A 72,089-nucleotide genomic window follows, 5' to 3' on the forward strand; every position below is an offset into this window, starting at 1 on the left:
TAGGACAGTCGGCACTCGGAACAACAGGGAGTAATGTGGACAAGAACAACCCGACAGCGTCCTTCAGCTTCTGCTGCACCTAAGTACTAAGCTAATTGTAATGGCTGCCAGGTGTGCAGCTGGGGACTCCGCCCACCCAGAAGAGTGCCAGCAGCTGTGAGAGACGAAAAACATGTGACCCAGCAGTCTGACAAACCACAAACATGACAATTTCCCCATATTTCCACACCTACTGTACCTAAATAAGAACAAATATTCAGCAAAGATGTATTTCAATTATAGGTGTAAATTTGTGGAATAATTTTGGAATTAATCTGAAAAGGTCTGAATCACTGCTTGTGTTTAAAAGGATGTATAAAAACAAAGTACAACAATGTTTAACAACATTTAAATCAGATGATCAGCTGATTTATATACCTGTAAAAATAATGTTATCAACTAAATGCACAATGGTTTTGGCATATCTATTAGGGATGTAACGATAAGCGCAATATCGTGATATTAAAACTGCCACAATATCGTCGTCGTCATGTTCACGATATTTAAATGCAACACACCTGTTAAAAAAAGTCAGGTTGAATTTCATTTGTGCAGTTCAAGCACCCTCTCGAAGCTATTCATTTTTTATTTTTTAGTGCAATTTAATTTTTATTAGGGATGTTTTGGCCCTTCTATGTTTCAAATCGACACTAATTGTCAAATGGAGGGGAACGTAATACGCCTGTGAAGCAAGTCAATACTCAATGTGTGCGTGCATTAACAACAACAACAACAACATAATAATAATAATATATAACATTGATGTTATGTACAAAAGCACAATATTGTGCTTTTTTTTTTTTTTTTTTGTATGAGCTCATTTTTGTATAATGTTGTGACCTTTTTTAAATATCGCCAACCGCACCACAATATCGTGATAATTATCACATCGTGACCTTCCTATCGTGATATCGTATCGTGACATTTGGATATCGTTACATCCCTAATATCTATGCACGTATAAGTGTAGCTGTTTATGTGTACGTTTTGTTGTTGTTGTTGTTTTGTTTTTACTCCTTCCTACTCCCTTTGGAACATGTAAGCTGTGCTTAATGATGACCACGTATGTAATAAATGACTTTCTTTTAAATATGTTTAATTTTAATTGCAGTATTTCTGTTGCTGATGTTATATGTTCGATAAACAAACAACTATAACTGCTGACTTCTTCCACTCATCAGTCTCATGCATTAGCGTTTGATAGAACGTTTCTGGGTTAGATGCTAATCCAAAACCCAAAGGCCATTCATTCATGCAGGAAACCACCGGATCAGTCACATGCGGCAGTCACATGAATCTCTGCTTCTAAAAGGAGGCAATCTTGTGATGGACACAAACAGATCATCTCTGTTTGCAGTCAGCCAATTGACGGAACGCTCCGCCCCTTCTGATGACCCCGAATTCAAGAGCTCTTTCTCGTCTTGTGAACATCTGCGAGGCCATGTGAGAATCACATTGGAACGAAGAGATGGTGGAATGTGAGGGTGGACAAGTTGTTGCCAGTGATTATTGGAAGATGGGCGCAAGCGGAGAGTGACGGGCACCATAGCCTTTTTTTTTTTAGGTCATAGGAAAATAGAGCAAAACCATTGCGATTACATCTTTAAAGTCCACAAGATTCGTCAGGGATAACTCGGTGTCTTATGAAAATTCAAGCACTAAAAATAACAGCGTAAAGGAGGAAAGGTGTTCTGTGTTAAAAGAAAGAAAAGAGCAGGTTTCCCAGTGGACTTCTGGCAAATTATTCCCGACAAAACACACATTAGAGAACTTCAATGACACGGTTTATTTATAACTTGACCTGTGTGTATGCGTATGTGTGTATGTATGTGTATTTGTGAGCATATGATTGTAAAATCTTTGAAATATAGCTCAGTAATAATAGCCTCTCCCCCTTCCTGTACATGAGCATATACTGAGTTAAAAATACACAGGCGACCAAGATCTTGGTGACATGGTGAAAATAACAATCAAATAAAAAAAGTCAACCAATCGTTGGTTGCCGTGAATGGGGTTTGCTTTCCACCTTTCCGGTCAGAACAATGTTCCATTTTCTAGCACTTGGAATTCTTGATTGAATGAGGTGTACAAACCAATGGTTACACAGTTTTCGGGAAAACAAAACTTTTCCTTTGTATATAGTTATATATAGTTATATATGTATAGATTTATATTCATTTAAACGCTTTTTAAAATAGCACAGTAAACACTTTTCACACATGATAAAAACCACTGAATGTGTCTGATTGTTTATGTATAGGCCGAGGGCATTAAAAGAATCACATCCTTGTAATTCACCACTTCACTTCCATTAATCATCACTAGTTCAGAAGTCAGAACATTCTCGCAATACCAAAAATGACCTTTCCGCTCCTTTTCTGTCGTAAAAAGTCATCCGGAAGAGGACTGGACCTCTACGTTGCTGTTTGCGTCCCTATGTTGTAATATGTACGCATCTATATTTCTCCACACGTGAACCACAAAGAAAGAACCGAAACGAAAAAGTTATATAAAGTCAGTCAAAAACGGAAACACAATTTGTAGTCAGTTCTCTGCGTACTTTTTTTTTTTTTTTTTCTGTGCCATCAAATACCTGAAAAGCACCTGCTGGTCCTCTTTCTCACACTGCACTGTACTGTATGCCACTCATTATTTATATCCATATAGTCTTTGTACAGTTGGCTCACTGGTGACCACAGAAATAGCTAAAGGGCTCCACGTGACGTTGGTCCAAGTTGATAACGCTTCATGGATGTAAACAGGCACACAACAACTCTTCAGAGTCCAAACCAAATGTGGGGGTGAGCAGGTCCTTCATGGTCTGCTGTATTCCTGTTTCACGACTTCATTTCCCCTTGCCGATAAGTTTAAAATCTTCACAATGTCAAAAGAGAGCCCAGATCTCAGTCCTGCTGAGAGGAATAAGGCCGTGGAATGCTCCCCAGAAACTGAAAGGTTGACAGCTACTCAGAATTTAATTCTCCGTGCCTCTTTCTGGCAACCAAAGAGAGGCTTTGTTCTAGTTTGCCATCCGAGAAAATGGCGTTCATCCAGAGTTGTTGTTGTCCAGCTTTCTGTTTATTTAGTCTTAGTTTGAGGTCTCTATCATCAGTGTTGTTGGTCTGTTACTGAACTTCACGCTGTCTCTGACAGGTCCACATGGAACGAGCTAGCAAATCCTCTTGCGGGCTGCAAGACAGAGAACAGTCATTAAGACAAATGACACTATTTCCCATGTGGCTTTTTAGTAACGGCTCCAAATACAGCTCGATGAAGGATACATGCCACGGAGGACTTCCTGTGAAGTTATTTATACACCATAAAAGTGCCTCCACAGTGTGCAATACTAAACCTAAGGAATGGGATTTAAACAAGCGGGGAAGATTAATATTTAGGATTAAAAAAAAAAAGTACAGTGGAACCTCAATTTACAAAATTAATTCATTCTGTGACCCCGTTTATAACTCAAAACGCATAAATTGTGGGATGTTCCCATTGAAATAAACGCAGTAAAAACAATGCAATTAATCCATTCCATGTTGGTTATTGTTTTTTTCATGTTTCCAGGACGGGCTGTGTCTGTCAATTCAATTTCATTGCTCCGTACTCCTGTGCATGTGCGATGACAAATAAAGCACTCCATATCATTCCTTCATATATGTATACACAAAATACCCGGTACCTTGTTCGGTTTGTTTTGTGCTCACAATTTTCGTTTCAGTTTGCTATGCGGTGAACTTTAGAAAAATTAATTCTATCTTGGATTTAAAAGTGATTCTATACACAGAATGAATTGCTATTATTAATACTGTTACATTATCATTATTCGAATTGCTGCATACAGTATAATGGCAGGCATAGCAAATAACTACTCTTCAATTGGATAACCAAAGGTAAAACCAACCTGTGCATCCATCTGTTGCCAAGTCATGGTTCCCTGCAAATATATTAGCTTTGTGTTGAACTATACAAGCCCAGATTTTACACTAAGTACATTGGTGACTAAATTGAATTATTTCAGTATACATACTTTGTACTTTTGTTTGCTGGTTTACCATGAAGGTTTTCTTATACAAAATATGTGCCTTGGTTCCACAGGGGTGGCATAATTAATTGATATCTAATATGGAAAGTGTGATGATTATGTGCATTGTTACTTTACTGGATGCATGAATGAGCTCATCTCATGCTTGAACATATTATAGTCAATTAAATAGCACAAGCACAGCAGTGATCCGTCCGTTCATCCATGCTGAGATAGTTCACATAAAAAACATGTAGGTAACTATAGGCAGATTTTCTGCAAAAAAAATGTGCCTAACTTGAAAAGTTCAGAAAAAGGATCGTTCGTAACTCGAGGTTCCACCGTAGACAATGCTATAATTGTGCCATTAAGTATTTATAAGGATCGATATGGATTGATCGATAAAGAATTATATATGGTTTCATAATAAGAGGACATTTCTATCACCACAACCAAAAAGGAAACTACTTTAGCATAGCATTAACCTTGTTTTTACACCCTGCTGAACAACACAACCTATGTTGTGCCAGAACGAAGCCTGTTTATTTGAAAAGACCAAAATCATAGAGAAATCACAAATCAAATGTGCACTGTATAAAGTATTGTTTCATATTACACATGTATCATCACCCTGTGAGGCAGAATTGATGAACAACCCGCTATATTTAAAGCAGGCCACCTAAAGGCTAAATACCAATGATTAGTTTTTTTTTCCACACAAATTGTTGTATAGGAGAGAAATTGCTTGGCACAGTTTGCCAGGTCAAAAACAATCCTTTACCTGAGAGACAGCCCCCAGTCAGCATGCAGTTTCATGGAGGATGGTGGTATGTATGCGAGCCACTTGATTGGAAATGACCTCTCCACTGAGTGTGTATATCGAATCCATTCTCTACTCTTAGAGCTAATAGATTATTCATGCTATGTGGGAGCTCGGAAATGATTTGTTATCGTCTGCTAATGAATGCTGTAGAACTCTTTGCAGCTGGAAATTCCCTTTTATGTTCCAACTGATATCAATACGATGCGGCTCAACTTTCCGAGCTGAAGATATTTGAGTGTTGTTTGTCAGCGTTGCTTGCTACACAAAGGAAACGTTGTTTTCCACAATCGAGTGGAATGACCACTTCTTTCCGTGGATTCCAAATCACGTGTCCAGTGTGGTTTTCTTCAAGTTTCAAACATTAAACAGCATTCTGGTGAAAGTGTGAGGTGATGAAACAAATAAAAACATGAGGTGAGCTTGATGTAGATGACCTTTACTTATATGAGCATCAGATAAAAAAAAAAAAAAGATAGCTTGGCAAAGGATTTTACAGGTGGAATTTACAGAGGGTGGGAGGGAGACAAATGGGCCACAGCAGATTCATTGTGTGAGAGTCCAATTCTTTTTCTTATTATTTTTTGTTTATTAGTATTTTGTTAAGCCACATACTTACAGACAGCATTTAAAATTAGTAGGAAAGTCTTATTTCGTAGATTTAGGAGAAAAGCGGGGTAAGCAATAATGGATCGCATTTTACATTTGACAAAAATGATCAATTACAAGAGAACAATACAACAAACTAAAGTTGTTAAAGCTCCTTAAAAACAGGAGAATTAAAAGTTTATAGTCCAGATCAGAAAAAGAGGCATATTCGGCACCCCCTCCTTTAAAATCTGTACTGCACCTGACCAAAGTCAAAGGGTCCGAGGGATTTTTCATACTGATACTCACAGAAAAAAGTGGATTTGTACGGAAGGGTCCCCCTATCATATTCTTTCCTCTCTAGCGTGCTGGAGCTGTACTGCTGCTGTTGCGGATGGAGGTGATGGTGAAGGCTGTTGTGTGACTGTGACCTTTGACCATCCTTGCCAAAGGTGAAGAATGACCTATCGCTGGACGGAGCGGTGGACGATGTCAAGGCGACTTGGTCGGAGAGGTTGACAGAGGAGGGTACCTCAGTGTCGGGCAGTGTAGCATCCATTCCGGGGACATGGAGGTTGCTGCGGTAGTCTGGCCCCTGGCGTCCATCGGACGGGACGAAGGATGGCATCCAGCAGCGGTCCGAGTGGCCCAGGGCCTTGCACTCCTCCGTGCAGTTGGAGAACAGATCAGCACCTGCAGTCAGGTCAGCAAAAATACAAAGAGAAGATTGTAAGCACAATGGGGACGAAATGGGAAAATGCAGTAAGAGAGGATGCCAAATAATAGGGGACAAGCAAGAAGACCGGGTTTCGCAAATTATGAATCATTCATGTTGCAGGAACAAAAAGTGCGTGAAAACTATTCATCAAAGAGACAACGTCAACACTGATGAAACAAATAGTTTGTTTTCCTCTCACCCCCATTCATTCTCTATGAAATGTGCAATCAAAGTGAGGCAGTATTTAAAAAACATGACATCCCCCAGCCCCAAGCACCACCATCTTAAAGCGCTGCCACACGAACACAAAAACTACAATTATCACAAGAAATGTGACATTAAAAGCAACAAAGTATTCGCTTGATTGCCAAATTACACTTCAATGTCAATCATCCCTATACAAGCAGACAGTCTGTAATTGACACAGGGTTACTGTAAAAAACAAAACATCCACATAAAAAAGATTATATTAACATGGAAATGATATAATAGAAGAAGAGGCATGAAAGGGATCCAAGTTATGTTAATTACACTCTCTTAGAGAGAATAAAGACAGGAGGGTGGTGGGATAAGTGTATGAGCGAGATTATAAAGGGGGGGAAATGAGCAAAAAGAAACATGAACAGAGTCATCATAATAATTACACCCTGCAGCCAATTTTCTCCTGTGCAGATTGGATTTGTGTTTCTTCATGTTTTCCCCTGTAGCTGGTGAAATGTGGGAACGCAATGGAATGGTGTGATCAAAGACGGAGACAGGAGGTTGAGGGCTTACATCAGGGAGGATGATGGCAAAGGGATAGCGAGAAAAAGAAAAGGGGACAATTACGACTCCTCCGTCCCCACCCCGAGGCCAAAATGGCTTACCAATCAAAGAGCCTGCAGTTGGAGAATTGGACCCTTGTGAACAATGTGAGTTGTGGCATCTACTATACCGTATTATTATCCACAGTGCAGGTGTACCTAATGTTTTGACTAGCTTGTACATAGACAACTAAAAACTACTTACACAATAAGATCCATGCAAAGTATTCCAAATGTATAGGCAGGAACACATTTATTCATCACAATGCAATTAAATAAAACAATACTATAAATTACCATTTATTGTATAAATGTTTTCCGTTTTTTTGCTTTCCTCTTTAGCTTTTCTCTAGCTAGGAGAGAAAAAACAAATCTCAAAATATCTGACCATCTTACTGTGAATTATATTTACCCACCAAGTGCAAAGAAAGTGGGGCATGTCATAAATGTACCTTGTCAAATTTTCTATTTCACATATGTTTGCTTTGACAGGATAATACTACTCGTCTGTGCTGTGAACCTATCACAACAATTTGATCTCCCTTAAACAGGTCGCATGGCTCGAAATAAATGAATACGAAGAGACGGGGAAAGCACTGTAACAATTCAGGATCGTTGTGCTTGTGCCCAATCCTCTCTCACTATCTGCTTGTCTGTTTACTGTGTGATGTGACTGTGGGTGTTTGCATTCGCCGTAAAGTTTTCTTTGTATCTTTGTGTTTTTGGAACGTATACTTACGTTGTTCACCTTCAAAATGTTATGATTGGGTTTTAGCTTTGGTCATGGGGTCATTGAATTATGTCCTTGTATTATGTTGTCCATTATGATGATGAGGTATTTGTCAGTCTTATTTTGAATTGTCATTTTTATTCTGTAGTTGCTATACAGTTACTATGTCCCTTATGATGATAATCTTTGAAGATGATGTATTAGCAGCCACTTTTAGTTTGTCTAGTCGTATGCAACTATACAGTTACTATACCCCTTATGATGATGTTTGATGATGTATTCACCACTTTTAGTTCTCTAGTCTTATGCAGTTACTATGCCCCTTATGATGGTAATATTGTCATTTGCTATGCAGTTGCTATGGCCCTGTAATAGTCATTCTAAAGCCCAATTCACACTTGCTGCGGTGCGGTTTCCGCAAGCGTTCAAATTTACGGACGCCGTATGCGTATTTTCATGAAGCTGAAGAAATTACATGATCCGGACAGGAAGTCAGGCGCCTCGCATCAAGGTAAATGCGGTATATTTCAAAATAAAACCGTTTGCAAACTCGTTTTTTTTGGGGGGGGAGGGAAGCTAGCTATAGCATGACATGAGTTGGACATTTAAGACAAAAAATGAGCTCAGAATAAATTAAACATAACAAAATGACACTATTTAAACACAAAACATACTTACCCGTGGTAAAATAGCCATGGTAGAAGTCCCAGAAATAATGTCCAAAAACCATATTGATGTGACAACAGGTAAGCATGGCTATTGTTTACAAAATAGGACTCAATATACACGGTTGAACTCAACTCTCCAGCGTGAACCCTCCGTGCTCTTGTGGTCTGCAGATTTCCGGACAAGCAATGCACGTGGTGTGAATTGCACTCCTTGCAGAAGTCGTGCGGAAGCCGTACGGAAAACGCACACTGTGAATTGTGCTTTAGTTAGTCTAGTCCCTCTTATTTGTTTTAGTATAGGTCTCTATTCTGTCATGCAGAATTGTACATTGCCCTAGCAAGGTTACTGAACGACACTTTTCAGTCAGTACGTTGATTTTTTTTCCCCCAACACGATAGGGTTTCCTAAGCCCTACTCTTCCATGCTGTTTCTGTATTTTTGTATAAAAGAGTAAGACTCTCTGTTTCCCAACTCCCGTCACAAAAAAATTACAAAAGGCACTAGCAAATTGTTCCTTTTGAACAATAAATGATAACTAAAGCTGGGTGCACACATACTGATAACGAGACTCAATTTGAGCAATTTCCTCTCTTCTGATCAAAGTCAGCAAACGCGCAATTGTTTGGATGTCTGTAAAAGACTATCTTGACTAATTTTCCCATGGTGTTGAGAATAATTTTTCGGCCAACGCTGTAATACTTCAGAAATACAGACGCAATTGTTTCTGTTGAGTGTTTGTATAACATGTCTCCTAAGTCATTCACAACAATGGGCATGACTGATTGAGTGTGTCTGAAAAAGTTCCAGAACTGGTGTCAAAAAATATAAATTTCAAATCCAAACTACAAATTTCTCCCTTTCGAAGTAATTCACTTGACGTCTAAAATACTTTCTCAGCCTTCATGCACTCCTGCAAGAATTCTTCAAGGATCTTCTGCAGCGCCGTCATCACGGCCATCTTGATGTCGTCCATGCGCGTTGTCATGGTGAAGCAGCCGTGAGTATTCCTTTCACAACTCTTGCATCTTCTTGTGCACTGAATGAAGCTGCAGGAGTTTTTTGATGACATGCTGGTTGATCATCTGGCAGCATTGGAAAGCCCATAGTTTGAAGTTTTAAATATATCATTGGTCACACCAGTCCTGGAACTTGTCTGACACACCTCGTAGTTGGACACAAACTGTAAGTTAGTCATGGTTCTTTTATTTCTTCTTCTATTACTACTCTTCTTGCCTGTATTTTATGACAGTATGGATAGCCTGTTGTTTCTCAATATGACATACATGTGGTTTAGGTGACTGGTTATCGATCTATACAGACTAATCAACGGTGTACCCCATCTCGTGTCCAAACATCAGCTTTGATAAGCTCCATCTCACCTTTGATCATGAATGGGCCACGGGGTTTAATTAATTCATTAATTAAATGAATGAATGAATTAATTAATTAATTAATTAACCATCCAAGTTTTGTTTTTTAATTACAACCCAAGTAACGTCTAACATGACAAAAAAAAAAAAAAAGAACATAACGGTGACATTTCAATTTGAGGTTGGCTTTAATTTAATATTAAATTACTCATCTTGCAATTATCTTATCAAATTCCAACTATAAATGTCATGGATGCTCGTGTAACGCTGGTCATAGCTGCGGCTGGCTGTCGTGTTCGTGTGCACTGTTGTGTATGTAATAATGCTGCTGCTGTAATTCAGGACACGGGGAGCAAGGCAGGCCATGCGACCGCAGTGACCATGAAGTCAGATGAGACACGAGGCTCCCAGACAATCAACAGCGTGGGCCAAACAGAAGCGGGAGTCACAGATTTCCAGGGCACAAAAACAGCAAAGCTGCAGGAGCCATAAGGAACTGAAAGAAGGGCCGCAGAAAACACAGATGGAGAGGGCAAGGGCCAAAAACAGACAGGGGGGACACCGCAGATGGAACAGGAAGAGTGGCTAAATACATACAGAAGTGGCGAGTTTACATTCTAGTAGATACACTTTTATTGGTTATTTAATAATTTGATTACAAATATTCAAATAATACTGTTTTATATTACGATGTTTTTATCCCCATTACACAAATGATTCGGGGATGAAAATTCACATTTGCAGGACATGATTTTCATCATTGCAATCAGGGTTGCCACAAACAATTATTTTGTTAGTCGACTGTCACCAACGGAAGTCGTGATTTGTCAACAAATCGCATCATATGTAAATCACGGCATATTGCACCAGCAAACAGCTGCTCATAATTACCTTATAAATTTAAAATACATATGTAAGAAAGACTATTAGGATGGTACATTCAACTTGTATTAAACTTTGCAGCTTGTAGCAGCAAAAACAAAATTACAAACCAACACAAGTGTTTATTTTAGTTTTCTTTAACCTATATCTGAAAAGTTTTTCTTTGCTTAACGTATCCATCCATTTTCTTAACCGCTTACTCCTCACAAGGGTCGCGGGGGGTGCTGGAGCCTATCCCAGCCGGTTTCGGGCAGTCCATTCACAGGCTTAACGAGTATGAATAATTTAAATGTAGTAAAGTGATTTACACAATCAAAATGAGATCTGTACCTGAAGTGGGAAAAAAATGAAATAAAATCCTTTAAGAGCTTTAATATACAGTATATTTTTAGCACTATAACAGTAGATTGTAATGAACTGGGTAATGTGTTTTACTGTTATGTGTTGGCATTGAGGGCTTGTGGTAAATAGGTGATGTTGTGTTACTTTGAGTGCTGCTATTTATAAGTTCATATATGCAACACTCCATTTGTGTTTACGACCGTAAGTGTTGTCTTTTGGTTGTTAATAAATGTGATTTCACTGACGAAAGCCTCCGTAATCCAGAGCAGACGCTACAATATGTTAGCGTACCAAACAGGATGTTGTTGCCTTTCATCAAACATACATGGTAACCAGTGTGCGCTAATGCTAGCTCCCAGGCACAACTTTGCCGAAGTAGAAATGAAATCAGGCATTTTAAGATGGTCATGACAGTATTACCCATAATGTTTTTGTTTACATCACGGATTTCCCAGATTACCACAACAAACAAACAAAGCACCAAATAAATAAATACACCAACAAATGACAATGAAGTTAACAATTTTCATTATATAAGCTTTACACGATATCACGAATCGTGAAAATCCATCTTTAACTGACATAATTTGAAGTGCATAGAAAAAAAAAGTCATCAAAAATTCCTGATAAACAAGAAATAAAACATGTAATGTCTTATGCTGCATTCGAGGATGGTCGGAAGTCGGACATATCCGAGTTGGTTTTTCCCAGTTCCGACCTGAAAGCGTTTGAGGCGGAAGTAAACAACAAAAATAGTGGTAAATTGTTTTTTTAGTTTGGTTCTTGAAACTCATTTTTGACCTCCAGCAAATTTACCTTCTCGCAATTTTGCTGTATTAATTGTTTTTATCTTATTTCATAAGAATTCCATACAGTTCAGTAGTTCACCGTATAATGTCATGCCGGATATAGCGGCATACTGTCACGTATGTTGTGTTACTTGAAGTTATGTCGAATATTTATGAATGAAGAAAGCTATCTAGTTTTATACTCAAGTAAATTTTGTTTTAGCATTCATGGTCTGTGTTTTCAAAGGAGGAACCATTGTAGAGTGATGTCACTTGTAGTGTGTCGGTGAACTTGGGTCCTTCTTTTTTCTGAATTCGCAAGTGTAATTTCTGAGTTCAAGGGGGCGTTCCCGTACACACTTCCTGGTTTGAACTCGGAAAAGTCTGACTTCCGATCATCCTCGAATGCAGCCTTATTTCATGGAGTCGATCAATTACGTTGTGATGGATCGGGCAAATTAAGATATTACAGCCGATCACCGATTTTGCATAAAATAAATATCGTCCGATTCCGATCGAGTAGATCAGATCAGTGTAAAGTCTGATTAATTATTATTATCCATCCACCCATTGTGAACCGCTTTCTCCTCACAAGGATCATGGGGGGTGCTGGAGCCTATCCCAAGTCGCTATGGGCAGTAGGCGGGGTACACCGCAGTTATTATTATTATTAACCCTTTAACACAGCTACTGCAAAAAATCTACGCATCGGCAATTAATTCAACGTCTGGCCTTTAGCCTTTTAATGATTTGTTGACATCTGCCTGTGCCGACCTGGGGCAATCTAATCTTCCGTGGGCCATTGTGCAGATAATTGGCTGACAGTCACAATGCTCATTCATCTTAAAGTATATCAGTTTTAATCAAATCAAAGGCAACAATGGAGTATTGTAGTCTGGAGACGATGAGTAAACATAGTGTGCAAAGACTCGGCAACCTTTGCCTGTCGGCTTGCTCTTAACCAACAGCGACATCAACACATATGTTTGCAAACACACAGGCTTAAAAGTACTCTTATGCCAAGTTATGTAAATGCTTGGAAGCAAACAGACAGACAGGCCATGTGCGCATGACACCCAGTGGCTGTTGATCCTCATGAAGCACCTTCACTTCCTCGGGCAGGAAGCAAACAACAACCAAAACAGTGAGTGGCAATGACAGTCCCTGCCAACAGCGCTCTCCCTCAACATGACCTCATCCGGCAGGCAAACACACACACACACAAGCATGCAAACTTGAACACGTGCAAGGGGGTAAACAATGCTACACAATGCAAAGACAATCTACTTTCTAATAAGCCATCAGCACATTTCCCCCCCGACTTTTTTGTTTTTCATTACATCGCCGCGCGTTTCCGAAATCCCATGTTGGAGTGATTTGACTAATTGTGCTGCCTGACATACAATCAGCAAGTGGGAGCCGAAGGAAATGAGGAAAAACAAATCCTGAGGAAAAAGATGAGCCACATGTTTGGATGCACTGTGTGGGTACAAAGATTAGACCCTCTCAATCCCCCCCCCACCACCCGTGCCCTGCATTCACCTCGCTGTTCCAGACTTCTCTCTTCTTTGGTGTCATTGTTCGTCTTAAAAATAAAAATAACACCCGCGGAAGATGTCGTCTTCTAGCTATGCTATATATATATATTTTTTTTTAATAAATATATATATATATATTCTTCTTTGTTCCAGAGAGAATACAGGCATGCCAATATTTGGACAGCAGCTGAAGACATCAGGGGAGTAGAGAAGCTTCCTTGCACGAACTGCCCAGCGATGAGTAAGCCACAGACCTCCCAGGGCAAAAACACAGCAAGATGGCTGCCACTCTACTCAGCAATGACAGACAGAGAAATGTTGTGAGTCTCGCAGAGGCAGCTACTAAATGTTTTGATGGAGAGCCGAGATGGCTGCTTGCCCATGCGCTGCCTGCTTGATTAATATCCCGCCGTACCGTACGGGCTCTGGGTGACCACTGGTTATTGATCTCCGGTTTGTGTTGTTTGGATGCAACGAGATGCGCTGGATACTTTTTAATGAAATCAATGCAACTTTCACGAAGTTGTCACACCTCCTGTTGTTGCAAAGTACAAATTATCTTGCTAATTATTTTTTTTAATGGCAACCCATCCATCTGTTTTCTAGACTGCTGGTCCTCGTTCGGGTCGGGGTGACCTGGGTCCAGATGACTTTTGTTTCATATAAATGAAAGCATTAAATGCGATGCAAAAAAATTTTTATCCTAAAAGGATACCCAAGTGCCCCCTTTATTTGGAAAAAAAAATCTCAAACAAACAAAATATTTAGGGATGGGAATAAAAGTCGGTTCGGTCGACCACAAATACTGGTCGGCACAAAAATGCATGTGTCGAAGCTCTTTTAATAATAAAAAAAAACAAAAAAAAACTTATTTGTGGCACCAGGAAGTTAACGGAAGGCCCGGAACCAATATTTTCCGTTCCGCATGAACACTTACTGCTGACGGACTCCGATTGACCACTACTAACTAAGACACTTCCTAGGGTTCTTTTTTAGGTCTCTTTAGACTGAAAAGGGTGAAAATTAACATTTCTACATGTCTTATGTTTGGAACAAAATAATCCGCGTCAAAATTGCTAAATAAATAAAAGATCTTTAATGAATTTATTGCCGCCTGCCAGACACACGTAAGAAGGCGGGTGGGCCTACGTGCATCAGCAACAGGAAGTCGGTATCTACTACTGTTAATCATAGAGCAAGATTCTTCCAGCTACGGCGAGTTTTTTTCTTTCTCACTCCTCCAAGTAGAGTGCAGGCGAGGCCATTCAGCATTTGCCATAAGTAAGGACTATTATACTCCAGTTTTACGCCACCAAATGTGCAAAAAGCAAGTCAAATTGACACAATGCAATTAACAATAGACGGAACTTCGGAAGGAAGTTTGCGCGGACGTTGGCGGTAGAAACAAACTTAATTCGGATGTTTATGGATTTGAATGGGAGGGACCCAAGGGTGTCGGCACGGGGTCTTGAAGCATAACGTAAGTTATTTGAAAAACATTTCTGTGCGTGTGCAGTACCGTTAGTATGCTGCATCAATGGCCATTGTAGGCTTCGGCAACTCAATATGTTTGAACGAGACAAGCAAATACGTCAGGCTTAGTAAACATATGTTGAAGATAAAGCACTATTTTAGTGCATTAATATTGTGATCAAATTGGATTTTTCATTATGTTGGACTATGAAGTGATTTTCCAATAAAGGACAATGAGTAAGTGATTCAAGTTTATTCAAGGATAGTGCTAATCGTGATTGTTAATCGTTTAGCATAGGCTAATTTTGTTCGTTTGTGTGTGTATATATATATATATATATATATATATATATATATATATATATATATATATATATATATATATATATACTGTATATATATATATATATATTAGTGCTGTCAAACGATTACAATTTTTAATCTGATTAATCACAATTTTTAATTTGGATTAATCACGATTAATCAGCTAAATTACTTGTGTATTCGCGTAATATAAAATAAATACAAAATACTGTAATATTTTGACATTAACACATTTTATTATCTGAATGTCATTTGCAAACATTGATTAAATGCATGTGTGTATTGCTCAAAACGTAACAGCATCATATCAATTGGGTGCAATTCGGCAATTATTAATTAATTAAACGCAAATTACTTTTGTTTTATCTAAAGTCCCGTCGGGGTGTTTTTTCAAGTGAAATTTACCACCGAGCACAACAACTAGAGTCACCCCACTCATTTTGGAACAACAGGCGTAGGAAGTGCCGTGCATTGACCTAAAGACTGACCTGCGGTTACGTTCAAGGCTTAAGTGCGGTAAAAAAATTATTTTTTTTTAAATAGCGCGATCAATATGCGTTAATACGTTAATGCTACATTTTTCTGTGATTAATTAATCTATTGATGCTTTAACTTTGACAGCCCTAACATATATATATATATATATATATATATATATATATATATATATATATATATATATATATATATATATATGTAAGGTGCCAAACTGAGAATATGCAGCAACTGTAGTTTTAAGTTATAATATCACCATTCACCACTAGACGACAGACATGTCTTATGTTACGGTCTATACTCCAATATAGGCCTAATACGTTTTTTTTTTTTTTCTTTCTTCCTCCAGATTTGCACGACGAACATAATATTCAATAACATTAAAAATATAAAAATATTGAGTGAGATGATGTTGATGAAAAAATGCATACAATGCACTCTTGCACTTGAACTTACAGTTTTGTGTTTTTTTTTTTTTTTTTTCAAGCCCTTAGCGCTGGGAAAAAATACATCTATTTTGATGTTTGATTCAAACACGTTAGAATACTGGTTTAGATAGTGGCTTTTTTAATACATGCATTTAAAAAATGTATTGTGAAAAATAAAATACGTATGGCATTTTTGTCATAAATCTGGTTAGTGCGTGGTCACTGAGTCGCACTAATGAACAATTGTGGCCCCCGAGTAGCAATGAATTGCAAAATTGTGGCTCTCTCCAACATTTAAGTTGCCCATCCCTGTGTGATATTCTTCTCTATATTCTCTGAGCAAAGGTGGTTCCTAACCCAGCTTTGCTAAATGCCTTTGACAGATCAGTGACAAGGAAACATGATGCCAGCTACTAATTCATAATCATCAATCTCATACACTCTTGCCACAGTGATTTAATTGCCCCATTTATCATGGCATTTGTTATCACGAAAATGTCATGATGACGATAATTTTTGTTCTCCCCACCGTCTCACAGATCTCAGCATCCGTGTCTGAGATGCCTTTTTTTTTGTGTGCTTGTTCACTCAATTTCCCATTAGGGAGACAAGGGAAATAATGCAGACCGCCGTATTTGAATAAAACAACCTGAATGAGGGTGTGGGCTAGATAAGGGTGTGGCAGTCAATCACTCGCGCTTCGGATCCTGACACAGCAGTGTTTCACTCCAGACAGTCTGCTTTCAGGAAAGCTATTTGCACACTTTTTAAAAGCATCTGGAGATAACCTCACAGGCACAATCCCTTTGATTTAAAACAACATCAGGAGCCTTATTTTCTAAAGTGTCAAAAGGGTGGCTGTGCAGTTAACAAATGCAGGTGTGGTTGATGATATGCCAACTGCAGATGGTTTTCGCTTGATTTTAAATATTCAGAGATGCACCAAAAGGGACATAGTGATGCGCGGTCCTGTGAGGACAACCTGCCTCTAAACCCCCTTTGATAATTGCTATGCAAAGGCTTCAGAAATGAATTACTGCTCAGCCAAGTGTTGCGGAGATCCAACGTGTGGAGGAAACAGAATGAAGGGTGAGACTCTGCCGCACATGTGCGTCACATAGCTGTTTGGAGGCGTACACGCTGGCAAATTTGCTTAAGCAGACAAATTCTGGAGAAATACACAAAACTGATGTGAGGTCTATGCTGATTTTAGCTCAGGGTTATTCAGTGCAGTTCTCTTCTAGGAAATATGCACTCAGCACAAACGCGTGCTAGCCAACACATACTGCCCACATTAGACAAGGAGACGTAATTGTATACAGTACTGATGTTAACTGAGTAAAAAAAAGACACATCCAGCACTTTAGAAAAATAGATCCATATAAGGTCAAGAAGCAATATGCAGTGGAAAACTGCATAGTTACGGTTAAGCATTTTTTGTTTTTTACCTGTCCTCACTTTCACATAAAAAAACTGTCTATGAAATGTCTGAAATGTTAATATATTGAAGTATCTCTTTATTTGAAACAACAATAGTTACAGTCAGCTAAGCACATGCAAAAAAATTTAAAAAATAAATACAAAACTAGCTGTCCACTCAACCAAACTTGCGTTGTGTAGGATATAAGACTCACAAATCTAACATTTTAAGGTAGTATCTCATTATTTGTATAATAAACACCATTAGTTGTAACCAAAACCAATCAAACTAGTTATCTGCTCAACCAAACTACAGTTCAGCCAAACTTCACGGGCCAACGGCTGTTTGCGTTGTAGGTGAACGATTCGCTTACCCACACTTGTTCATCCCATCACAAATTGAACAGCGGCCATGTTAGATTTGTGATTGACAGTCAGCAGAAGAAGAATACTGGACATGTCTGCTATAAACAAGGTCACCAGTGGAATCCATAAGAAAAACACAGCAGAACATCACGAAACTGAGGTCCAACTGCCATTTTGTGTCGTTCCAGTGTGGATCCGGGTCAGTAAACACCAAAGTTACAACTGCAGCAGCGTACTTGTAGGTTGCTATATCAATATCTATAGGCCGGCCCAGGAGCGTTGTCACTGCTGCACTTTGCTGTGCAATCAAATTATCATTATTTGACACCCGACTGCACCGCTGGAATAATTCATCATCAGAATTGGCGATGTGTGCGTGTAAATGGACGGTCATTTTTGTCAAAAATGTTTATAAGCATCTGCAATGTAATTAAATGTTTTGGCGTAACACTTCGATGTATAGCTGTGGTTGAACTATAAATATAGGCAATTATAATCCCTTTTGGGGAGCATTAATCATTGGCGGTCCGTTCGATCCCTATCCCTGATGAATAGCAGTGGGCCACTGTATACCCCTGGCAGAGTGCCAATAGCTATGACTACAAAATACATTTCTTTTGAGATTCATGCTACCCATTAATACTGACATAGCAGTTGAGAAACTACGAAAACAAACATAAAAAGTTGCTTACAATATGTGTCATATATAATGCCTACATGGAAGCATACAAAACTGCAATAATAATTGTATAGTGCATAGATTGCATGTTTAGGTCCTTAACATATAGCTTTTTGGTTCAAATTTAGTTGAGTTAGACATTAAACCAGGGCTGTCCAAACTTTTTCATTTGAGGGCCACATACAGAAAATCAGAATGATGCAAGGGCCACGTAATGTTATGAACAGAAATTGTGTTTAGTCCTCAAAAAATTGTACAAATAATTTATTTGTGCTTTAGCATATTTAGAAAAATGCCACAGTACATAAACCAATTTATTTGTAATATGGCAGTAGCGTTATTATAGTTTTTTTTATTTAGTTTTTATTTTTGGTTTGAGTTTTGTTTTTTTTTAAATTCAGTTAGTTTTAATTAGTTTTCAGGGTGGTTCTGTTAGTTGTTATTAATTTTAGTTCTTTAATTAGTTTTAGTTTTTTTTTTTTATGTGTATTACTTGTGCGCAATATTTAAAAAAAAAACCAGGGGCGCAACGTCTGAAGGTGCTTTTCTATTGGTTGCTGTGAGATGATGTCACTTCTATGTGACATACTTTCAAATGTCATTATTCTGGTTTAGATCAAAATAAATCTACTGAAAATTACATTTCAAGTCATCCGCAAAGTCTCATGCATTAAATGAATTACCAAAGACTAAAACGAAGGAAATTTTTGCTGTAATTATAGTTACATTTAGTTCGTTTTGTAAACATAAAATGTAATTTCAGTTAGTTTTCGTTCTTTAAAAAGCATTTTCGTTTTTTTTATTATTATTATTATTTCGTTAAGCAAATTGTTTTTTTGAATTTTAGTTTGAGTTATTTTGTTAGTTTTTGGTAACTAAAATAACCTTTAATAGCACTTGTATTAAAATGAAATGTATTATAAATATTTGAACTGCGTCAAATGCCATTTTTAGCATATGTCGCGGGCCACTGAAAAATGGACGGCGGGCCGCAAATGGCCCCCGGGCCATAGTTTGGACACCACTGCATTAAACGCTCAGAACAAAATTGCTTATTATTGAATCATTCACTCACTAAAAAAGGACAAGACAAGAAGTTTTTTTTTTGTACTTGTTTTGCAGACAACTTCTGTCCAAAATCCAAAATAACTACTTGTCTAGAAAAGAAAAGTCAAATTTTACTGCTGTATATTTTAAAATTATATATATATATTATCCATCCATCCATCCATTTTCTTGACCGCTTATTCCTCACAAGGGTCGCGGGGGGTGCTGGCGCCTATCTCAGCTGGCTCTGGGCAGTAGGCGGGTGACACCCTGGACTGGTTGCCAGCCAATCACAGGGCACACAGAGACGAACAACCATCCACACTCACACGCACACCTAGGGACAATTCGGAGCGCCCAATTAACCTGCCATGCATGTCTTTGGAATGTGGGAGGAGACCGGAGTACCCACGCGGGCACGGGGAGAACATGCAAACTCCACCCAGGAAGGTCCGAGCCTGGACTCGAACCGGAGACCTCAGAACTGGGAAGCGGACGTGCTAACCACTCGACTACCGTGCCGCCATATATATATTATATTACAGTATATTACAGCACACATGAAACAAAAAAGAAAACCTTATACTTCACTGTTCTTGTATTGGCGTGTTTGCCCACTAGCGCACATTGATTATTGAAGTTTGAGGAAATTGATTTCACACATTCGAAAATACCAAAAATGTGCTATTACCTCCCATGGAGTGCTCATCTGTTCACTTAAAAATCCAACACAAGCACACACAAAAAAAGTGTTGGTTTATGATATAAAATATAAAGTAAAGAAACAGTGCAGTGCCAAACCGGAGCCGAGGATCCAAGTTATTCTTTAAAGCTTGGTTCTTTTTAATTACCATGCTACATTCCATGCAAAATAGATGATAAAGCCATCTTCCTAATCAGCAGTGAATAATCACATCACGAATAAGATGCCATAAAACATTACCAATGCTATCTCATGCCTTTTCTGAAGTTCTTTCTTCTGCTTTATTGAGTAGAACTGCTGACAGTCGTATAAAGAGTCAAATATTTAAATCTCAACCGCTGCCTTTCTGATTTACACAGTGTGACCTTCCTCAAGTGTTTGATAAGCAAGAGCAGAGAGTTCCACTATCAGTTGCATGTAGATAGCTTTCTGTTTTGCCTCAGGTGATAAATTATGTCAAATGCCACAGAGCCTGATGACTCCCGTTCACTGTCCAAGAAAACAGATCCAAAGAAGTCTCGTTGATATTCCCAGCACTGATCCGATATTTGGCAGACTCCGGTCTAGACGGAGGTCTTATATGAGATGTGTGGAGGGAGGCCTCAAAGGAAAAGGGCAATTCAATATGAAATGTGATTTTCCATTGCTCCTCTTTTTGTCTGACTCCACTTGGATCAATAAACAGGTACAAATGTAATCGAATGTTTGCATAAACAAGATGATTGTTATGGTAAACTGTATCTACAAAAAAAGGGACTTTTCAACACTGCAAACTAAAGAATAATGATGTGGCAGCAACTAAATTGAATAGAAATAGGCTTATCGATTTTATAAACAATATAAATATTCCTCATGTTCTGTAATATCATGCAAGAAGTACGTGAGTGTACTTTTATGGGTACATTGATTTCTATGTCAAGAATATTTCATCTACTTCCACATCTTTGGAAATTTCTGGTGTGTTGTTGGCTCAAAAAAGGTAGATTTGTGGCATTTATAAGAACTTTACCACACGCTATTGGAGAGAAGCTGGTCTGCTTCCCGACCCAAACGACGCCCACCCCTCCATGACATTTGTCCCCTTTTACTACGAATGGGTGAGCACCGATAGCAGGTATCGTGGTGCCGGTACCACCCTTGGCTGGTGGTTGATATCAGTATCGGTAGTCCTCTAGAAATTAGAAATCAGAAGAATAGAAAATTGCCATTCATGTCATGTAATTTTAAGGAAAATGCTATATTTGAATATATATTTTAAATTATTTGGGTTAATCTTGTTTGGGGGGGTTAGGTTATATACGAGTGGTATCTGTATTTGGCGTCGGTGACTAACTCAAGAGTTGAGTACGCACACTGGTATCAGTCTGAAAAAAAAAGAGCTATCGAACATCCCTGCCATTTAAATTTCATTACTTCAGTGTAGGCAGAGGTACAGATATAGACTGTAAATTCTTACAGTGGTGATTGGCTGACTCGTAAAAACGTGGAATGCAACAATTCATACAGCCGATTGAAATGCATCTCATTATGTCACTGTTAGCTTCTGTGCCTTTCCCTTTCACTTGAGTGAATTTATTGATTAATGCCACAAAAGAACTGCAGGCCTAACACTTCCTCCCTGTGAGTTGCTGTCCTTTCAGTGCCACTCAGCGGAAACAGCAGTGAGGAGACAAGAGGAACGTGGGAATGCAAAGAAAAGTTTTGCCAAATACGTCTGTCTTTTCACCTTCAAGACAAGGGGTGTCCAAACTTTTTCATTTGAGAGCCACATAGATAAAATACCTTACCTTTAATTTATTAACTCATTTGCTCCCAAAAACATAGAAATACGTTCTATTTTAAATGTTGTAAGTGTCCCAAAGACGTATTTATGCGTTGTTGTTGTTTTTTTTTATTTATGCTAAAGCATGCAGAAGGCTTTGATGCAGACTCAACTGCAAAGAACGGTTGAAGAAATGATAGTTATTACACAAACGGCCAGCAGGTGGCAGCAGATTAAAGGAGATATCAACCACGACCATATTGAAAAAAAAGCTAAATTACTCACAATTCTAAATAGATTTGTGAACAACGATGAAACTTAGCAATATTCTAATGCTCATTGCTGCAAAATGAAAACAGATAGAAATATCCTTTTTTTCCTGATGAAAGAAGAGACTAATCTTTCTTTTGGTAGATTCCATGTTTTTGTAGCAATAGAACACAATATTCTGCGGGCCTTGCAAAATCAGCCAAAATCCAGTAAAACAGCTGGGAGCAAAGGGGGTTGCTTCAATGAAAATTGCTGGGAGTAAATGAGTTAAACATGCTAAAATCAGTCAATCAATTAATTATACATTGTTTACATTTTCTAGTTATTTTGCAAAAAACTTCTACATATCAGCTTTCTGTTAAAGGGGATAAGTAAAATAATGTGATACTTTTCAAGAGTTTGGGGTGGTCAAGGGCCCAGCATGATTCAAGTTTAGATACGCCACTGTACTGAACAGGAACATAATTCCATCTCCACAATCAGAAACAAAACAAGAGCAAACTAGAAAGTTGACCATTTTTAAAACAGTTACCAGAGCTTGGAAATAATCGATATGAGAGCAGAAAATGGAAGAAACAAATTTCGAAATTGAAAAACTGAATTGTATTTATTTAAATCAGAGAAATTATACGATATAAGAAACGATACGGTATTATCACGATATGAAGGTCATAATACGATAATTATCAGGACATGGTGGGGAGGTTGATCATACAAAATAAGGTCACAATATTGTAAAAAAACAAAAAAAAATAGCTCATACTAAAAAACACACAATATTGTGCTTTTGTACATTGCAGCAACGAAAAATATAAAAATATAAATATATATAAAATACATAACTATAACATATATAAAAAAAATACTGAGGCACCTAAGCACACATTGAATATCTACACATATTGATTCGGTTCACAAGCATATTATGTCCCCCTTCATCTGACCATTAGCATGGATTTTAAACATAGAAGGGCCAAATCATGCCTTGTGAAAATTAAAGTGCACTAAAAAACTAGCCACCAAAGGGCGCTAGAACTACACAAATTGAAATCAAAATAACTTTTTTTTTAACAGATGTACTGCTTTTAATATCGTGACATGACGAAGACGATGTATTGTGGCAGTTTTAATATCGTGATATGACGATATTGCTGTTATGGTTACATCTCTAGTTGTCACACGCGTAAAGTCTCTGTCAGTCATTCAACGAATAGTTAAACAAAAAAAACAACAACTCAAGATTAGCCTCTACAATGTCACTTTTAGTATATGCCGCAGGCCACTGAAAAATGGATGGTGGATCGCAAATGGCCCCTAGGCCATTGTTTGGACACCTCTATCCATGAAATACCTTTTGGTTCTGGTCATGGAAGCCAGTTATCATCACACAGCCATGAGAGTCTTAGTTATAAAAAACGACAAATTCTGCTCAATTCACCACATCCCAAGCAAACACATTATTCGGAAAGATCTTCCCAGCGTGATTATGATTAGAAGAACTCACCGGCAGAGTGTCCCCGGTTCGTGGCATCGTGGTCACTGTCGCCTTGCTCGCTATCACCGTGACCACTGTCTTTCGAGCTCACGATGTCTGCTTCTTGGAAGGCCGAACTGCAGGAGAGAGGCACAATCCAGCTGGTCACAGATGTACAGGAGAACCGAACTAATTCATGGGTAGAGGCGAGGGTCAAGCTGGGAGGGGGATTAAATGAAAGGCCAGGAGAGAGCGTGTGACAGAGAGCGAGCGAGCGAGCGAGTGAACGACAAGAGAATCAGAACCCGCCAACGCATAACTGCATTAATACCGTCACGGCGGCCATCACGATTCTAAATTGGATGTTACACATGGTATGTAATGAAATCCAGTCTTAGCGCTTTAATAGGCACCGCTCTGCCAGTTATGGGACTGGTGCCAAATTGAAGAGCTGCATTACGGACACATTGGGAACCATGTAGCCTCTCAGAGCCACAATTAATGATGCAGAATCCACAAGACTAATACTGATGGGTGTAATATTCACTTTTATAGATCTGTGAATAGACTCGGGTTCCCTTTGGCCAGCTGGATGTTAGCGGTCCTCAGGTAGTGAATGGTTTGATGCTTTGCCTTGCTCAGCACATTGCTACGATCAGGATGTGTGTATGTGTGCAAGACAGACAGAATGTCTGCTTTTCACTACCTGTTAACGCGTCTTGGTCTGTCCACCAGGTAGCTGAGTTCCGTGCGTTGGTGTTTATTCTGGAAAACCCATAAAAACAAAAGCAGGTCATCACAACTAAAAATAGACACACAGGTGAATAAATACATCTCGAAACACAAGTGACCACAAATGCATACATTCGAGTAGCTAGTTAAAAACTATTTATGCGGTGGCACAAGCAGCGAATACTGAACGCATCCACTTGCACGCACGCATCCACTTAATGACGGGGTGAGAAGAGAGCAGCGGAGAGTGGGTTAGGAGGCGATTGAATGTGTAAATGATTGAGCCAGCCTACGCTGGGACTGAACAACCTTTGTTCACGCTGCTGCCACGCTGGGTCGTGCAGAGAATACTTAAAGCGCGGCAAAGGCAAGACTGTGACTGGCTGTCTGGCAAAGGTCCAGCCACACCGCAATCAACAGAAAAAGCTTCAAGTCCTCCGAGCTCGCCGCTGCAAAACGAACAGGCTGAGCGCAAAATGGGGCCACCATCTCACTTATCTCCTTTCGTCTAATGTTTGCCGGCTCAATATATTTTGGTCGTCGAAGTATATATAGTGCATGAATCATTCTTTGGAGAAAAGGGGACATAATTAGGACTATCTAGGATGGCTTCTGCACAGCGAGTGTGGGTCTCGGCTATTTTTTATGCAAACATTCTAATAAATGACATTTCCTGGTAGTGCAATTTCCATGAATAAAATTGACTGTGAAGATGATTTGTACCACATATTAACTTGAAATGGTCTTGCAATTACACCATGCATACACAATGCACAGTCTCTGTGCACTTTAAGTCAAATTAAACCTATCAAAGCAAATAAAAATAGTATTTTAAATACAAAATATACTTTGATTCACAGTATCAACAAAGAAAAATTTAGAGTGACAGGAAAAATACTCAAATGAGCTCCGTCTGCTTTATCTGATGAGTGAATAAAAAAAAACGAAAGAGCCACATGAGATTTCATGTCCAATCACCATTAGGCATAACAATGATTAAAGGCCAAAGAGCAACACAGTCAATACAATTTCCATCTTTTGAAAGGTTTGGTTTGACTTGAATGGAAACATGAAACATAATGTTAAATGTAAACACTCTAACATGCCTGGTTTGTTTATCAGGATTCTTACCTCACTGGAAAGAATACTGCCGTTGGATATGATATCTGGTTGTTGATCGCTGTAACCAGTAACTAAGGCGCCACACGGGTTGGTGTGGTCCGTATCGTTGCTTCGTGAGGGGCTGCATGGTTTCAGGAACATCAGATCAGTTTTGGCAGATTCCGGTGTCAGACACACTTGGTAGCAGTAGGAGTTCTGGTTCTGGTGGTGGTGGGAGCCAAATCCGCCTCCCACGCTCCCCACTCCCGACTCCTCCACGGGCACCTGGCCCACGGGCCCGACACCAGATGTCACATTGGTACTCTGGACCAACATGATGTCGGACTTACTCAGCTTCTTCTGCTTGCGGCCTCGAGCGTGCCTGCTGCAACAGGAGCCGCAACACATGCAACAGTCGCCGGCCAGCAGGCAGGTGTACAGGTTGAGTTTCTTGTCCTTTTGGCAACGCACGGCCAAGACGATCATCGCCAGCAGGAAGATGAAGGACACGGAGCCGAGGGCGATGATGAGAATGAGCGTCAGGTCAAGGGAGGTCTCCTTCGCCTTGGAGGCAGAGCCACGATCCCCGCTGCGACCTTCCACCACACTGTCCACTAATATCACGCTCACGGTGGCTGAGGATGAGAGGGGGGGCTGCCCGTGGTCCCTCACTTCTATTAGCAGGTCATAATGGCCCTGAGAGTCCCGCTTGTGAGCGACCCGGCGGGCGGTCCTCAGCTCGCCAGTCCTCCAGTCCATGCGGAACATGCCCATCTCGTTGCCCCGCAGGATGCTGTAGGACAGCCGCGCGTTCTCGCCATCGTCGGCGTCCATGGCCACCACGCGAGTCACAAGGTAGCCGGGCTCGGCGGTGCGCGGCAGGGGCTCCTTAACCGTGCCGTTTTTGCCAATAGGGGCTATGACAGTTGGCGCGTTGTCGTTTTGGTCCACTATGACGACGTTCACAGTGGCATTGGAGAAGAGCTCAGGTGTTCCCGTGTCCTTCGCCTGGACCATGAAGCTGAAGTCTTTGAGCTGCTCGTAATCGAACGAGCGCAGTGCGTAAAGGTAACCTGTCTCCTGATTTATGGAAACATAAGTGTCCACAGACATGCCCTGTATGTCACACTCCAATATGGAGTAAGTAATAAGAGCGTTCTGTCCAATATCAGGGTCTAAAGCGCTCACGGCGTGAATGAAAGCCCCAGGCACATTATTCTCAGTCACATACACGTCATAAACCACCTGCGTAAAACGGGGCGCGTTGTCATTCTCGTCAGAGACGTGCACTTTTATGGACTTGCTGGTGGCAAGTGCGGGCTGACCCTTATCTTTGGCCACCACTGTGATGGTGTACGACTCTGTCGTCTCTCGGTCCAGCGGGCCGTCCGTCACGATGGTGTAGTAGTTTTTAAAAGACGACTTGAGCTTGAAAGGGACATCTCCCAGGATCTCGCAGCTCATTAAACCGTTCTCGCCCGAGTCCCGATCCGAGACGCTGAAAAGTGCGATCACGGTGCCCGGGGCGTCCTGCTCGCTCACGGACTCGGTCACGGTGCTGAAGCCGATCTCTGGGCTGTTATCGTTCACGTCCACGAGCTTCACCAGCACTTTGCAATGAGCGGGGACCGCGTTGGCCCCCAAATCTTTTGCCTGCACGTAAATCTGGTGCGTGCTGCTCTCCTCGTAGTCCACCTCGCCGGCCACCTCGATCCTGCCTGTCCTGGCATCGATGCTGAATAAGTCTTTAATCCGCGGGGTATTGTGGTTGCTGAATGAATAAATAATTTCCCCGTTTTGCCCCTCGTCGACGTCAGTGGCGTTGAGCTGAATGACTTGGGTGCCCACGGGGGAATTTTCCCGCAAGTTAACAGTGTAGACGGACTGGTCAAAAGTGGGCGCGTTGTCGTTCGAGTCGAGAACTTTGACGACCAGGAGCGCGGTTCCGGTGCGCTGCGGGTTGCCTCCGTCCACAGCGGTGAGCACGTAGCGGTGCACGGCTTGCTGCTCCCTGTCCAGAGGCTTCTCCAGCACGAGCTCGGCGAACCTGTTCCCGTCACTTTGAGTCTGCACGTCCAGGTAAAAATTGTTATTATTAGTGATGGCGTATGTGCTGAGAGCGTTTGCGCCCACGTCCGGGTCGAAGGCGTTCTCCACTGGGAAGCGCGTCCCGGGGATGGCGCTCTCGGATATCTCCACCGAAATGTCCGCCTCGGGAAATCTGGGTGGATTGTCGTTGATATCCATCACTTCAATCTCGACGCGAAAGAGTTCCAAAGGGTTCTCCAAAAACACCTCCAGGTGCAGTAGGCACGGGATGGTCTGCTTGCAGATTTCTTCCCGGTCAATTTTCTCCCTCACCACAAGCGCGCCGTTTTCTAAGTTCATGTCCAGGTAGGGCGTCCGTGAACTAGGCACAGTCTGGAAGCGGCGAGCGGAAAGTTTGGTAATGTCCAGCCCCAAATCCTCCGCGATATTTCCAACCACGGTCCCGGGCTCCTGCTCCTCTGCCACCGAGTAGCGCAGCTGCGAGAGCGCTCCATCCAGGATGGACAGCAGAAAAAGCAACCGAATCATGTCTGCTTTGTCCCTCCAAGTGCACTTCAAGAAAATAAATAATTAAAAAAAAAGTTGTTTAAAAAAAAAAAAAAGGTTACTCCTCACTTTTTACAAGCAGCGCGCATTCCCAAATGATCTGCCTGCGAAAAGGCAGTGAGATTAAAAGAAAGGGGGGAAAAAAAGGTTGTGCAATTCCTCTCCTTTGATTCGAGTGGTGTAACATTTAGTCGTTTGAGCGATGTGAAGCACAGCCATCTGATCCGAGCGCCTCCGTTTTAATCAATTCGGCACCGCGCGGCTGTGAGTTTTGGCGTCAGGCTGGAGCCAGGGTGCGGAGAGCCAACACTTCCTGTGCGCAGAAACACACTGACCCCAAAAAGTCACAACAAAACAGGCAATTACTGGCTGCTAGAGGGGAGGGGGGTGAGGGAGAGGAAAAAAAATAATCTGCAATTTCTACATGAAGACTGGAGAACAAGCAGTGCGCTTCCCCCCCTCTCTCAACCTCGCTGTAATCAGTGTGTCCGTGCGCTCAAAGCGGATGATGTTCTCGGCTCGGCTTCTGTCAGGCGAGTGTGAGCAGCGGGTTGGTTTTGCGCACTGCTTCTTTCCCCACCAGCCAATGGTGAGCGCAAAGACCGCGCGTAATGCCACCTGATTGGGGCTTCGCGACGCCAGCCAGCGCGCACGCTGGAGCCTCTTAACAAAACCAGTTAAGTGCAGTTGCGCGCCTCATCTCTTCTTCCCCTCTTCTCCTCCAGGCCAAGCCTGCTTGTACCAGGGAAATTAAATGTTCTACACATTCGGCGAATTAAGAAAGTCCAATAATAGAGATGGTTGGAGCCAACTCAATAAGTGCCCATGCAGCCAGCTGTCGAGGGAATGTTGTGTTGGTTCAAAATGCACCTGTTATAATTAACTCATTCACTGCCATTGACGGAAAAAGACGTCAAATGATGCTTTTTTTTTTTTTTGTTGGTCTGGCAATGAATGTGTTAAACTGTCATCATATCATATCGCTCAAAACGATTACATTTAGCATCAAGACGCTGCCAGCAGCATTTATTTAAATTATTTCAGCATGTTTTTTGTTTGTTTGTTTGTTTGTTTTTGCACTACTCTGTGAGTCATAACGTAGCACAATATAAATATGCTCACAGCCAAGGGCCACCTGCACGAAAATATCCAGTGCAGGTAAAGCTACCGACTGAACTCTACATGCTGCCTCTTTGCCCTTGTCGAGGCAATAACTCAGGGGTCATGCTCATGTTTATAAATAAATGACATTTCCCATGTTGTTGGGGAGTTGTCACTAAAAGGGTTTCCCATCAGAGCACGATCACACATGGGTTGCTTTAATTCAGTTTAATGAAGCATTATGCTTTCAGTCCCACCGTGATGCTAATAGCTTGGAGTCTATTAGTTCCCCTATCTTCCACTTCTTATCATTAACTCTCATCACATGCTGGCCTTGACTGTATGTGCAGTTGCATCATGTGCTAATTTAATTGACAATGAATATATTAAGCATGCAAATGGTGGCTTTTCCGAGGGGGGCATAAATACTTGAGGTACTTGTGCGCATTTTTGAGACGGTGATAACAAAGAGGATGAAAAAGGGTGTAATTGAAAATAATTAGCATAAGTCTCTAAATCCAAGTGTAATAGACGGGGCGCAACAATATCGACCATAATGCAAAGCGACGTGCCCATTGTGGAGTGGATTAAACAGCGATTCTGCATCTAGCCACGCAAGTCAGAAGAAACAAAGAACAGACGTTGGATAAATTTTCACCCATGTCTGAGCCAGAGCTGTGTGACTGAATCGAGCTGACACTGAAGTGGGATCTCACATCCTCTCTCTCTCTCTCTCTCTCTCTCTCTCTCTCTCTCTCTCTCTCTCTCTCTCTCTCTCTCTCTCTCTCTCTCTCTCTCTCTCTGCCTGTAACAGGCTACTTTAGAGAACAACGACGCCCCCTGGTGTTAGCTCATCCCCCCCAACCCCCCACATCAATTTTTGACCATTTTGTCAATTCAGGGTCACGGATGAGGTGGGGCCTTATATGTAAAAATCTAAATTTGTTTTGATAAGCATTTTTAACCATTTATTTCAAACTTGTGATATAATATAAAATGCACAGTCTCCATTTCAGCACAGTCCTGGCTAAAATGGGCAGCAAATAAAATAAATGCTGAAACGTTTCAGAATATTGACAGACCTGACCTGTAATAACACTGTGTCACTAATGGTTTTTCTACAGTGAAGAGATAAAAGCAAAGTAAACGTTTCATGGGTGCATGCACATGGTGATAAACAGGGAGAAACTTTGGAACATACCTGTACACTTTTAGGCTTTGGAAGATAATGAATAGTTATGCTAATATAGACAGTATTTTGTTACACTGTGGATTACAAATGGTTATTGATAGTAAATGTCACGGTATAGTGATGTCAAGTGAACACTGAATTTGCATGAGTAACAAATCACAAAACATGATTGTTTCCACCAGTGATTTCCAAAATGTTACTAATTTACTGTATCTTTTTAGCACATTACATTTACATTCAATCTTTGGTTGTTTTTTTTCATATTTATGTTCAGTTTTTATTTAATATTTATGTACAACACAATTTAAATGTACCATTATTGAAGTAGATTGTTTTTTATTTTCCTATGGGGAACCATATTATCTGCCTACCACGTTGGAGTTATGCCCAAAACCACAAATGGTTGATGAAGCCTGCTCAGATAGGAGGCGAAACATCTTCTAAGACAACCAGAACAGTCCACTTGCGATTGATTTAATGCATGACAATGAAATGACCTGGATGAATAAGAGTGTTCACAAGCATCAAAACAAGGTTTATATAGCTACTTATAGCCTTTGAACTGCTTCATACATTACTTTGAACCTGAGGGAAAATAGTAATGTTTACAAGAAGGCATTAGAGTGAAAAATTAACACTGCTTTGCTTGATAATGAAGCTATTAATTTATTGTAGCTCATAAAAGTTCATTCAGCCACCCAACTGTCTTCACAAATACACATGTGATTCCATTCAAAAGAGGTTAGTAATATTAAGGATGGAGATAGCCATGTTGTCATAGCATTTAGTAATTTCAGATTTTTTTCGCGGGGCCCGATGAGTGTGCAAAATTTGGTGTTTTTATACATGTTTAGATCCCCCCAAAAATGTGATAGTTTGCGGAGAATAAAGAATAATAATAACAACAAGTCCTACAAAAACAATAGGGCCCTCGCAGCAGTCGCTGCTCCGGCCCTAAATATGCAACCGGAAGGGTGTAGGCAGACGCAAAAGCTTTTTATTTCTGTGCCTACCCCTCTCGCACTACATAATACAAGAAATAATCATTAATTAAATAATTCAAAAAAAGTATGTTTTATAAAGCACCAAATCAAAACAAGAGTCACCACAAGGTGCTCCACAGCAAGGTCGAACCTTGCACTTACCCTCTGAGCAAGCACAATGGCAACAGTGGTAAGGAAAAACTACCTACTTCATTTACAATTGTAGGAAGAAATCTCAGACAGACCCTGCTCAGAGGAGTGCAATGGTACAAGTGCAATGGTAACAGTTTAAAGAATGTAAATTCTCATGGTCTTTTCATATCATTGGCATTTTTTAAAACCTACCGGTTATAAATTAAAAAACTTAATTGGTGTTTTTATGCTCAGGCCAAAGCCGTGTTTAATAGTAAGTACTGCTTTGACATTATCTTGTAGCATTTTGGTGCTAGGGAGCTATGTTGATGTTGATGAGCTTGATTTAGAAAAAAAAAAAAGTAGTGCTTTGCTGCTGTATTGTGGCATCTATTGGCAATTCAAAACCTTTGTGGGGAGTGTGGCATGACTTATGAGTGCATTTGCGGGATGTCTTGATCTATCCCCACAAATAGTGAGTAAACTGTACTCCCAAATGCATATCCGTACTTATGATATCTGCTAGCAAGCAGAGCTCTTGTGCTATATTGTAATATAAAAGTAGACATGTGGCTAGATTGTGAGGCAGCTTTTGATCCATTAATCAATGTTTCATGTGGGATTCAATAAGCCTTCACTGTACTGAATGTTCCATATAAAATATCTGAAAACATATTGCTACAAACTACTCTAAACCGTGTTTTGCCTGTGTGTTATTTGGGCCCAGGGTTATGTTCGGGTCATGACCGGACGGTTGAACTGATGTAACCAGCATCTAGTTTCAACTGGTAAAACGCTATGTGATGTCAGAAGCTTTGTGATGTCAAGAATCTTTCATCTCTTTATCTGGTCAACAGCCAATCAGATAATTCCATGTCAGTCCTGTTACCCACATGTCTAGCCACAACCAATCAGATCGATTCTCTGTCTATATAAGTCTTCTGAGAAGTGTCTGTTTTTGTCGGATTATTCCTCTGTCCAGCTGGCCACCTTTTCCTCGATCCCTTCTCGTTGTTTCTGGTCAAGTCAAGTTAGTTCCACACCTTTTGATGTTATGCGAATAGTGTTAAACTCGTTTGCGCTTTTGGGATCCAACCTCAGAACTGTGTCACACCGGGGCGGCGTGGCTCAGTGGTAGAGTGGTCATCTCACAACCCAGAGGTTGTGGGTTCAATCCCATGCCCTTGTGACCACCTTGAACTGCCCTTGAGCAAGATACTGAATCCCCAGTTGCTCCTGATGCCGCGTCGTCAGTAGGTGAATGAGTAGTTAGTTGAATGTAAAGCACTTTGAGGGCCTTGTAAGGAGAAAAAGCGCAATATAAAATGAAGTACCATTTACTTACTTAGAATTTGGTTAGTCCTTGTGGTGACAAATGGCTTATACATGTTTGAGAAATTAAACTGTATAATAAGCAGACAATTTGCGAGGTGCTAACAAACAAACTTAGGCCAGTCGCTTGACTTAATACTCAGAAGGGTATTACAATTTCATAATATAAGCATAAATGCAATTAAGACATCATTAAAGGGGAAAGCACCCAAAGGATAGACCTCATGCTGATGACAGACTTCGCCAATAAGCATTGGAGTTAAAAATGCTACTTTGGAGAGCGCAGTAGAACTTAGTTGTGAGTCTATGAAATGGTAGTAAAGGGAAACAATAGTCCCTCTGTCAACTGGCATCTGTAATGTTTGCATTCAAAGAGAATGTCAGCAAAGTTAATCGGATGAAATGCGCTTCTTGATCTATGACAAACAAAAGGCATCTTGTTAACTTTTATGATACAAACACATTGATTTTCAAAAGCTCCAAGGTCATAAATGCTGGAGGGTTTGTAAGATGAACACAAGTCAATAAACAACCAATGTAGATGAAAACACTTAAGAAAGCCTCACATACAAAGAAAAGAAAAAACAACTAACAGAAAACACTAAAACATCACATTACACGTTCAGTTTCATATTAGAGATGGAAAACAAGTTGTACAAATGGTTGAAAGGAAAATTGGATATTGTAGAACAATGAAAAAAACATGCATGAATCACTTTCTTTTTTAACTATTTGAGTTCCTCCTCTGGTTTAACAGTAAGAGTGCAAGTGCACCCAGATCAAGATAGGAGCATGTACAAAATGGATGGTTGTACCCTCAGCTCAAAGTGACTGTGTGTGTGATCAGTGTCTGTCCCAGACAGCTGCAGGGTGACTCCAGGGCCTTGGGGCTATTACTCAGTGTGATGGATGGAGGGACAGCAGAGGGAGTGGTGGTGAGAAAAGGCAAAGGGTGGCAGGAAGGAAGTAGGGATAGATGGGGCTCAAAGGAAGGCAGGGACAGTAGATTAGGGCAGGATGCTTGGTGTGAATGGAAGAACAGTGGCCTCAGGAGGCTGAGGCGTTAAAGTGTGCGGAGAGTTGAAGGAAAAAGGTGGCGGAGAGATGGCAATCTGGGTGATGGGCTTGACAGCAGTGAATGGTGCTGACATGAAATGGGGAAAAAAAGTTTGAAGAGTACAAAATGAAGCTGATATTTGAAGTAAGTGGCTGGTTTTCACAAAGGATCCTCGTGATTTCTGTACATGCGGTACAATGAGAAAGATCATTTCTAACTCTTTCACTTGGACATAAAAATTGCAATCCACAGTGATGAAAGATGCTCTTGGTGGGATGAAATGCTCAGGAAAAATGAGAAGCGGGGTCTTTAATGCTGCTATCACTGCATATCAAGGAATTCCCCAGACGGCAGGCAAATCTGCACCTTTTGAGCGTGGAAGCCAGCAGCTGCTTGAAGGCAATGTTGTGGCATCGTTGAAATTACATACAGTCGTGGGTGAGGACATCAAAATGGCACAGCGATGCTAAGTATTTGGGGTGTATGTGAACAATTGACTGCACTTGATGGGAGTACAAATATGGAAGTGTACATAAACGTACTTTCCTACGTACTTCCTTTCCAGCATATTAAAAGGACATAATATGCTTTTTTTTCTTTTTTTCTTTTTTTTTCTTCACAAGTTAAAACCGTTCCCAGGTTTCTTAAAAACATGTTTGTGGCACACTTTCATCAAAATACGAGAATTTGCTTACAACTATCATGAATTTTAGACATATTTTTACGTTATTTATCTAGCCACGGTGAAAAAGACTCATTTTGGGGATTGATCTGTATCATGCTGTGTGCCAGACATCATCCTGTCTCAAATTCTTCTGGATCCCAAGATATAGGGTGACCATATTTTCATTTCCAAAAAAAAAGAGGATACTCAGCCTGGCCTCGTGATGCTCTGCCTGCTCTAGCAGGATTCTGCCCAATAATATCTTTACAATAGCCAATACATATAATTTTAATTGACCATTTATGACTCAAACATCTTAATTAGCAGATTTAGCTGTTCGCAATGAGTAATCCTGCAATTCTCTGGCCAATATATTTCAGACTGGATTCGGGTTCGAATTTACCGCCCTCTGTCTGCAGATATGACATCATGCACTCAGTGTGTTACGTGAAGAACGGAGTGTCATTCATTTTTCAGCCACATGTGGCAGTAGAGGTTCAAGATTCAATTTCCTGCATTGAGCTGCTTTAAATAAACATTTACTGAAAGGTGCCATACAAAAAGCATGACTGTCTTTTGAAGTCTTTGACAAATGAATACATAATGACACAATGTTGCAAGCTTCCGCGATCATCTTTTTTTTTTTTTTTTTTTTTTTTTTTAAATGGTGTGAGCGAGGAATGCATCTGCGCCCTCCACTTTGGCAGTGCAAATTTTTACCTGTGTGTTAAAGTTCTGGGCCGCCAGCCCTGCTCAGAACCTTATACCTTATTTGAATGCTCAGGAAGTGGGGTATGTAAACCGATCTACGATTAAAAAAATAAAATAATGATATTTTTTTACTTTTAGTTTTTACACTAAACCCGACATTTTATTTTCCTTACTAAACCTCTCACGAACAACTGCACAACCAAAAACAGACATTTTCATGAATATATAACCCCCCCCACACACACACACACTCCCAAACATGATGTAAAAAAGTGGATATTTTCAGGCAAAAGAGTATGTTTGGTCATCCTACCATAAGCTGTTGTTAGTTTGACAACCAATGTGTACCTTCTGCCTCATTCCAGACTATTAAAAATTAAATTAAAAAAGAAAAACAAACAAACAAACAATGGTGGTGTTTGCACACTGCCAAAAAAAACCGCTGGCCCCCACATCGCCAGCAACTTCATGGATCAATCAAGGAAGTAGTCAATTGTTAATTAGAAGCTAACGTTGATATAATGCTAATTTACCATATGTAATCTATTTGCTACCAGTCATACTTAACTTAACTTGCTGTCATGTAATACAGGGACCGTAGGCCGGGTAAGTGTTTAGCATATTCACTGGGGAATCGGTACTGCTTTGCATCCTGGGTAATGCTGCTGATTTCCCAAAAGCTACTTCCACTTAGGAGTATTTGGTGTACACATTGTTTGTCTTGCAAAAATAGGTATTAATCATTTATGGTAGTCCTTTCTTGTTGTATGAATGTGGAATGTTTGGGGGAGGCCTGTGTCATCTTTATCTTTGTTTCTTTTGAATGCCCTACATTGCCAATTATGCGATTAGACATTGACTTACTGGCTATGCACAAATACATTCTGCTATTAAGAGAAACCAAGAGAAGAGAAACCAAGAGAAACCACCATAGTGAAATGGGGTGAACACAACAAAATCGAACAGTTCATAATAGGGTGTACAGGGACTTTTAAGGTGGTAGGAAAATAAGTATTCCATGGAATCTCACATTCTTGCGCCAACTTTTCTAAGGGCTAAGTCATGTTTTTAATTTGCCCATGACCCACATGGCATACGAGAGAGAGAGAGAGAGAGAGAGAGAGAGAGAGAGAGAGAGAGAGAGAGAGAGAGAGAGAGAGAGAGAGAGAGAGAGAGAGAGAGAGAGAGAGACTTTCATTTTCACTCTATGTCAGTATCGGAGCAAATGCCACTTATTGTTTCTTTCTGTGTTGATTCTCAGTCTTTAATTATTGTGAGACTGGCTCATCCAACATTACAGAACGATTAACTGCCACATAATGTCAACAGGCAGCAGGCATAGGATTTGATGGTCTACTTATGTTGTTTGTTTTGGCATAAACGCTCTGATTGTTTTTGTTTTGTTCCTTAATTTTGAAGGCACTGCTTCCTTAGAACCTCACCCTGGCTGCAACCCACACACACTGTAAAAACAAAAAGTATTGGTTTAAAAAAAAAAATCCAATTATCAACACCCAATGGTTTGTCGTTCAGTTCGCATCACAACCGCACAGCACAAACTATAAGACGGACCCGTCGCCATGGGCGGGCCTTGGGGGTCCGTGCCCACCTTGTCAGTCAGCCGTGCCCGCTCTAGCAAGATGACTCACCAACTATTCGTCCTATCAGTCACGTAAACTTGGGCCTTCTGTTTTAAGTAAAGCATGGCGTGCCAGCCAACCACATACCTCCTTTCAAGTTTTGCTGTGATTGACAACTAAGCGAGCCAATGACAATCAGGATCAGGGGGGATGGGGTGGGGTGGGGGGAGACGCGCGCTCCGCAGACGTGCCTTAGCCAAATCTACTTCCGGGTAGATTGTGCGCATTTGCCGGCTGGCGCTGGGACAAAGACTGAGCAGTGAGCACGTCGTGCCGCTTTAATGGAAGCCACCAAATGCCAAACCTCGATCCAGGATGACACAGTTGACATCAATGGGAATCCTGAGTCCACTGGTTACGTTTACAAGTGAGTGTCAAACTTTTATTTTAATTAGTCAAGCCACACAGCACGGATGAATTGTAGCAATACACAGTATGCTGTTAACAGACCCAAGCAGTCACACGTACACAACAACAACTAAGCAGCATAAAATTATTTATCACTAAAGCAGTTGCAGTACAATGTGAGTTGAATTCTTTTTTTATTGCCAAGTTTGTTCATGTTGATGACTGTCACTAAGTTCTAATAAAAAAAAACAGCACTTTACACATCCTTTTGGATTGATATTCTGCTTAGTTTTTTACTGAACCCATATGTTGTTTCTGTATATCATCGACATAACTCAACCTTATTTCTAAATCACTTTAAAACAGCAATTGCTGCATACAAAGTGCTGTGCATGGAATAGAAATTAGTCTTTTAGTAGACACAAGTGAAATAAAATAACTAGTGCTGTCAAACGATTACAATTTTTAATCTGATTAATCACACTTTTTAATTTTGATTAATCACGATTAATCAGCTAAATTATTTGCTTAATATAAAATAAATACAAAATACCGTAATATTTTGACATTAACGCATTTTATTATCTGAATGTCATTTGCAAACATTGATTAAATGCATGTACGCAATTGCATGCATGCGTGTATTGTTCAAAACGTAACAGCATCATATCAATTGGGTGCAATTAAGCAATTATTAATTAAACGGAAATTACTTTTGTTTTATCTAAAGTCCCGTTGGGGTGTTTTTTAAAGCGAAATTTACCACCGAGCACACCAACTGGAGTTACTCCGCTCATTTTGGAACAACAGGCGTAGGAAATGCCGTGCATTGACCTAATCACGGACCTGCGCAGCCTTCAATGTAACCATCCGCGGTTACGTTCAAGGCTCAAGTGCGGTAAAAAAAAAAATAGTGCGATTAATCTGCGTTAATACGTGATTAATGCGACATTTTTCTGTGATTAATTAATCTATTAACGCTTTAACTTTGACAGCCCTAAAAATAACACAAAATAAAATTAATTAGAGTAAATATAAGTAGATAAGTATACACGCAAATAAAATACTAAAAAAAAAAAATCTTTATAAGTATAGAAATAAAATAACACAAAATACAGAAGGCACCATAAAAAAAGTAAAATGATGTGAAGTCTCATGCTGAGTCAAAGATCAAAGAATAGAGATGTCTGGCAAAAATGAAAGGAAATTTTGTCCATATAGTACAGCCCTAATCCAACACGCAAATGAAGGCAACTGCTCGCCAATTCCAGATAGAAGGGGCTGGGTTGCAGTCATTCATTCGGACATAGTTGTTTACAGAAGTGAAGAGTGGATTTGTTTCAAATGAACTTTTGAGTTGAATAAATGCAAAATGAACTACACTTTTTTTTTTTTCAGTTTGTCTTTTAGATTTCAGAACGAACTGCCGCTTTTAAGTGACAGAAAATATTTCTGAACACTTTTGCAGTTGTCACAATGCCACTGTTCAACCTGATGAACATTAATTTAGGTTGATAAAGTGTGCCCCCCCAAAAAAAGGTAATGCCCCCCTACAATTTCTTTCTGGTGACGGGTCTGCTATAAGATATTGGATATTTCTTTCACTTGTTAATACCGCCACTCTAAAAACTCTCAATAAGCACTCTGTGTATATCTGAGTTTGGCCCCTGGCTCTGATGTGCTCTGCCCGGGGTCTGTTTGGTTATGCAGTGATTGCCTCCTCCATTGCACCGTGCCTCCAAGCCTCACAGCTTCAGTATAATATACAAAACTGCATTTTCCAAGTCTCCCCAGATAGTAGCCTGATCTGTGTGCTCATATTCATCTTAGCTGGAACTTTGTTCTCCATCTAATGCACTGGCCTTTCCCCCCTGGGTTAGGTGAGGCCCCCTCCATCACATTCCTCCCACATGCACTTTTTCCATCACTCTCTTGCTCTTAGAAACAATGAAAGCTTTCGTCCAGTGAGACAGAAAAGATGCTTAAACAAATGTAAAATATTCATTATATGTAATCAGCATATGCATATATATATATATATATATATATATAATGACGATGACGTGAATGCATTGAAAACACACAAATTGTAAGTACAGTAATTGATAAAGTATAGATACAATCGATATGTTCAGTTTTCTTTACACCCCGCCATCACACTTATCAGCCATCTAAACCACATTAAAACTGAAAACTGTTGTGTTATGCAGTTGGCATAATAATGAATGATCGATTTTTCCGTGTTGTTGAAAACCTTCTCTCTCAGGAATGTCCATACAATATCAGAGACAAAAAGAAACAGTGTAACCTGACACCCCTTGCCACGGTTATCACCGGAGGCTAATGGATAGGCAAGCCGTGCTAGTGTACACACCATTTAAGTCAACAAAGATTTTAGATGTGTGTGTGTGCGTGTGTGAGTGCGTGTATGCGTACGAGAGAGAGCATTTGGCATTCAAAGAAGCAACCAAAATATGAAACGCTTCAACTTCAAACTGCTATGGAGGATGCTCTCGCTCTCCTTTGGGCTTTTTCGGATGTTTGAGCGTATCTTTGTTTATTCAAGCATTGTTGCATTCAAAGTTCACGACATTGAATTGGTTTTGCAGTAGTGTTCTGTGTAATTCGGTATATCCCTAAACCTCATAATCACCAAGATACAGCTTGCTTTTTCCACTGTATTAAAGCCTGGAAACTCTGGCAGTCAATTAGGGAACGCTGTGGGTGTCAATGGAGTGAGGAAAGTTTGCTTGCTGGTATTATTGCTAATTAGCCCAAACTCAATTCCCCCAAGACAGAGAGGGAAGCACCAATGTATTGTTGTGGTTTCAGTGCCATTCCAGGTGGTATCTCTTAAGTTGCGACTCCATAATCCTCTTCTCTACATTTGTTTGGATGAGCATGAAAAAGTGGAGTTCATTTGTATGATTCAGTTCAGACTTGGATGAATTTGCAAGGGAGACGTATGCTGAGAGTTATAGCTTGCTAGAGTACTTTATCTGTCCCTTGGTTTATGCCTACCGGTGCTGTCACGGGTCTCTTTTCAGGTCTGTCAAGTGTACTTAATCATTCCGAAATTAATTCAGTCGGGTTTGCCAAAATAATCAGTCTGCTATTTGCAGAAAAGCCGTAGAGTGTTATACTATCCCTCATGTCAATGTAGCCGATCCATCATAGGTCAAAATTGAAAAACAGATTTGTGTTCTTGTTATTGTATTTGCAGTTTTAACTAACAAGAAGTCAAAGCAAATGTCACAGTAGCCAAAGAATGGATAATTCCAAGCTTACGTTGCAAGCCAAAATGGCGGTCTTACTCAATGAATGAACGCTCTCCGCCCGGGCGCCCTTTCTACAGGATTGGACTTTGGAATGTTGTTATTTTATTTGTGAGGATTATATTGATTTCAAAATGTGATGACATGTTGTTTGACTACTATAACAATCTGCCTGGTTTGTATATTTGTCACAGGCAAAAGCAATACAATAAGCCGCTTGTTTTCACCGTGTAAAGGAAGTGATGAATTGCGGAAATATCAGAAATGCCTGGATTTTCCGAATTGTCCATTAAAAGTGTGTTAATCCCTACCCTATTGACCAGGTGTGTCCAAACTACGGCCCAGGGGCCATTTGCGGCCTGCCGTCCATTTTTTAGTGGCCCGCGACATATGTTAAAAATGGCATTTGACTCAGTTCAAAGAAAGTAAAAACAAAACATGTTTGGAGATGGTCAAAGTAAGAAGGGAAGGTGTCGAAAAACACAGGTGCTATTAAAGGTTATTTTAGTTAACTAAAACTAACAAAAAAAACTAAAATTCAAAAAACAATTTCGGGAACGAAATTAAATAAAAACGAAGATGCTTTTTAAAAAAAGAAAACAAACTGAAACTACATTTTATGTTTACAAAACTAACTAAAATAAGTCAAACTATAATTAATGCAAAAATGTCCTTCGTTTTAGTCTGTGGTCATTAATTTAATGTATGAGCCTTTGGGGATGATTTTAAATGTGACTTTTAGCAGATTTATTTTGATATAAACCGGAATAATGACATCACGCCCGTAGTGTTTTTTAAATATTGCGCACAAATAATACACATAAAAAAACTAAAACTAAAACTGAAACTAACGAAACTAAAACTAAGCATTTGTTGAAGAACTAAAACTAATTAAAAAAAAACTAACAGAACCACCCTAAAATCTAATTAACTACCTAAATTAAAAAACAAAAAAAACAAAAAAAACTCAAAACAAAATAAAAACTAAAATGAAAAATTCCAAAACTATAATAACCCGACTGCCATATTACAAATAATTTGGTTTATATATTGTAGCATTTTTCTGAAAATGCTAAAGCACAAATAAATCATTTGTACAATTTTTAGGACTAAACACAATTTCTCTTCATAACATTATGTGGCCCTTGCGTCCTTCTGATTTTCTGGACGTGGCCCTCAAATGAAAAAGTTTGGACACCCCTGCTATAGACAGACAAACAAACGGACAGACAGACAGCTAGAGCGATACATAGATGAACGTTTTGGGATGGACAAAGCCATTAAACAGTCTAATTGCTGTTGGGACAAAGGAGCTTCTGAAGCGCTCAGTATCAAGATGAGCCGCCCTCTGCTAATGTTGCTCTGTCGCACTCAAGTGTGGTGAAGAGCGTGATTGGCAAGTTGAAAGCATCCTTTGTTGAACATAAATACCGTTTTTTCAGGTCTAAACAATTTTTTGGGGGGCCAATACTATTCCTCCAACATTATAGAAAGAATCTGGAAGAAGGCATTATCTGTTCCGCCATTTCCCCTCAGTGCTTACATGTTTGTTTGTTTCTCTGCGTAATGTATTTCTTCCTGACATTCCAAAAACATATTTGGTAAAACAAGCTCTAAAATGACCACAGGTGTAAAAGTGTGGTGAATGAATGAATGCGAATGGTTCTTTGCCCATATGTGCTCTGTGATTGACTGGTGACCATTCAGTGCTGTATTCTCACTGAAAAGGTATGGTCAATTTGCCTTAAGCCAGCTGGGATAGTCTCCTCTTCACCCATGATCCGGAACAGGATACTCGGTTGAAAATGGATGGATGGAGTTTGGTGTAGAATGAATTATGCTACATTTTATGAGTCACACCAGTGTGTATATCAGTGGCCTCACAAATGCTCTTCTGGAGATGTACAGCACTCCCCTTGTACAGTCTTGTACAGGTGTTTACACTGTTAAACTAGCAGACATGCGTTTCCTACCACTTTTGACAGAACAGTCTGTACTGCATTGCTTGCATTAACTGCTAGATATTAAGTAGTTACTTTGTTTAATGACCACTCCATCTCATACAATATGCATTTCTATTGAACATTGAACATTGAACATTGAACATTGACCCAAAAAAAAAAAAAAAATAAATAAATAATAATAATGTGATCAGGTTAATATAGACACATTTGAGCTAATTGATAGTAGAAGTGCACTTGTAAAAATACGCTTCTGATAGTCTGCAAGGCCATTAGTACAAGGCTTTACATTCTCCCGCTAGATTCTTGACGATAGAGTGAGTTTAGTCAGCTGTAACATTTTCCCTCCCTGGGATGTGATGTATGGTGAGTCTGGGCAGTGCTATTGCGGCAAATAATTCTTCCATTAGTGTCCTTGATTCTTTCATACTGCAGAAACAACTTTATGCAGTCTACAGGGGAAATTCTCACTAAGCAATATTAATATGAGTCAAAGGCCCTCTTCATCTCAAGTGCTTGCTTTTACTTTCTTGTCGGCAACATAAATGATACCCCAGAGATTAGATCCTTAGATTCAATTATATGATGTTGATTGATTGTATACAGGTACACTACAATAGAGTTTTGAGTTAGTCCAAAATTGTATCGCAAGCCACTAATTTGCAAGATGTTGATACAAAAAATACCAACAATAATACAAATGATACTAAAATATGGTGTACTTTATCTGTTTAAAAAAATAAATAAAAATCTTGATAAGGCTGACTGACACTGCTGCTAATAGGCACAAGATTTGTGTGAATGCAGTGGACACCTGCATTTCACATCTTTGTGGATATTTTTGTCCTCTGTAATGCGCTGAAATACTTATTTACAATTTCATGTAAGATAGCAAAAAATACCACGGGTGCAGCAGTCTGTCCATCATCAGTGTGTCACTCATCAATCCATCGTTATTTTAACCGTCCGTCATGCTAAACTACATTTAGTCACCATTCTCCAATATTTTTCACTTGACATTGTCTGTTATGTTCTCTAAACTCAACTCAACTTTATTTATAAAGCATTTAAACAACAGCAGCTGAAAACAACATGCTGTACAGTGAACATAAAAGAAAACAGATTGACAGTTGAAATAAAAAGATGAAACATAAAATAGTGCAAAACAAATAAATCAGCACTAAAATAGCTGAGTTTCATGCCGTGTAAAAGGCCATAGAATAAAAACAAGTTTTAAGAGGAGTTTTAAAAATGGACAGTGAAGAGGCTTGTATAATGCTAAAAGGCAGACTATGTTACTATTGTTTTCCTAACAAATGGTGCCACATGCATGCAGTATGTGCACATGGTCATAAATGCTGGGGATTCTGCTGCTATAAAAGCCCGTAGAACAGCACCACACCACATGGTGGCGCCTCTTTGTTTTGTCGTGCCGATGAGACTTTCACTGTACTTTTTGCCATGGACCTGAACAGTCATGTGTACAATACCGCTAAACTTTCCCTTGACACTTTTGGTCTATTTAATCAAGTGAAAACAAGTGGAACTTGGCATGTCTCTGCTTTGGCTATCCAGCAACACATGTCAATGGCTGTCCTCGGCTGAAACCACCATGCGTTACCACCACACATGACCAAGGGACTCAATATTTACCCTTTTTAGGACCCCGTTAGCTGCTCAATAACCTGCCTATGTAAAATGGCGCACCAAAGGAACCCTTAGCTTCTGAGCAACGTGCCTGATGTAAAATAAATTCAGCACTAAACTAATGTTTGCATAAACACAGCTAGAACAAAGAATTTTCAACAGAAGGAAAACAAAATCAGCACCGTCTGTCATCACCCGACCTCGACAACGTCCCCAGCTATCAGTAGCCTATTGGGACACAGCCAGAAGAGAGAAAGCTTAGAGAATGGTGTTCACGGAAGATAGCATACCCGGTAAGTGTATATTTACTTGTTTACTGCAGGGGAAAATGAGTCCCAGAAAAAAAGTGGAAGAAGTCTGTCGTGGGTCAGTGAAGTCTGTCTTTCCGCCATTCGTCAGAGAAAACCGGCATCGTTCATTGACAGACCGACAAGGTCCGTTGGTACTGACCCAGTTAGTGATGATTACCCTGAAAGACGAAAACCCACTTCCAGCAATGCGATACGTTTTTCGAAGTTTACCGTACATCATTAATCATCAACAAAACAGACGGCCATCATTGACGGAATGACGGAATGCCCACCTCTGCATATTAGCAAGACTTCTAAGTATGATTGTAGGACATTGTCTGAGTGGACCAATGTACTCTAAGGTCAAAAAGGACCAATTACTAATTGAAATAAGAGCTATATATCATTTCCCAGTCAGTATGCTAAGTTTCATCAAAACGATCAAAACATCTATTGCCTGCCATCTAAATTGTGCCTTGCCAACGCTGTCAGTGTATTTTAGAAAGGAATGCAATAGAGGTGGGAAGTTTTAAAGGGAGACCAAACATGATGAACTGGGGCTGACACACTGCAGTTCTGGTTGGCTGGCTGGGATGAAGGAGGTTGATAAGGGATGGAGGGCACAATTTTATGAGAGGGAAGGAAAGAAGAGCAACACATACAGCACATTCCACAACCATATAGCCTGAGATACAGGTGGCAATTTTATCAGCAAGAATGCATCTTATTTAATTAATTAACACATATGCATGACACACTTCTAATCCTCACTTCTTTGCACTGGTACCTTCACCATGAACGTATCAATTTTGCTCCTGATACACCCTGGTCCTTCTCAACACGGTTTGAATGCACACACACTTCAGCGTGTCGGCACGTGTGTGTGCTCTTGATTGCCACAACAGCAACAATCAACAAGGGGGCAATCCATCAGTTGTCGGTCCTGCTGTGACGTTTTAATTAATTACACAGAAGGAGACAAGGTCAACACTGCACACACCGTGGTGGACTAGCTGCTAGCCTTGCCTCTCTACAGGAGATCAATAGGGCTTTGCATGTGCGCTAAGACTGAGACTCTTGCAGAGAGTTATTAAGGAAGTGGGAATCTGTCTTTTGCGTGTTCAGAGGCCGAGATGGGAAAGTTCAGAAAATAAAAGCTCTGCCACAGTTTGGCTGTGGTGTTTGGACAGGTGTTTCTACTCACCCGAGCTCGTTTACCTGCCAGTTCAGTAGAAGCACCTGTGGCTAAAGCCAAACTGTAGCACAGTTTTTATTTTCTGAATTTCCCATCTCTGTTCAGAGGACTTCAACATGCGTAAAGGGTGTCAGAATGCTCCTGAGTGGGACTTAATTGAGCAAATGGCTCAAAGAGAGGTGGAGTGTTGAAGAGGTAACTGATGAGTGAATGAAAGGTAAAATGGTGGCAATCATGCTCTATGTGTTTTATCATAGCTGATATGGCATGGACCCTCCTCGGGACTGGCTCCAAGTCAGGAAAATATCCTTTCTCCCATTCTATGTCATTTTGCCTGGACCTCCTTGTCATGACTATGCACCTGCCTTTCAGATGGCAATTCATCTCCAGTTGGATACATCACATTGCGTGTGCAAAAGTAATCTGTATTGTACATACAGTATTCCTAAATATGCAAAATTAACTGTGCTGCTAATTTTTCCATACTTGGCAGATGCCCAGATCGGATGTCAGCTTCCAAATCTGTTTGCATTAACAATCAAGTTTTCGCTTGTTCTTACACATGGAAACCTTTAATAAATCAAACCTCAAGAGATGCTAGGTTGAGATTGAACACAAAATATCACATCGCCCCTTATGTCTCGCGAGTGTTTGATCACAGGGGGAAGAGGAGCAGCTCCTCCTTCTCCACCAACAGGGAAAACAAAATGTTTGAAGATCAGTCGTCAATCTGGTGGCTGTGCTACTTTGGCTGATAAATGCTATCTTGGTTGACAATTCAACACCTGTTGAAAAAAGTAAACAAACTCACCAGATACGGCAACTTCCTTGCTCCACATTCTCCAAGCTTCTCGTTTTTAGCTCAGTCCTGGCCAGTATTGAAAGCTGGCTGTGTTGTATAGCTTTGTCCCACAGACCACGATGAATACTTTGCATATTTCACCTCAGTGGGTCTGTGTGTGCTCTGTGTGTGACATATTAAAGGTGGATTCAATGATGTTCTCGAAAAGTTTCTGCAGCCGGCCTCACTTCATACGGATGTCCTCTTGCGGCTCTCAGCTATTTTCAACATACGCGGTCAGCTCAGTGGAGCTACAACGATGAATGGCCGATTACGAAGCTCACTACACGAAGCTAACTACATGCTACAAGTGTGCATGCGCGCTAGAAACGAGCACGCACGACGTCGTTACGCATATTAGGGATAGACCGATTATCGGTGCCGATATTTGGCATTTTGACAAATATCGGCATCGGCCATTTTTTTAATCTGAAGGCCGATAAAGCTCGCTGAGCAGGAAATACTTGCGAACGTAGTGAATTTGGGGTTTTCATCAGGATTTGTAAGATGTTCACAGTCAGTTTTTATTTGTCGTAAACACATTTGGAACATATTCACACAATTTTTCACCGCAAATATCTTTTTGAAACGTTTTTACGAACCCTAACAAAAACCCCAAATGAGCTACATTCGCATGAATTTGTTACTCAGTGAGATGCATCATGCAGGGAACCTTTCATTTATGGATCTATTTAAATTTCCACTTTATGAAAACTGGGAACTCCCATTTACTAAAATAATAATAATAATAAATCAAGAAATTATGTTGAAATATTAGAAAACTTTATTGACAGTAGAAATCTTTTATAAATAAATAAATCACGAATAATAGTAAAAAAATAAATAAATAAATAAATCATGGAAATAAATAAAATTAATATAAATAAATTAATACAATAAAAATAAATAAGTCGAGAAATTATGCTGAAATTTTAGAAAACGTTATTGACAGTAGAAATCTTTAGAGCTCTATTTATTTACTTTATAATTTTTATTATTTTTTTTTATTTAGCTTAACACATGCTAATGACCCCTGGAAGCTCCCTGCAATTATTTTTATATATTTTTTAAACAAATCTGTTAATATAGTTTAAAAGAAAAAGTTTTTTTTTTTCTCCCCCATTTTACTGCAAATGAATATCGGCTTGAAATATCGGTTATCGGCCTACTTGACTACTAATAATCTGTATCGGTATCGGCCTTGAAAAAAACCATATCGGTCTATCATTAACGCATATTGATTGATAGGATCGAGAAACAATCGTTAAGATGATGGAAGATGCAGCCACAAAAATATCCTTGAACCCACCTTTAAGTACATCATTGATGCTGATTGGCTTTTGTGAACCGAGGCGACAAAAAGTTCACATTTTCAAACAATAGCCCACTCACCCCCATCGTGGCAAACGTGTCATCACTGCCACCCTTCATAAATACCCACCTATCAGCCTGAATTGTATTGACTTTATAGGGAATTGCTCAAAGGCTCAGCTCGCGCTTGGTCTGACCACAGCATGAGAAATGGGATGGGAGTGAGGGAAGGTAGCTTTTCAGGAGCAATGCATTATTCATTGTAATAAAGCACACTTCTCATTGATTTAATGGAAATATGATTCTTATCTTTAGATCGCGCAAGACAGAGACAGTATTTCTCATTGGATAATACTGTGAGTGACAGTAAATGTCAGTCTCCTGGGAGACCTGCCTGAAAAGGAAAGTTAAATGGTTTAAGTACAAAATTCTTTCTTTCTTTCTTTCTTTCTTTCTTTCTTTCTTTCTTTCTTTCTTTCTTTCTTTCTTTCTTCAAATCAGCTCAAATAACTCTCTCTCCTACCTCATCTCTTAAGATTGGTGCACAGTTGAAGAACAGTTACTCAAATAAACACATCTTTATATTTGAGACACTTATCATTTGAAGTACTCTCAAACCTGGTGAATAATGTGGAAATCATTATATGAAGGAGGAGAACACCTTGGAAAGTTGCATTCAGGATCAACCAGTTTGTCAGTGTTGGGGAATATGAATGTGTTTTAAGTGGTTTATTTCAGCATGAAGGTTTGTAGCATGAAGAATTATATTCTGGGTAAGCAGGAAGTGTGTTTCTTCTTTGTCAATACTGACAGATCCAGTTAGACGTTTGGCTCTGGGGGGGCTTAGCTAGTCTGAAATGCACTAAAGCGAGGAACGCCAGGGGGCAACTCTCAAATGTCTGTCTATTTATTGCAGAAGGAATATCAACACACACATGCACACCCGTACGAGGATCGCTCTCGCTTTAAACATTTCAAAGCACTCGCAAAAAGTGCACAGGCCTCACGATTCGCACACTCACGTCAACCTCCTGAGGTGAATCAAACCAGCATTTCAACATTGGTCGAGTGATTTTTTTTTTAACCCCTTGAGGCCTAAAGTGGAGTAATACTTCAGTCCTTCTCCGCTCTAATTCCAATACCTGATTCTGCACTGGTACCCAGAATGCCTTAAGGCACTAATTGAAATAGCATTGGGCGTCTTTTGATTCTTTCGGGTTCATCCTCAGGTGGGTGTAATTCTCTGGTCCACTTGTGAAAGTGGTGTAAAGGATGAAGTTGTAGTCTGGGAGTAAATGACACTGGGGGATTGAGTGTAAGACTCAGAATACAACAGGCAAGTGGTTAGATTTGGAGACGTGAACTGCGCTCTAAATAGTGGATCTGAAAATCTATAGGTTTGAGAGAAACAGAAGAGAAGAGAGTCAAATATTTCAGCTCAAAACGAGCTTTAACTTCAGGTTGTGAGAGGATGTGTAAAAACGTGTTAACTGACACAAGTTGCATCATGAGAAGCCAACCTTAACAACATGATTGGCAGCTATAGCAGCCATTTTTTCTGGGTCGGGTGTGCGGGGGCAGCAGCTTTAGGAGAGAAGTCCGGCTTCCCTCTCCCTAGCCACTTTTAACTACTCCTGGCCAGAGATGGGAAAAGTACTAGCATTCTGTACTTGAGTAAAAAATACAATTACTTGCATAAAAAAATACTTAGGTAAAAGTAAAAGTACTCATTCAAATAATTACGCAAGTAGAAGTAAAAATTACAGGCTCTAAAATGTACTTCACGAGTAAAAGTAAAAAGTATTCCCGGATGTTTCCTCCTCGTGTCAAACAATTTAAAGACAATTAAATTTAAAAGATCATCACTTAACAAATCCTTAAAAATGACTAAATCGCCTCATGAAGCCCTTGAAACATTTTTTTTTTTTACTCCTCTAGATGGTGCCCTTGGTTTAAAGATGCAATGGAAATTAAGTTTCCATAACTTGCCTGAAATACACGTATGCTTAATGATGTTTACAGGAGGAAACTTGTATTTTTTTTTAAATTAAAGAATTAGAACTGTAATTCAACAAAAGATGCATCCGCCAAATCTAATGTTGGGTTGAAGGAACTGAGTGATAAATGAAAAGTGGCACAGACCAAAGACTTGTTCATTTTTTAAATTTATTTAATTTTTTTAAACGTAATTAACTTTTTAAAATTAGTAACCACCCCGCCACAAACCCCCCCACCATCACCCCCGGCCATATAATAACTGCCTACGAGCTGTATATGTCTAATCTGTACGTATATAGTTTATACAGTAGTCTGCTCGGGCTACATAAAATAAAGGCTGATGTGCAAATTCCGTTCAATTCACCTGGAACCTTTGCCTCTGTATTCTGTTGGGGGCAGTATGAATGCAGTGTTGATTGGTGGTCTCACAACCCAGAGATTATGAGACGAATTATGCTCCTGATGCTGCACCATCACTAGGTGAATGTGAAGCTAGTGTGAAGCGCTTTGAGTACCTTCATATGTGGAAAAGCGCTATACAAATGAAAGACCCTGTATGATTATGACCTCACACATATCTCGTGCATCGTAGCTGGACAGGTCAAACTCTATGTTCCTTTTAAGGTACATATTGTCTTACCCTTCTCAGATCAGCTCAGACAGCCGTGTCCAGAGCTCTGTGGGCTGACCTGAAGGCAGTTTCTTGGGGCCTAAGGACTGTGCAGACCCAACTGGCCATCCAGAGTCTCTAGTCTTGGGATAATCCAAATACCGGTATGTTTGACCACAGTCACATTCCCCATACAAAACTTGACAGAGTCCAGTACGGATCTTGTAAACGTTTCCAGCTTCTGGTGTTCAGATTGGGGTGGGGTATGGTTCTGTAAACATGATTCAAGTTTTCTCCTCTACACTTGACATGTTGATAGAAATTATGGAGTACCATTTCAAGTTTGACATTTAAGTCTTCTGCAACTATGCAGACACTGTCAGGGTGGGCCCCACTGCTGTTCATTTATGATGTTCAGCAGGAGAGAGAGAGAGCACTGTATTTATGTTGGCATTGGGTGGAATATAATAAACATAACCATCTCTACTGCTGTAGCTCTTTCAGAAGTTAAAAAAAAAAGGCTGGCATCTCATGTGCATGTGATCATCACATTCATCTTTCCTATTTTCTGTATTCTGAATGTGATCATTTTTTACAGGGTGCTATGAGGAAGAAGCATTAAGTGCGTGTGACCTGTTTGTAAAACCATGACGTGCCGAATGATACTTTCCACTTAAAGGTTGTTGGAAGTGGTAATGCAAATTATGACGTCGGAGCCATTGTCATATACAGCAAGTTTCACTGCAGTGTCATCTATTGAATCTGTTGATTCATTTTTCTCCACCGTACAGTGAATAAGTGTATTGTGGGTCCAATCATAAAAGTTTTGCCAGTTGCCAGTTGCAGTTTTGCTGTTGTTTTGCTAACTGACCATACAAGGTCAAAGTTAAATTGAATTGTTTGCAACTAAGATATACTACAAGCTGGTTGGTTTGATTGGCTGTGAATGCTGCTCCATTGCCTGCAGTGAGCCTCAGGGCTCATCTTTTTAAAAAGACATAATTTTCAGCATCATTCATCATCACGCTACCTGTAAAATCACTTAGGCAGTGTAAAACCTGGGGCTATTTATATTAATCCATGATTTCCAGACAATGTATTACATTGTGTTAGTGTTCCACAACCACCCTCCCAACTCACACATTAAGAAAATGAGACAATTCTACTGTTGGAATGTTCCACGGGAAGACTGAAAATGGATGCATTTACACACAGTAAGCCTCACGGACAGCTCTCCACTTGACATTTCTGAATTTTAGATGAATGCTTATATATCTATAATGTATGTAGCTCACCATAGTGCTGCATTGATTGAACAAGTTGTTCAAGATGTGCGGTGTGGTGGTGTGGAGGCAAAGACAGATGGACACGAGTGCTGAGAAGAAGGCAAGGCCGGAGTGGAAGCAAAATTCAATGTTTATTCATAAAAAGATAAACCATTGTGCTGCATAGAGCCAGGATCATTCAAAGTCCATGCCAAAAAATAGCGATGAGTCACATGCTGAGCCTTAGGTGCAACATGTCGAGAATCTCAGGAGATGACGTGCGAATTGAGGTGGAATTCATTATGGCCGCGTAACATCTGCTTCCAGAGTTGGCGTGACTTATAAACATATATGAGACAGTTTTGAAGGTCAACACACATTCTGAATATAAGGGTTTTCTCCGAAACTTGGCACACAGCTGCAGAAAGGAAGGCTTAATTGTCAAAGGAAGGTAAAGGCTGCACAGCCGATTATGGGTCTTCTCGAAATCACAGAGGAGCAGGACCACCAAGCTGAGGAACTTGGTTAGACTGTTAAAACTTGAATAGTGTTACGTAGCTCCACCATCAACCCCCCCCGCCAATGCCTTTCACAGTGGATACTTATTTCCTTTTTTTCCAAGTACAAAGTCCTTGTAAAAAATCATGTGCAATTCAAGACTATTTTTCCCTATTGCTGCTTCATTCACACCTCGCGCTGTATTCACATTGGTGCACACAAACTGTGAATTAACATTTCCTTTATCTTTTGATGGTACCGTATTTTTCGGATTAAACGTCGCTCCGGATTATAAATCGAACCAGCCAAAAAATGCATAATTAAGAAGGAAAAAACATATATAAGTCGCACTGGAGTATAAGTCGCATTTTTGGGGGAAATTTATTTGATAAAATCCAACACCAAAAACATACATGTCATCTTGAAAGGCAATTTAAAATTAAAATAAAAGAGAGAACAACAGGCTGAATAAGTGTACGGTATACTACCGTTACATGACTGACATGCCTGGTAATGTCAGTAACGACGTAACATATTAAGAGTTTGTAGCGAGCAGTGACGGCAGTCGGAGGCGGAGTGTTGAAGCACGGAGCCAAAGGCTGGCGTTTTATTGACATCATCTTCTGAGGTCTTAACAGCAACTCCCCACTCAGCTAGAAGCTAACAGGCTAACTCCCCTTTTCCACATAACAAAACCTTCCCACCCGGAACTCTCCCTTCGTCCCAACGTTCCATGGGTGAATTATCTTCCCATCACTACAAGTTATTCATATAACTCTAGCATAAAGAACATGCTAACAAGTTTACCAAACTATCAGTTTCACTCCAAATCACTAAATCCAATGAAATCTTCATCCTCGGTATCACTTTTAAACAACTCCCCCAACTCGGGAGGTAGATGTCCTCTTCTACCGGCAATGTTGAACTTATCAACACAGGCCTAGAGCGCCCTCTTGCGGTTTAGTGTGAAAATAACATGTGAAATGATATAATAATGTGTTAATTTCACACATAAATCGCACCAGAGTATAATTCGCACCCCCGGCCAGACTATGAAAAAAACTGCGACTTATAATCCGAAAAATATGGTATTCATTTTTATCTTTTTTGTTTTTCATTTACCGAAGTTACATAACTGCTCCCGTTACAGTTACCAAAAAAAAAAAAAAATATTTATTCTAATTTATTTATATTATAATTTTGTGTATAATTCAGAGCTCACTAAAACACGTAAAGGTGCGAATATGCAGGTTTCCCTAACGCAGATGCAAGGCAGTCTTCAGTTGCCAATGTCACATGCGCGGCCGAGTACATCATCTGCAAAAGGCGGTCTTGCCGTTTTCCTGTTTAAACGTACTATGCACGCACCAATCTCATCTCTCTGAGCCCAACGAGTCAATTTGCTTCCGCAATGTCAAGCACAGCATGCCTTCCAGACCATCTTGATTTTAACTCAAATGAGGGATGCCACTGCGATTGGCCGGGCGGGAGTGGGCTACATTTGATCCCATCATGGCGCAAAATGGTGCAAACGCCCCTTTCTAACTGTGCGTCGTTATGAAAAAACAAAAAAAAGAAAGGTCCACAGATAGGCTTTGCTTGCGCTGGGAATGAAAACAGGGCCCAATATCTTGAATGTTGTCGGCTGTAGCCTGGTCATCCTGGAAGGGGGATTCCCACCTAACTCTGGTTCCTTCTCGTGGTTTCTTTTGGGCAGGGGTGGATCAGGAAATGTCGCTAATATTTGTCAATTATGTTTTTTTTTTTTTTTAAAGCCCTTTCAGACTGTAATGAAGGGCTATACAAATAAATTGGACTTGACTGTAAGCTATGTCTCCCACCTAGTGGTTAATGCTGTCATTACAACTTGAGGCTGCATGTTTATTTTCAATGGCCACGCAAATAGCAGCTTTTCTATATTACATTTGATTGATTTTATTCTTAAAAATAGAGAGAGAGGTGAAAGAGGGCAGAAAGAAGTAAAACTTATAACATCTAACACCTAATTAACAAAAAAGAAATGACAGCTATGGTCAAGGTACACTTACAAATATAACAGTTTTACTAAATAAACTCAATATCATAATTAATTGCTACATATCAATACCATATGTATTAATTTTACTTTTATATATTTCTTGAAAATAGAAACAGATGGCGACATTTTGATTTTACAGTCAAGATTATTCCACAGACTGACCCTCTGGATTGAAATACATCTTTCTTTTTGTTTTGTTCTATACTTTGTTTTAGAAAATACAAAATAAAAAATCAATTCCTCTTAGAGCCCTGCGATTTGATGGTGACCAGTCTAGGGTATAATTTACCTCTTGCTCAAAGTCTGCTGGGATAAGCTACAGTTCCCAAAATCCTAATGAGGACAAGTGGTACATAAAATCAATGGATGGGGAGACACTAAAACAAATAATGTTCAGTTGCAAATGTAACATCAAAACAAACAAGCAAAAAGTCTCTAAACCAGAATGAAATGTTTGGATGTGCATCAAATGTTAATGAGGAACAATTTTTGTCCCATTATGCAAATATCAAGTTCTTCTCTGCAGATACAAAGTCTCTGGAAAACATATTATACAATTAATTAATTAATTCAGCAGAAAATATGCACACACCAACACACACTTCTTTAAGTTCTGAAAGTCTGAATCCAAGTTTAGCTGTCCTTTAATTCTCTCCCTCTAACAATACAGGTGAAGTGATGGAGGGTCTCAAGAGATATCCTGCAAGAACAAGAAGGACAACTGCAGCATCATCATTTTGTAAAGACTCATCCAAATGAGCAGCCAGCTGTAATTTGGCATGTCTCCTCAACTGTCTGATAAATGGACATACTGTATACAGTTTCATATGCCTGAATTATCCTGTGGCACCCTTCCTCCATTAAATGCAACAGATGTTGCATGCACACTCACATCATGATAAAATAAATAAATAAAAATTTAAAAGCCTTGCATGGCACATAGACTTTAGCGCAGATAAACTCATAACGGAGCTGGTGCCGCCTGATAAGAACCCTTGGAATCTCAGGCTACTTTGAGGTAATGCTGAAATTGATGTACTGCACTTGTAAGCCTCTACTCGCGTATCATGGATAAAATATGCTATGTATCTAAATTACACAAACTACGCTTGGATTAGAAAACTGATATGAGCCATGATGTCTCTCAAATGGGCTGATGCAAGCTAGTTCCTCACATTGCAATCCCATGTGTGTTTTTAGTTCTTTCCCCAAACAGATCTTTGTAAAAGGTACCCCAAGCATGTTCTTGCTAATATTTTGAGTCATGTTTTTAACCCTTCTAGAATACCGAATGACAGATGTATATTAGTCTTTGTCAGAGGTGGGTGGCGCCTTTAAGACTTTGGACATCACTCAGCACCCCCGCACGCTTTGGCAAAAATGTTTAGATTGGGAGAACGTTCTCTCAGCGCCAGTTTCTCCCGTTCACAAATTTATTCCGCTTGGACAGAATGTACATAATTCTAAAATCATGGCTTGGTCAAAATGCTGAGTGGCTAGTAATTCTGGGAAAACAATAGTCACAGTGCCTGCTCTCCAAAACTGTTTCAACTGTTTACCTTCCATTACACATTGTACTCCAAACTGTTCACAATCGATATTTCCCTAATAACTCGACAAAAACCTAAAAACTTGAAATAAAATACTGTACATCGTGCTCAACAGTGATGCTTAATCTTCCTTTTCTTTATCCACCATCTTTGTTCAGCTGCAGCTATGCATTTGTAGACACTGTGGAAGTGGCAAATAAATCCTTCAACCAGGTTGAAACAAGCTAGCCAGCTACAAGAGTTGTCCAACCTATCCTCACAATGTTATTTTATAAGTCCACCCTTAAAATGAATTTTCACTCATGTCCGACAGTCTTCCTTTACCGACTCCACATAATGAATCCCACTCGAGTAGCTCTTAACCAATTTGAGGACAGCAAGCATCGCCCAAAGCCTTCTAAATGGCTCTCTTTATTGAAGTTGTTCAGATTGGTAAAAAACAAAACATTTTGGCCTCTATTTTTGTAGACAGGCACAAATGGCGTAAAAATGGGTGCATCTCCATTTTGGAGCCAGAGCAAGTCTAATCTACTGTGTTTGGGACCTTGTTGCGCTTGGCTGGGCTTTCTGGTGGCCCCACCCCCGGCGCAACTGACAATTTGGTAACAGGAAGTAGGCTGCACTCGGTATAAAAACAGATGCAGCAACATTTTCGGGCTGGGGAAAGTCTAATCTGCCGTGTTTGTAAATTTGGCGGATGCACTTCACCTCCGTGTACGTTGCGGCACACCAAGCTGCTGCACTCCCTGGCGCAGCTCCAATTTGGTGACAATAATAATAAAATAAATAAATAAATAAATAAATAACATTAAAAAAAAAAAAAAAAAAGATTTTAGACTTTGTGAAACCGGGTCTAAGTAGTGGTGCAGATAGTGAAACACAATTTTGGTGGATTTGATTGAGGCCCAGCAGATTTGGCACTCCGTGGACGTGTGATGTACGTCATCCGATTTCATTCGCAAAAATGACAACACCATGGGGCAATCTCTCTGAATCATTGTAGAAATCAATCCATTGCTCTGAAAATGCATGAAAATAGGTCAGTGCTTTTCATAATGTTTCGGTCAGCAGAAAAGGGCTTTGAAGGCCATCGGTGGATGCCACGTCTTTGTATGTCAACATATGTACGGTAATAATTTAATAATAATAATAATAATAATAATAAACATAAACATTTTAAACACTACATTACATATTGTAGACTTCTTCGATCACTAGGCAGGCATCATTCTAATTTGTGTAACACCATTCAAATAAGATCCTTTTATCTTATCTAAATTCTAGTTTGCAAGTTGATTCACTTGCATTTAAAGACGCCACAACCGCAAACTGTTTATTGACAACTTCCAAAGGGTTCTGAATTCCTAAGTAGTAATACCGCTTATCAACTCATTAACTTGCCCGGGGGATTGCAGGCCACAGGCATGTAATGTTACTTTTGGCCTTGTGCTGTACAAATGGGTTGCATTTATACAGCGGCTTTCTACCTTCAAGGCAGTAAAAGCACTTTTACATTAATGCATCTTTGACACGGTAATGTAGTGTATGCTGTCATCAATCAAGAAAAGATAAATGCTCTTCTTGTGTGTCACAAATGAACCTCACCCACCTCACTTTGTAACTTTTTTTTTTTTTTTGTCACAGGTGTCAAATTAAAAAAAACAACCAGAGTTACAATGCAAACAAGATTGTTATTACATTAAATTAAGGACAGTGAAAGTACAGTTGTTGAAGAGATTCTGTATGTTTTGAGCGATATGCTCTCACATGACATGATGCATAAAAGCAGTTCGAGCTGTAGAGATTTGTGCAACTACAGGAATGTTTTTATTGAAAATGTTTGTTGAATTCTTAATATATGACCTCAACTTGATTCAGTTCAAGAATTCTAATTAGTTTTGTGCTATCATATTTTATTACATTGTAGCTTGACCATGACACTTTGAAAAATACCAAACATTTTGTGAAGGAACATTGGAAAAAGTATTCAGATGTCCAAATACCTGGAAATACTTAATCTTGAGTGATTTTTGTATGGAGAAGTAAACACTTCTACCAATGTCACTGAGATTAATTTCAAGAAACAGAAGAGAAATATGGATAAGTGCCACCTTCTAATGATACCAATTGGTCAGTGAAACTTGCATGAGAAAAAATGTGCAGAAAATAAATGATACTGTGGGGGTGTTACAAAACCCATGACACCTGGCTGATGAAGAAAAAAAAACAGGCAGTCCTTAACATTTTCATCATGACAAGTATGTCATTTACTCATCTAAACTCAATATCATGCAATCTGAAAACACAGCAAAACTCTCTCTCTCTCTCTCTACTCATTTAAAATATTGTTTTAAATTATTATTATTATTACAATATTGCTGTACACAAACATTTTACTTCCATTTGTAATCCTGTCATGCAGATTACACTCATCCTTCACCTAGCTGTTGAACAAGTGGTCAGACTTGCAAATACACCAAACAAACTCACATTATTTTCAAGGATTAGCAAGGATGTTATTGTCACAATAACTTCAAAATAAGATACAGTAGTGCCTGGACTTAGAAGTTCCACTTTTTACATGAGTGTGACCTTTCATTACATGATACATTGTGCAAAACATTAGTATCTCAAATCATCTTTCCAAATTCAAATGAGTGGAAACGCCATTTATCCGTTCCAACCCCACATTGTGCTCCTTGTGGTGTGCGAGCCTTGGCCGTCAGGGTCAGTACAATACAGACATTGAGACACACATAAAGAAGACTTTCACAACTGACTCATTCAGCTGAAAAAAAAAAATGTATAGAGTTTTTTTTTTTTTTTTTTTTTTTACAAATGATAAAGAATATATGCCTGTGGGAATTGTTATACTGTAAGTCACTGAAAGTTCACTATGTGCCAAATTAAGTGTTCCCTGTGATTATGTGAAGGTCTTGGTGTTGGTGTTGTTTGTGGACCCAAATGCAGAAAGACGTCCAGGAAGACAGGTTTGCTCACACAATGTTTAATAGACTCGACAAACAGACAGGATTACCAGTATAAGTGGTGACAGCAAACGAAATGCTCCAACAAGAACTGAACACAAACCAGGAACTAAATACAAGCAAAGTAGCGAGACGATTAGCAACACCTGGACACAACACAAGTGGCTGAGGGAGCTGATTGGTAGACACAGGGGCTGACAAACAGGTGGACACAAAACCATAACGAGAAAGACATGAACCACAAGAAACCAAGACATAAAATGAAGCAAAACTAAAGCCGACACGAAACAAATAAGGATCATGACAGATTAGCTGTTGAACACTTGCCCAAAGGTCAGCTGGGGTAGACTTCAGCTCACCTGTAACTCTAATACGGACAAAGGAAAAAAGATAGTTGGTCGGATATACTGTACTGCATTTTTGCTTTTATTTAGAAAAAGTAATAACTCTCATACTTGTTTGTAGAGAAACGTTTGAAATGGGCATGTTCACAGACAGCACTCGCGTATGGATCAAACTTTTGGTGGACCTTGTGACCACCAAAGTTGCATGTCCCTGATCGAGAATGATGTGCGTAATCACACAATTACTGCTGTCGTCATACAGTTAGGGAAAGTTATGATCATTCATGTACAGCAACATAAGCAGCAGTGCACCGGTGCAAATCCATTGAGTGATGCACACTCTGAGGAAATATAAAACAGAAAGCGAAAGATGAATGTTTATATGTAATCACTTCTCAGATTTCACTAAGAATTCCAATTGATGTTCAGAGAGCATAAGAGATGCAAGCTTTAAGGAGAAAAATGAAAAACATCTCACATGAACATTTTAATTAATGTTAAAATTGGAAGTGAAAACCTAAACAATTGATTACAAAAAAATAAATGAGCATTTTGGGATAAACTGTAAATGAAAGTTCAGATTTTTTTTTTTTTTATCATTTGTTGTCATATATTTATTTAATCCATACTTTTCCATACATACTTTGAAGTGAGTTTTCACTCATCACTGGATTTTTTTTTTTTTAAGAGCTAGAGAGAGATCAAAAGAACTTCAATTATATCTTTTCGCGTCATCCTTGATTGAAGTAGCAGTCACCTGAATCCCAAGTTCCTGAAAACAGCTTTTCATGCCCTCCAATGCTGTGCATCTGCATACATTAATTTACTTAGTTTACTTGACTTTTTATTTTTCATGAATAACATCATTTGTTCTGTCTCCTCCGCCACACATTGCATTACCGGCTAATTACCTGGAATGTGTTGTTCAACCCCGTCTCATTGGGTTTGATCACAAGCCAATTGTATCCCAGTCAAATATTTGTATTCCCCCCTTGTCTGTTTGATTTGACTGCCAATCCTTGTCGATCCCACCACTGCTGCTCCTTTCCTGGACCGAGCCACAGCTCACTGCCCCGCAATCTACTTTCCAGATTTACTGTGTAACAGCTTCAAATGACAAAGAGAGTCCCTGGATCCCCACGGGGAGCGTTCAATGCCAATGCATTCAAGGTTATTCTGAAGAATAAAGTAGGGATTTGTTGGAACAATGGTTTTATTGAATGAGTCGAAACCCATGCACAAAGGGAGTATTTGGGGCCCAAGGCAAAGCCAGTCATGGGGCCCTCCGCATTGGTGTACACTACAGTAAACATTTTCTGGACCGTATTTATGTTTAATACCATCATCATCAACCACAAAAAAATTGAATTTGAGAAAAAAAATTCCCAAGCTAGTTGAAGTCTTTAAAGTCCTTGTTGAGGATTATTATTGAGCAATGAATCATTTCAATACTATTACTAAACTGATAAGAACATTAATCAGTTTTTAACAGAAAAACAGAAGTGAAAGAGGCTGCTTTTACCGTTTAACTGTCTTGGTGTTAAATTTGTAATCGTGTATGGAACATGCTGCTAAAGCATGCATTATCTTTTACTTGATCTGATTGTTCCATATTAGAGGTGAAAGAACATTCTTGCACACTTTGCAAGTTCATACTATATTCCAACTGGCTCTTCTCCAGATGGGGGAGGACAAAAAAAATCACAACTGTTCTCGCTGAATATAAATGTGAACTGAAACTAATATTAGTTTAATACTGTATTCCCAGCAGTCACAGCTTTTTAATTATTCAGAAATATCTACACCTGACATTTCTCACACCAGCCAAACTCACAAACCAGGCCATCACTTTGTAATTGAATTGCCATTAAACAAGAGCATGTGCACCTCCCACCTCCCTGCACAGACTCAGGCGCCTATTCACTAAAGGTTTGCGTCGCCTTTGCACCACGCTAACGGGTAAAAATTGAGCAATCCGGGAGCGCCTAATTCACTAGACACGAGCAGATGGGCAAATCTGTCACTAAATGTGCGGCCAACCAGATTGCGCCATGGTGCGACGGTGTTATTTGCGTGTATGTAAATTTGGTAATTTGCATACATTTGACACAAAATATGCCCACCCTAATACAAATGAGATAATGATTGATATGCAGCGTCTAATTCACTAACGCCAGCGCAAATAGCCACACTGGGTTTGCGTGATGCAAATAACGTTTTTGGAAAGCATTAACCTGACGCACCCTCGATCCCGGGATCATGACAGCAGTGCATGGCACGGTGCACCGTCGCTCTCTGGCTGTTCACGCAGAGAGGAGGGAGAGAGAGGGAAGGGGTGATTCCTCAATGTTAGTTTAGGTTAGGACACATAACGTAACCCGGGCTGATCGGCAATGGCGGGGAAGCATTTTAAGATCATTTTTACGCACCAGATGCATACTATACAGTACACCCACACCAACCTCTGAAAATATATTTCTAAAAAAACGATCGCAGCAATAATTTGTACTTTATGAATGAATGACGCCGTTGTCGTCCTCTCTGCTCTGTACAGATTAATGGCGCTCTAAACGCTTACTCTCAGTCCAACCTCGCTTTCTGATAATGTCATCTTTCTCGCAACTGTTACTATAACAACCATGTTCTTGGCGCAAATACATTGCCATGTGTGGTAAATCAGGTGCAAATTTGCTGCAAACTGTCAGTTTTGTGGGCGTGTTTGGGCCGGTATATGATTAGAGCAATATTCTTTGTGAATAGGTGGGTAACTGGGCGCAGACTGCGGGTGCAGTTGTGGTGTATTATTTCGCGCTATTACCCGACGCAGCGCATTCTTAGTGAATATACCCCTCTGAACGCTGCTATTCAATTTTTCGTCATATCTTTGTACTGTACTGCAAATGATCATGGTAATTATCAACAATGAGACTACAGTACATCACCATCACTATAGTATACTGTATTTACCACAACAAACTGATTGCCTGAATGGCATTTGCAACTGCCAACACTAGCTAGAAATTGATGAGTAGCTAAGTCATCCATCCAGCCATCCATCCATCCATTTTCTTCTACTTTTCTGGGGCCTAGTGACACCCTTGTGCTTTTACATGGTGTTTGTTAGTGACAATCCATTATGAGCACAGAATCCCAATAACAGAACACCACTCGAGTTCTGATCGCGGCGTTCTTTCCAACTATGCCCTTCCAGGTGTCACAGTCTTTGCTCATGTGAGCATTGAAGTCCCCCAGGAGAACGAGGGAGTCCCCAGAGTGTGCGCAATGCCCAAGGACTCCAAAAAAAGGTGGGTACTCTGAACTGCTGTTGGGTGTATCGGCACAAACAAAGCAACAGTCAGGACCCGCCCCCCAACTCCACCATGGAGGCTACCCTCTCATCCATTGTAGTGCATCTCAATGTCAAGCCAGGGTGCAATAAGTATGCCCACACCTGCTCGCTGCCTCTCATCGTGGGCAACACTAGAATGGAGGAGAGTCCCCTTTCGAGAGACTGGTACCAGGGCCCAAGCTGTGTGCGTAGGCGAGCCCAACTATATTTAGTTGGAACTTCTCAGCTTTACACACCTTGCCAGGCTCCTTCCCTGCAAGTCAGGTAACATTCCGTTTCCCTAAAGCCAGCTTTTGTTATCCAGGGATTGGACCAACAAGGTCTGTGCCCTTGACCGCCACCCAGCTCACTCTGCACAGTTATAGTTCTGATTGTAATGTGAATACGTTATTTTCACAACTAGACAGATAAAAACACTGTTTTCTTATCCTGAGCGACTTTATGAACACTATAAATACAGCCTCTGAACTGGAAGTAAGAAGAACTTCAATAGAACCCCAAGCCTATCCTGAACACTATTCTCAGGCTGTGAGGCTTCTTTCTTTCCCTCATGGACCTATGACAGTCTGCCCTAGAGCTGACAACATCAATAGTCTGTCTTTGTTAGATATGGTGAAAGAAATGACAGTGTGGTTGTGTATATGGCATATCAAGAAATTAATCTGAGTGATAATGTCAATGTCAATCAATCTGTTGACGAGATATTATTATCTTGCACAAAATAATGATGATAGAAGAGAGTAACACATTTTCTATTCTAATTCTATCAGCAAAGGTTAGCTGCTTGTTGGCTAGCTACAGACACATCATACACACTACTTCTTTCACCGTATTTTGTGTTTTTGTAAATAATGTGGGATGACGCATCTTTGTAGTTCTTGAAGACATCTTGTGTCGTTTCAAGTGTGTGCCAATCACCCGCTGTAGGGATTCCCTAACGATGTGAACCAGAAGAAAGTAGTTTCACAAATTTAGCTGAATTTGGAAGGAGGTTGTACATATACCGGATTACAAACATTATAGACATATTTGAAATGTATTACCTTAAAGAAGAGTGGCAGTGATGACAGAAGGATGCAACAAAAACTGAATAGCACGATAGCATCCAATGGTAGCAAACTTGCCTTTCAAATTGCAGAGGTACAATGAGATGAAAAACTGGAATAGCAATTCTAGCACTCAACTTGACATGCTTGACTGCCGTACACAATTGTCAATAGAGAACACAATCCAATCATATGGACCTCTAAAAAGCTGTTCCACCCGACTAGTTAGTCAGCAGTAGCCGGATGTGATGTTGGGTGCATTTCTTCGTGCCATTGGAATTCAATGACTCGTACCTCTTGTATTAAATCTTTTGCTGCCACACGTTATCAAAAAAAATAACCCCAGTGCCAGACGATTGCAAGCATTTTCACTCATCTTTCAAGGTAAACAGAATATTGTACACCATGGCTACATAGCCATAACATATGAGATTTGATACCATATGAAAGATTGGATTGCATTATTTCATTCGTAAAAAAAAAAAGTACATTTCTACCTTATTCCGTTCTTTAGTAATCACCATTTGAAAATAGGTCATTTGAGTGACATACGCGAACATAGAGAAAACAAGCTTTTTGTGAAGATGCATTTTCTACACAACAGTGACTTTGACGCTAATATTGTTTCTTCGGTGACACTCTGTGAATTAGATTTAATGTGACAAACGCTTTGATCATTCACGTCATCCATAAAAACGTTCTATTTCATCAGATTCCGTCAAGTTTCATTGTAATTTGACAGACCGGGGAGCCAATTGAAAAGAGATACAATGCTGCCATCTGCTGGCCATAGTTAGTGGCTGTTTTTGATTTCACAACCCCATTGACAAGGTAGCACTGCACAAAAACGTTGCACTACCCATTGAGGAAAAAAAAAAGTCGGCATTCATTGGGATTTTAGCACGTCATTAAACGTTTTTGGCGTTAAAAGAGTTAAAAGAGGATCTACTTTACATGTCCAACTTTTACAGTAATGTGAGTCAATGAGTATCCCGTACATTTTTGGCTGGAAAGATTAGATGTATTCATTTTACTCATCATTAACTCTGTACTATTTACCCTTCTCACATATTTAGAAATATATTTTATGTTAATATATTCTTTTCATTTAATATTTTTTGCATTTTATTCAAGGTGGCACTGTTGAGTGGTAGGGCGGCACCATAGCGCCCTCATTTGACCATCCACCACTGTTGCCAAGCCTTTCATGATGTAACTGACAATCTGCATACTTAATCTCAGACAGATTTACAATTCCTTTGACACATTCTGATGAAACTGTGAGTACCCAAATATCGGCGGTGACATCCTTCATCATTTCTGTTTGATATGCATGCACCTCCAATGGCTTAGTGTTCTTGTGTTGACTATGTGTATGAGTGTGTATTTCCATTTTCTCTGTGAGATTATGCACAAGTGTGTGTATTCATACATATGCATGCGCTCATGTCTATCACTGTTTTTGTCTCCGTGTCTGTCTCTTGCTACCGGGCCTCCAGATCCACAAGTCATATTAACATTAGCCTTTCCCGGTACTGTGTGGCGAATCTGAGCCAGGGAGGAAATGAGGGACGTGATAAATAAAGCAGTAAGGGGTCACCGTTGTCAAGGAAGGTTGGGGATATATGAATATTGTCATACCGAGAGCATGTGGGAGTGGCAGTCTGCAGTTGAGGGGAATGAAAGCGAGGAGGCCAAGCGCGTACTTGTCAAGTGGGAGAAGGAGTGGCGGGTCTTAGCTGGAGCATGACTAAGTGGAGGGGGCATGGTTCTGTGTCACTCACTTTGAGTTGAGTTTCAAACTAATCAAAGAGTGCGCTGTGTGTTTGCCACTCAAATTATACTTTCATGAGAAATTACTTTTCTCTTTGAACTGCACATAATGTGAAGTTGTTCTCAAATGATTGAGTTGGTATACATTCTTGTGTTTAGGTTAATGGTGTCAAGCGTGGCATCTTTTGGTGACTGCTCCATGGCTAATGTTAAATAAATAAATAAATAAATGAATAAATAAATAAACAAACAGCATGTCTTACCAGCATTTTTCTGAGTTTAAAGGTTTGAATTATGTCGAGAAATTACGAACCAATCCTATGATCCTATGAATATGCAGTGGCACAAAGAAGAGAACTAAGGTCCCCCCTCAACTCTCAACCTATTTATACCCAACGAAGAAAATTTGGTTAGATCATCAAACCGACTTTTTGCTTCTTTGCAATCTTAATAATAACCTGCCGAATATCATCCATAGTAACAAATTTATGCTTCATCTCTTTATTGACCGATATTTGATTTTTTATTTTTTTTATATATATATATATATAGTTGTGTTGCATACTTTTTAAAGTTCAACATTCCTGGCATTTAATTTTCCACACGATGGTGTTTTCTCCAAGTTTCTTTATTTGTTTCAGGACCGCAATAATACCAAACTGTGACCTTAATATTGTGAAGATGTTGATATTGTGGCATCCTTATTAAACAATGACGTATTTATTTATTGCAAATTTGCATTCTTGCAAAACTAAACAGACCGGAAAATGACAGCCCCCATAAGCAGGTAGATTCAATGTTTTAAAAATGTTTTACAATAAATACTTCATAGATTTAAGTAAACAGCAGCTAAGAAAACAGATGTGGACATTTAAATGTGCACATTTAAAATATAACAAAGTTTGGATGTATTTGGTTTATGTTCTTTCTTAATGTCATTATTATCTTGTTTATTTTGTTAAATTAAGTAATGTGAGTTTGACACTTTTAATCGGGATTTTAGTAGGTGCCATACATAGGAAGTTAATGCTACTATTAAAACAGTGTAGTTATGGTACAATGAAAAAAAATGTGACTGAATTAAAAAAAACATTTCAACAGACTATTATTTCAATATGTCTATAAATTAACAATCGGAGTAGGCATTTCACAGTAGAATATATTGAAAGTACCTCAGAAAAAAAAATGCATTTTAACTTTCAGTGGAACATTCACCCTTGAGGATTGGCCACATTGATGATGCCTGTTAGCAGACTACATCCGAGGAAAAATATTTCCTATTCACTTGTGGGTTTCATTTTTATACATGAACATGTTCTATTAAGGGGCGGCACGGTAGTCGAGTGGTTAGCACGTCCGCTTCCCAGTTCTGAGGTCTCCGGTTCGAGTCCAGGCTCGGACCCTCCTGGGTGGAGTTTGCATGTTCTCCCCGTGCCCGCGTGGGTCTTCTCCGGGTACTCCGGTCTCCTCCCACATTCCAAAGACATGCATGGCAGGTTAATTGGGCGCTCCGAATTGTCCCTAGGTGTGCGTGTGAGTGTGGATGGTTGTTCGTCTCTGTGTGCCCTGCGATTGGTTGGCAACCAGTCCAGGGTGTCCCCCGCCTACTGCCCAGAGCCAGCTGAGATAGGCGCCAGCAGCCCCCGCGACCCTTGTGAGGAGTAAGCGGTCAAGAAAATGGATGGATGGATGGATGTTCTATTAAGGAGTCAAAAGTGCCCTCAGGTGTAGATCAATAATACAGTTGGCTCCATGATTTATAAAACTAGAAGCGCTTTTTATTATGAAAATAAATAAATAAATTAATTAATTAATTACTGGTAATTAATTATTTAAAAAAAAGATACATTTACTGGTAAGTATGGTATTACTGATGGTAGTATAGTAATAGTAATAGTATAGTATTACTGATATATATATACTGTAATTGCCGGACTATAAGCCGCGACCTTTTTCACACGCTTTCAACCCTGCGGCTTATACAATGATGTGGCTAATTTATGCATTTCTTCTAACGGCCGCCAGGGGCGCTAGAGCAGAAACGGTAAGAGTGAGGCAGGTGGAATATATGTTTCGAGGAAGATGCAAGTTTAATGTAACTTGGCGCTTTGTGCATGAATAAAATGAGCATGAACAGACCCTCATCATGGAAAATACAACAAGTCTCAGTCTCAGTGACTTTTACCGATATTTTATTTATAACCAGCCCTGTTGGTTACTACCGTATTGCTGCTGTGTTACTGCCACATTACAGGCACTGTTTGGAAAGAAAAGCTAAGGTATATTATTCAACCTTTGAAAACTCTTTCTGTGTATCGGCTTTCTTTGTAAATATCTCATGTTTCAATGTGGGCACATGTGGCTTATAATCAGGTGCGTCTTATAGTCCAGCAATTACGGTATACATATATATATATATATATATATCCCACATTCCAAAGACATGCATGGCAGGTTAATTGGGCGCTCCGAATTGTCCCTAGTTGTGCTTGTGAGTGTGGATGGTTGTTAGTCTCTCTGTGCTCGGCGATTGGCTGGCAACCAGTTCAGGGTGTTCCCCGCCTACTGCCCAGAGCCAGCTGAGATAGGCTCCAGCACCCCCCGCGACCCTTGTAAGGAATGAGCGGTCAAGACAAAAAAAAAAAATATATATATATATTTATTGTATATATATATATATATATATATATACACACACGGCAGTATTATGCAGTATTATGATCCGTTTTGGGCTTTTTGATGGTTCTGACCAAGCAATTTCAAAATAAATGCTGTCAACGTTAATGTGTTAAATTATTGATTAATCACAAAAAATTATTGCATTAATCATTTATTTACGCAGATTAATCACACTATTAATTTTGACCGCAGATAATCCTTTAACGTGAGAGCAGATGGTTACGTTTAAGGTAGCACAGATTGTGTTTGAGCAATAAACATAACTACATGCCCATAAATGATTGCATATGTATGCATATTTAGAGTATTTGTTCTTGACAAACTATTGGGATATATTTTTTTTTCATTTTAAATTATGCAAGTAATTGATTATAAACTTCATATGCAATTTAGTGGTGTTTATTTTGTCTGTGCTCAAGCTTGTCTGTGACACCAAAGAGGTTTGGTCTGTAAAATAGATGAATAAATTGTTCTAGAGTACGTTTTAATATTACAGTTTATTCAAGTTACATGCTTGGGTGTAACTTTGTCACCTTCAAATTACATCGCCTCAGTCTCACAGTCACAGCAACATTAATGGAATACATATTCATGACAGTGACTATGCTATATCTGGAGAAAGTGGTTGTCAGTCAGCTCTGTCACTGAATGCTTTGAGTTTAGTTTGTGTTTTTTTTATTGATCTGTTCAATTATGGCTTTTGTCATGTTTTCTTAGTACCCTATTTTGTTGATAATTTGTCCTTCCCTTCCTGCTCATTTAATTAACTGCTATCTCCCTAATGTGTCTCACTGGTGGCATAATGTCTTCAGTTCCTCTTCCTTTATATACCCAGGTATATGCAGCCACAAAATAGTCCACAAAACTAAATTTGTGGAGGCTTCACAGTTGCCATTAGAGCTATACACGACCACAACACCAGCTTGGCAACCCTTGTGAATCATATTTATATCACATTATTTACAAGAATACCTCAAAATGTTCCTGGTTTCAGTGTAAGGAATGTTGGTTTTAAGATGTCAGAGTGTACGAGCTAAAGCCATGTGATGCTGAGACATGAAGGTTATGACAGAGACTGCTTTGGTGTCACATGGATTTCCATAAGAAACACAGAGATCCTAAAGCAGCCAGCTTTACTGATGGGGGCTCAGCTTGAGTTGATATGGCCGTGATGTGACATGGAACCTCATTTTGATGTGAAGTTTCTCAAGTGTTTTATGCAAATATACGCCCATGGGTGAACATGTAAGATGTCGGTATTTCATTTTGCATACCTATCCACACTGCTGTTTATCTATGCCCAGACTGGGGTGGTGAAGGTTAGCTTACACTGCTTATAATGTTTTTTTCAACGGGTCTGCTGAGAGTGATTAGCATTATGCTACGTTAACAATTTGTTCTCGTTGGCTACGGCAGCCCCCTTTAAGACCACCGTGGACAAAGCAGGATATTCGTGAGACAATGCAGGGAGACAGGATGGGTAAACATGGCCAAACATGGATAGCTGGCAAGATTTTTAAACTGTTTACCACAGCAATCCCAGTGTGGATAAATCCTGAGTGTTTGCTTCTGACACATGCACACTATTTTTTTATTTTTTATTTTTTAAACCAATCAGATTTCAGATTCTCCACTCTTCACCTTCACGCAGGGTTAGTCAGACTGACATCTGCATTATTCTGTCCTCTAACTTGTTGATCAGAGCTAAATAGTCTTGAGCTGTGCTGGTGACAGGAGGATGAATGTCAGACATCATTAAAAATGTGTTTTCAAGAAAAAATGGACCTTGTGAGGGTAGGTCAGCAAACACCATCACTGGCTGGCTTGTTTCAACCCGGAAAATGATTTATTTAGCATTTCTGAGCAACAGCAACAAGCTAGGTCTGACAACACTTTCGCCACCACCGGAAACACGAGACCCCCATTTGAACACCAAAGTAGTAGCGCAGCGCCACCGAATGGCGAATGTAACGTAATTGCAGCACGGGTCTTATACGCTTCACGGTGGTTTGTCTGAACAACTATAGGTGGATGGAATCTGATTTATGTCGTGATGGAATATATTAATTCACAAAAGCGTTAGCCCCCGTGAATTTTGAAGTCATTTAGAATATGCACATTAACAGGCACAACACCTTTCCATTTGAAATCCCGCTCCTACAAATTTTAAAACTTATGGCACGAATGCAAGTATTTGAAAATTTAGGGCTAACACACAATTAAGTACTAATAGGTGTAAACAAATAAATTACGCGTCACATGCAATTGAAAACAAGTTTGCAAGTTTAACACCCAGTGGCGATATAATGTAATAATACACAAACAATTAGAAATTTTTAGAGAAAATCAACAGACTCCCCTCCCCTATTAATCCAAAGAACATGAACATTGCAAGCAACAACAAAGGTCGACATTTACAAATCACGGACTAGTCCGTCTGTACGTTGGGCTTCGTTCAGAAGCAACGCGTTTCCCATTGAGTTTGTTGTCGATGTTATATACATTGTTCATATTCCAATTTTCTACGTTTTGGTTACTGTTTTGTTCAAATTAACAAAATAGTTAGTCCATAAAGTTATTTATTTGTTTTTAAAAAAGTCATGTGTTTCCGGTACCTACTCTGCCCCTCCCCCTCCCACCACTTAACAACTACTTCCGTTAGGAAAATGTTACGATAGTTCGTTTTGTGTTTGTGGTAACCTTTTTGTTATTGTGTTCCGGTTTTTGTGTTTGTGTTTTTTTTTGTGTGTGTGGGTGTGTGGGTGTGTGTGTGTGTGTGTGTGTGTGTGTGTGTGTGTTTGCATTACATTTTTGTTTTTTTGTTTCGTTTTTTTGTGTTAGTGTATTTTTTTTATGTATTTGCATTACATTTTTGTTTTTGTTTTTTTGTGTGTGTTTTATTTGTATTTGCAATTACTTTTTTTTTGTCTCGTATTTTGTGTTTGTGTTTTTTGATCTGTGCTTGCGATTGCCTTTTGTTGTTTTGTTTTGTAGTTTGTGTTTTTTAATTTGTTTTTGCGATTACCTTTTTGTTTTTTTTCTCCTTTTGTGTTTGTGTTTTCTGATTTGTGTTTATGATTACCTTTTCATCGGTGTGAGTTTTGATTTTCTGTGTTTTATTTGTTTTTTTTTTGTTTTTTTTTTGTTTTTTGATTTGCAGTTGTGTTTTTTGGATTTACAATTGTCAGTTTTTTGTTTTTGCGTTTTGCACTTCATGGCTACATTTCTATAAGAAAAACATTGCTACTGTATATAAAAAGTGGCTTTTGAAAACAAACCAGGAGACCTTGCATTTTATTTTCTCTTACACCATAACCACAATCGCTGAGGTGTCACTTGTTTCCTTTAAAGCAGGGATGCAATAAACCAATAATTTAGAGGTGCCGATGTCGATAACCGATAAGTAAGCCAATAATTGTTTGCAAAATTAACTTGAATACAAATATGCTTTCGAGTCCTACTATAAGTCTAGCAAATACATTGAAACATTGTATAAACTTTGCACAATGTTTCAATGTTTGTAAAGCACCATGAAGCTAAATTTGATTGATATGAGCCACAACGACAACAGATGGACCAACGTGGCATGTCTATAATTATTGCTGGATTTCTGTAATATCTGGTTTGTCTGTATGAAATCAAATTGGTCAATAATTGCCGATAATTTTCGGCCACCGATATTATCGTGCATCCCTACTTTAAAGGTAATATTTCGATTATTTTTAAGTTAGGTTGAATCTTGTTTACATTTTCTGTCTTTTCAGAATTTGTTCTTCCGGCTACCCACGTGCTCCTCTCTTTTGATTGTCATCAACGCCCTCATCTGTCCCACCTGTGCTCCATTAGTCTTTGTGTTCCCTCTGCTACTTTGTCTTTGCCACTGTGCCCTTGCAAAATCATTACATATTCCTCGTGTGAAATTTTGACTGTCTTGTACGAACCATTTGACCACCGTTGAGTCGTGTCCTCAAATCCACCAATTATGTTGCCAGTAGAGTTTGAACAAAAATTAAAATATTAATGCACATGTGAGTTTTACAGAGCTGGAAAATTATTTAATGATTTGACTTGTATCAGTCAGCAAATACCACCC

The 72,089-nt window shown here is 39.6% G+C and overlaps 1 protein-coding gene across 4 annotated transcripts; it reads right to left on the bottom strand.

Moving 5' to 3' along the window:
- Positions 1-1,806: 1,806 nt before the first annotated feature.
- Positions 1,807-28,702, bottom strand: pcdh10a (protocadherin 10a). Of its 4 annotated transcripts, none has more exons than XM_077524943.1 (5): positions 25,615-28,702; positions 24,458-24,516; positions 23,782-23,888; positions 6,004-6,164; positions 1,807-3,228 (listed from the first exon to the last, which is right to left on the bottom strand). In XM_077524943.1, exons 1-5 carry the CDS (start codon positions 28,159-28,161, stop codon positions 3,175-3,177), a joined length of 2,928 nt encoding a protein of 975 aa, XP_077381069.1. In that variant the 5' UTR covers positions 28,162-28,702; the 3' UTR covers positions 1,807-3,174. The 4 variants fall into 4 exon arrangements, with proteins under 4 accessions (XP_077381069.1, XP_077381067.1, XP_077381066.1 ...); XM_077524941.1 differs by having other exon boundaries at positions 5,781-6,164; XM_077524944.1 differs by lacking the exon at positions 1,807-3,228 and adding an exon at positions 5,795-5,941.
- Between the last annotated feature and the right edge of the window lie 43,387 nt (positions 28,703-72,089).

This window comes from Festucalex cinctus, chromosome 6, assembly GCF_051991245.1.
Source record: "Festucalex cinctus isolate MCC-2025b chromosome 6, RoL_Fcin_1.0, whole genome shotgun sequence".
Taxonomy (NCBI): Eukaryota; Metazoa; Chordata; class Actinopteri; order Syngnathiformes; family Syngnathidae; genus Festucalex; species Festucalex cinctus.

What these genes read in the sequence shown, in the direction of transcription:
- pcdh10a (XM_077524940.1), bottom strand. Translation starts at nt 28,161, where the DNA reads ATGATTCGGTTGCTTTTTCTGCTGTCCATCCTGGATGGAGCGCTCTCG. An exon ending in GCAGTATTCTTTCCAGTGAG is followed by an intron (nt 24,517 to 25,614) that starts GTAAGAATCCTG and finishes TGGGTTTTCCAG; the next exon opens with AATAAACACCAACGCACGGA. An exon ending in AGACCAAGACGCGTTAACAG is followed by an intron (nt 23,889 to 24,457) that starts GTAGTGAAAAGC and finishes TCTCTCCTGCAG; the next exon opens with TTCGGCCTTCCAAGAAGCAG.